Consider the following 57,759-nt stretch of genomic DNA (forward strand, 5'->3'; position numbering starts at 1 on the left):
AACAAAAAAATAAAAACATAAAACATAATGTTTTGTTTTATTTGGTTTAGTGTTTATTGTTTTGATAAAAAATTTTGTTATATAAACACATCTTTTAAAAAAATATTATATAAAAACAATAAAAAAAACAACAAAATAAAAATATAAAAAGAAAAGAAAAAAACATAAAAAAATTAAAATAAAAACTTAATAAGACAAAACGGTGGGTTTTTTCTAAAAATAAACCTCTCAATAGGCCTATAGCACACTATATGCGGCCTATTAAATTTTTTAAAAAACCCCATGGTGCATCTAAAATTTCCCTTATTTTTTTAGGCTCAAGGTACTTTATAAATGGGAACAAAAATGAGAAAAATGAGGAAGATTTGTAGCCACACAAAAAAATTAAAATATATATATATAAATAAAAATTATAACTGAAAAATTTAACAAAAAACCGAAATAAGTAAAAAAAAATATTTCCATCGTTTTTCTCGTTCTCATAAAAAAAATTGGTAAGTGAAAAAAATCGTTGTATCTTTTTGTTTATCATTGTGTTTTGTGTTTATTTTCGTAATTGATTGTTTTTTTTCCTTTTCATTGTGTCTTTTTTTCTTTATATTGTGTTATATTACTCAACATTGTGCTATATTTTGTTCGGCATTGTGTTATATTTTGCAATCTATTGTGTCTTTTTTTAATTATAATTGTGTTTTTTTGTTCATTTTCGTCATTGTGTTTTTGATCTAGGCATTGTGTCTTTTCGTCAATTTTTTTTTTATTTTTTATTTTTGAGCGGGAATGATGGCGGAAACATTTTAGTTTTGTAACCTTTTCTTTTTTTTATTTATATTTTGAGTTATGATTATTTATTGTTTTTTAAATTTATTTTTAAGAGGTTTTTGTTTGGTCACAAATCTTTATTATACTTCTCATTTTTGTCTTCATTTATATTTTAACTTTACCCATTTTTTTATCATTATTGATGTTTTATGTATTTAATAACTTTTTTTAGTGCTTAGTATATATAGTCATATAAAATTAAGTTTATATTAAGTATAGATATTTTATGTGGAAATTTCATAGAATAGTAACCAAGTTTCAAAAGTGTTCTAATTAGGTCACTCAACTTTAAAAAGTGTTTCAATTAAGTTAATCAATTTTCATATTTTATTAAATTAAAAGTTTTAACATGTTTTTTAGCCTTTTTCTTTTTTGTTTCACATAGGAAATCATTTTATATTTTATTTATGTTGACGTTGAGTTGCGATGTGGATTTTATTTTTTATTTTTAAATTTTAATATAATTAAAGTTTTTAAATTTTTTTAAATTTAAATACATGTATTGCAAATTCCGACCCCCACATCTTATCCTTCATTTCTTTCTTAACGCACAAAAAAATCGGTGAGCTCGATTTGAAGATTTATTGACTCAATTAGAAAAAAGTATGCATTAGTGACCTAATTATGGCACTTTTGAAATTTGGTTACTATTTTGTGAGATAATCCCGATGTTTTATCTATGAAATAAAATAAAGCTAGATGAATATATGATTATATGAGATAATAATATGTTTCGAAACACCTGAGGTCAGTAAATGATCTTAATGGTTGTTCAATATACATATAGTCAGGTGGATCAGGTGTGTGCTAACTGGCCATTCAAAAATAATGATTCAACTTGACACGAACCGAATAATTTATTAGACGTGCATACAATGTAATAACTGATCCCTGTGAAAGAAAAATATGGGTCCACTACTACCCGTAGGTTCGGAAAAAGAACAATTTGGGTTACCCATTAGATTTTTCTCTAGATCTATCACTTACCACATTTCACATTTCACCTCATCACGTTAATTTTAATTTTTTTAGTGTGAAATATGAAATCTGTTTATGTGGAGTCTACATGACATGTTTTTCTCTTTTCTTATTTTTGTTTTTCGCATGTTACTCTTTACCCGAACCGATCGTCCTATACTTGAAGTAAAAAAAAAAACCTAAATAATTAAGAACACATGGGGTTCTTGGAAATTTCAAAGACATTTCATGTTGCTTGGTAGGTAGTAAAGTTGCTTTTCAGAATGGCCCATTTAATACAACGTGTAGACTATTCTATTCTATACACGCTAGAAGATGAAGTTTCATAATGAATATTTGGCACGAACCACTCATTTAAAAAAAAGTTACAAATTTTATTCTTATAAATAACAACTTAAGCCTTTTTTTTATCAAATTTGTTTTTTTTTCTCTTTAAAATTAGTGAGGTAGTCGTTGGAGTTGGGCCCGCCTTCCTCATATGCTAACAAGTCCGCAGCCACAAACCCTTCTTCCTGGACTTTCCTCAACGGTGGGGTCTCTTTGCTTCCTCGTCCGCAAATGTCACATAAATCCAGACCTCGGGTTATGTTGCACGTTATGCTTTAAGTTTGTGGTTAAACTCATGTTTTTTAACTTGGATTACCTAAACTGACTTTGTGCACCTAAGATTACATCTAGTATATATTATGCCTAGTAGAAATTGAAGTTAAGAAAATGTAGAAGACATGGTCATATTTAATCTCGGATGCACACATTATTTCAAAGACGATTTCACGTCAACATTGTAGCTCTAAAGTTGCTTTTCTTTCTGGATGACCATTTAAAATAATTTAAGGAAAGCACCCGTCAATATATTATGTCTAATCTTGAGTTTTTACTAAGCCATATAAAGGTTGAATGATATCATGTATTGATAAAAAATAGTTTTGACTTATACCGAATAAAGTGTCCATAGACCTTCTCAACCGAAACTAGTATTCTAATAGCATCACGCGATTAAATGACTAAGTCTTCATGGCATGTTTATAAATATCTCTAATCACACAACCCCAATCAAAAGCTCAAAATTAACCACAAACACGAAAACACACAGAAAGCAATTATGCATTTAAAAATAATACTAGCAGTAGCAGCTATTGCAACTTTGGTAGCAACAAGTGCACAAGAGGGACTACCTTGTGAACGTTTCTGTGGCAATATGCCTATTGACTTTCCATTTGGTACTCGTAGCGAATGCTACGCCAGTCCCAAATTCCTCGTGACTTGTGACCGATCGACGCCGGGAAACCAAGGCTTATCTTTGGAGAACGACGAAACACAAGCAATACGGAGATTACAAATATCTCAACAAGAAAGGGTGAGGTAGAGATTATGGTGTCTGTAGCCCACGATTGCTACAATAGTTCTGGCCGAGCTAATAGTACTCGGCCATCTTTGAGGTCAGGGGATTATCAGATCTCTGCTAAAAACAGACTTGTAGCCATCGGGTGTGATACATATGTTCGGTTAATAGTAAGAAGTGGGAATGATTCTCATGGTACCGGATGCATTTCTACTTGTGATAGAAATAGTCCTTTCATAAACGGATCATGCTCGGGAGTTGGGTGTTGTGAAGTAGCAGTTCCAGAAGGAATGGAATCTTATGATACGAGTCGTACAATTCTTGGTAGCTTTAACAAGCATGAGAATATTTTGGATTTCAACCCTTGTAGCTATGCCTTTTTTGTTGAAGTAGGGAAGTTCAACTTTTCCTCAACTAATCTGGTTGATTTCGGAAGCGAAAGGAAGATGCCAATGCTACTTGACTGGGCAATTGGAAACTTGACATGTGACAAAGCAAAGGAGACAAATAACTTCTTATGCACGGGAAACAGTGAATGTGATCAAGCTTATCTAGGTCCTGGATATTGTTGCAGCTGCCGTGAAGGTTATGAAGGCAACCCTTATGTTGCGGGTGATTGCAAGAGTAAGTTCTGATTTCACATTCGAATGCTTCTTCTTTTTTTTTTTGAATTTGCTTTCACTTGTAACAAATGATTGACAATTTGTTATTTTAAGATATTAATGAATGCGAACGAGGAGATCATGGTTGCGAACATGAATGCATTGACAGAGAAGGAATTATACATGTACTTGTAGAAAAGGTTACTCTGGAGACGGTAGGAAAAGTGGATCAGGTTGCACTGCTGATCAATCAACCATGATAACGATAGTTGCGAGTAAGTAATCATACAATATCTTTTTGGTTTATATCTGAAGCTATTGTTATAAATTATATCTGAATGAAATGGTTCTATAAGTTAGTTTCTGTTGTTGCAGGTACCTTAGCTTCTGCTATATTTCTCCTTATAACTGTCGCCTGGTTATACTTGGTGTTTAAAAGGCGAAAGCTCGTGATGTTAAGAGAAAAATTCTTTAAACAAAATGGTGGAATAATGTTGCAGCAACGAATTTCTGGAGATGGCGGTACTAATGATCAAGCAAGAGTATTTACGATAGAGGAGCTAAAGAGGGCAACCAATAACTATGATGAAAGCAGGATTATCGGTAAGGGTGGCTATGGCACTGTTTACAAAGGAGTTCTTTCTGATAACTGAATAGTTGCCATCAAGAAGTCAAAACTAGCAGATCAAACACAAGTTCAGATAGAGCAATTTATCAACGAAGTGGTTATCCTGTCCCAGATAAATCATAGGAATGTAGTGAAGCTGATAGGGTGTTGTATGGAAACAGAAATCCCGTTATTGGTTTATGAATTCATTCCAAATGGCACACTGTCCGATCATATCCACAACAAAGTCAAATCGTCAGTTATTACATTGGATATCCGACTTAGAATAGCAACAGAGACGGCTGAAGCACTTGCGTACTTACATTCTGCAGCATCTGTTTCAATCATCCATCGCGATGTCAAGCCAATGAATATACTTTTGGATCATAACTACGTTGCAAAAGTAGCCGATTTTGGAGCATCTAAGTTAATTCCTGCTGATCAGATTGAGTTGGCCAGTATAGTGCAAGGAACACTAGGTTACCTAGATCCTGAATATTTGCAAACAAATCAGCTCACTGATAAGAGCGATGTTTATAGTTTTGGGGTAGTACTGGTAGAACTACTAACTAGAACTACTAATTGGAAGAAAGGCTCTTAGCTTTGATGGGCCAGAGGAAGAGAGAAACCTAGCTATGTATTTTTTGTATTCTTTAAAAGAGGGGAGACTGTTTCAGGCTCTTGATGAACGTTTGCAACAAGATGATGTTCCAAGCGAGATCATCCAAGTTTCAAGACTGGCAGAAAGATGTTTACGCATTAAAGGAGAAGAGAGACCAACTATGAAGGAAGTAGCAATCGAGCTAGAAGGAATATTGGCTTCAATGATACAAAAGCATCCATGGGTGCAACGTAGTACAAACGAAGATGAAAGTGAGCATTTTCTCAAAGAACTTACCAACGACTATGAATGTACAAATGGTGGCATTGTAAGCAATGCAACCTCAAGTACATTCGATAGCATGAGCAAGCATTCGATGTTACCCATTGCTAGTGGGAGGTGAAGGTCCGGATAAGCTTGCCATGCTAGAGATGTGTTTAATTCTTACTTTCTATCGTTAGAGTTTGTTAGGCAGTTATATAGTTTGTATATATTGAGCATAAGATTCGCTTGTATAGTTAAAAAACTTTGACCTAATTTTAAGTGTATTGAAATATATAAACTAAATATAAGGGTCTTTTAGTCATTTTAGAAAGTATAGGTTATGCCATATATGTATTTGTATAAATTCTAGGGGTTAGCGTGTAAATATGTTAAGTGTTGAATAGTTTCTAGACAGAATTACAAATTTTGTCCTTTAAAAAAAGCCAAATTACGGTTCGTGTCCTTTTTTTAGTTTCTTTGCAGGAAGTATCCTTTAAACATTTTTTTCCTGCACGTTATGTCTTTTACGCTAACTGGGTTAGAAAAACTCAGTTAAATACCCTCACGTGAGGCGCATGTGAAGATGAAGATTGGAAGCTTGGAATTAGGGTGATGATGATGAATGATGAATGGGTGTAATCAAGGGTGAATTTGAAAACCCAGAAAGGGTTTCGTCATTTTTCGAATTAGGGTTTGAGTTTGATGGAAAAAAAAGTTGCATGTTTGGTTTCTTTAATTTATGAGAGAGAAGAAAGAAAGATACAAAGGCGGTGTGAAAAGACAAAAATGCCCTCACATGCGCCTCACGTAAGGGTATTTAACTGAGTTTTTCTAACCCAGTTTGCGTAAAGGACATAACGTGTAGGAAAAAAATGTTTAGGGACACCGCTTGCAAAGAAACTAAAAAAATGACACGAACCGTAATTTAGCTTTTTTTAAAGGACAAAATTTGTAATTCTGTCTAGTTTCTAAAACAATGGGTTGTTTAGAATTAGGGCTATACATAAACCAAAAATCGTGTATGTATGAACAAGACTTTGTTATGTGTGAAGCCACTTTAAGGTTTGTCAAAGATTGTGGCAGAAAGTAGGCAGCAGAGAACAAACACATTTGTGACTCCTCTAAATTCAAGCCTCGTTCCATGGTTTACGGCATGTTCCATGGTTCATGTTTTTTCTCAATCTCTATATAAGATATCTTTGTATTTGTAAATCTTGCATCACCACAAGTAATAAAATCTCCTAGTTACCGTGTATGGACGTAGGTTGAAGTGTAGCGACCGAACCACGTTAAATCTTTGTGTTCACCATGTGTTCTTGAGTGGCAGAGAGGGAGAGTGTGTGGTCCGAGTGTTCAGTTGTTCGTGTGTATTCTGCAATTCGTGTTCAACAGGTGTTGTCGATCCTAACAACTGGTATCAGAGCCACGGCTCGTTTACACACGAAGAACACGATTCGAAAGAAAAACAGAATACCTGAGATCGCGATTAGATTGGTGTGTCGGCAGTTTGAAGTTGACTGGAATCGTCGGAGCCCTGTGAATCGCTGGTTCTGTGGTTGTCTTGTGTTTGAAAAGAAAAAAAAAGGAAAGATTTTCTTGTTTGGTTGCTTGTTCTCGTTCAAATCAAGAAGAAGATGACAGGAGTTTTTTTTCTTTGTTTGATTGGTAAAGGTGTTTGTTTCTTTTGAAGACAAGAGCTCATGGGTTTTGTCATAAGAAAGATTCTTTTTTTTGTTTTTTTTTCAAACAAGTCCACCAATTTAGTCATTTGACGCAAGAGACCCCTCAAGTTTGATAAATGGCAGAAAGCAGTAAACTTCAGATTGAGAAGTTTGATGGTAAAGCTTTTGGTTGGTGGAAAATGCAAATGGAGGATTTGCTCGTTCAAAAGGATTTGGACGTGGTCTTGGGTGATAGACCAGAGAAGGTGAAAGAAGACGAATGGGAAACTTTGGATAAAAAGGCCAAGGCAGTTATTAGATTATCGGTGACGAAGGATGTTGCGTTCAACATTCTAAAGGAGACCACAACGCGTGGGATTATGGATGTGCTTTCTAATATGTACGAGAAGCCTTCGGCAGAAAATAAAGTTTTTTTGATTCGTGAGTTAGTTAACACAAGGTTAAAAGAAGGAAGTTCAGTAACTGTACACATCAACAATATGAACTCGATTTTGTCCAGACTTGGGTCAGTTGGTATAAAATTCGAGGATGAGGTTCAGGATCTACTACTGTTATCGTCCTTGCCTGATAGCTGGTCGGGAACTGTTACAGCGATTACTAGTTCCACCAGCAAGTTCACTTTTGATGGGATTCGGGATCTCATTCTGGGTGAAGACATAGACGAAGAAATTTAGGTGAGTCTTCTAGTGGACTATTACATGTTGGCAGAGGAAGAAGAAATAACAAAGGTAGTGGGAGCGGGAACAGGAAAAGGAGTCAGTCGAGGACTCGAAATGATGTAACCTGTTGGAACTGTAAAGAGGCTGGGCATTTTAGGAATCAATGTCCAAATGAGAAGAAAGAAGTTAACGCTACAGTAGACCACTTAGATGGCGATGTTTTGATCTGTAGTGTGGAGAGCAGTGTGGATTCCTGGGTTATGGATTCGGGTGCTTCATTTCACGCTACCCACAGCAGTGAAGCACTGCGAAATCTGAAAGAAGGTGATTTTGGTAAGGTGAGACTAGCGAACGATGAGGTTCTTGAGGTGACGAGCATGGGTGACTTAGATTTGAAGACTCCAGTCAGTTCATTGACTTTCCAAGTCTGAAGAAACAATTGATTTCTGTTGGGCAGCTGGACGAACAGGGGCACAAAGTTAAGTTCAGGAACGGGCAGTGGAAGGTTCTAAAGGGAAATCTAGTCGTAACTCGAGGAAAGAAACGAAGTTCGCTGTATATGGTCAGTTTACCGTATGAGGGAGTAACCATCCCAGTTCAGAAGAATACCAAGATCCGGTTCACGGAATCTCGTGGGCAGAAGAAGGTTTGCTTTGCAGATGGCAAACCCAGAGTCACGGGTCAGATTCAGGTTGAACGTGCTAGGAAATGTTCAGGGAACCAGTCAGAGGCATTTGTGGCAGTGGGAGCACGGGACGTGCTTCGGTCAGAGTTACTAGACGACACTGGGTTAAGAGAACCAGTATTCCGGCTGTCAAAGTCTCTCCAGTTGATTATCTGCTTTATTCGGAGAGTGTTTATTCTCAGGATGTTGGGCAGTTCATGTTAGTGGGAGCCGATAGGGACAGAAAATGGGTCGGTGACAGTTTCAGTCATGACTGATGGGTTGAAGCTCAGTGGGAGCTTCAACGGGCTTTCAGGTTAATTGAATAGAAGGCCCGGGTAACTAGGAAGATACTGAAGATGAAAAGTTTCTTACAGAAATACAGATGCACAGTTGAAGCACATGTGAAGATTGTTCCGTGGCTTCAAGTGGGAGATTGTTATGTGTGAAGCCACTTTGAGGTTTGTCAAAGATTGTGGCAGAAAGTAGGCAGCAGAGAACAAACACATTTGTGACTCCTCTAAATTCAAGCCTCGTTCCATGGTTTACGGCATGTTTGATGATTCTTTTTTTTTCTCAATCTCCATATAAGATATCTTTGTATTTGTAAATCTTGCATCACCACAAGTAATAAAATCTCCTAGTTACCGTGTGTGGACGTAGGTTGCAGTGTAGCGACCGAACCACGTTAAATCTTTGTGTTCACCTTGTGTTCTTGAGTGGCAGAGAGGGAGAGTGTGTGGTCCGAGTGTTCAGTTGTTCGTGTGTATTCTACAATTCGTGTTCAACAGGTGTTGTCGATCCTAACAGACTTCTCTGAAGTCAAGTGTAATGTTTTATCAATTTTATTGTGTTATTATTCAAATTCGAATCTGATTTGCCAATAGTGGGTCAGAGCCTAAGTTACGAATTTGGAAGAAGTGATTGAATCAGAGGGTGTTTTAAACTGGGAAAAAGAATATCGAATTAATGGCAGCTAGTCTATCACAATCAAATATAATTTAAAAATCACAAGTTCTGTTGTGAACTTATGATAGAGACTGATTCAAAATGGTCAATCTTCCGATAGACCCATAAATTTGGTTATGCTCCAAGAATATAAAAGAAGAAGAGAACCCGATTTGGGACAAGTTTTCTGATTATTTTTCTTAAACTAACGACTACAATTTATAGGAAAACAAATGCATGAAACGAGGAAACTTAAACCATAATTAATAAAACTAAATAATAGATAAAGTTTATTAATTAGTTTGCTTCCAAGAAAGGTCTTACATATCATATGATGATCATATCAAATCCCCGGCCCTTCAAAATGTTATGTCCTCAAGAACGAAACGTGATTTCCATGGATGTTGCCATTCAAGTTGGACTACCACAGGCAGGGCGGTCTCAGCCGGTCGCCACAGCGATCTCCACTTGCGTCTTCCGTTTGCGTATGCTAACAGGTTCAGTAGTTTTTCTATAGAAACCGATTTCACGACTTGATTTAACCAGGATGGAACCACGCTTGGTGTTGTTTTGTTCATGTGCGTTTTTTTTCTATTTGTTTTGGGTTGAGCTTAAAAATGATCGTGGATGTTGATTGTGTGATTTTTGGATGTCTTTCAGTTAGGAGATGGGGTGAATGGAGTGGCCATGGCTGCTTTTGTTGGTGAGTTTAGAACAACAGCTTTTTCCTGGGGTTGAATGGTGGTGACTAGTTAGGATATGTGCCCATAAGATACTGATCAAGTTTTAGGTTTGGTGTGGTCGTAGAAGCGGATATGGGTGGTGGTGGTGGTAGTGCTAGGATTAGGGATGTAAATGCTAGTTTTGGACCATTATCATCGAAGAGGTGTCAGAAATTTTGGTGAGGGCAGCAGCAAGGTTAACGATGATTTGATTCATGGTGGTAGTGAAGGAGTCAAAGTTGACCTTAGGTAGGGCGGCTTATTGGGCGGTGACTGATTCTTGTTGATTCAATAGCTAATCAATTTTGTCAACCATGGTCATGATCAGGTCTTCACATGACGAAGGAAGCATAAGGAAGATTGTCGAAAGCACTAAACTGATAGAGACCGATTCGATATGGTCAACGATAGACCCGTAGAGTGTGTTATGCTCCAAGAGAAGAAAAGAAACCGATTTGTGACAAATTTTCTTATTATTGTTTCTTAAACTAACTGGTACAATTTATAGGAAAACAAATGCAAAGAAATAGGAAACTTAAATAATAAGAAAACCTAACTATAAAACAATAAGGAAACTAAATAATATATAAACTTAATTAATTACTTTGCTTCCAAGAAAGTCTTATGTATCATAATCATGATGTTAAGCATGGATAATATTATGATCGTATCAACTTCAACTCAGAAAATACATTTGGGTTGAACATATCATATTATATTTGGCAAGATCAGAGTGATGAAAGAAAATAAGGTTCATCCCAATGCAATCAATCCAGTAACTATGAATCGTTAATCACATCCAACTTGTGAGGTGTGTTTCTTTACTGCATCATCGCAAATCAAAGCTGATATCGGGATTGTTGGATTTTGTTCAGAATCACAACTTGGAAGGTTGTTCATTGTGATATGGGTTCCAAATCCGACAGTAGATTAAGAGTGGCTAGTGGTCAAGGTTAAGGCTTGAGATCTTTATGGTCTTAAGTTCGAAACCTGACACAAGAGGGTTTTTACATGTTGATGGGTTTCATTCTTGATGGTGTACATAGGTGAGTCAAGAATGAAGCATCAAAACCGATCAGTAATGGACGGTTGACATCCCGTCTCTAGAAGACTCACTCCAGTATTGGACAAGGTAGTTCTAAGCGTTGTTAAAAAAATATTAAACTTAAAAAAATGGAAGAGGTCAAAAAAGGAAAATTGTAAAAGACGGTTCAACTTATTAGTTTTGGATGCACACGTATGTTATTTCAAAGACAATGACGTCTAGCTCTAAGCTTGATTTTCTTCCTAAATGACCATTAAATATATGCTTGTAGACACGTTAGCATAAATGACAACAACCATCACTATCATATGTCTGAATTTGAGTTTTTTCTAACCCGTATTAGGTTGAATGGTATCATTTATTGAATCAAAATACTGGTTTTTTTATTATTTTATACATCCATCTGTCCGCTTTATTTCTTTTATCTCCAAAATAAATTGTACAAAGACAAAGTGTTCCAATGACCTTCAACCCTTGACTAGTGGATGAATTGAAAAATGACCAAGTCTTCATGGCATGCTCATATACATATATACACGCATACACATATACATGCATTGTTATATGTATAGGATCTTTAATACACACATCCTCAATTAAATACCCAAAATACAAACTAACAAATACTCAAAAATCAACTATGCATTTAAAAACATTACTAGCAGTAACAGCAATTGCAGCTTTGGGGACAGCAAGTGCTCAAGATGGAGCAGCTTGTGAAAGTTCTTGTGGCAATGTGAATATTACTTTCCCATTTGGTTCTGGTGAGGGATGCTACTACAGTTCCGATTTCCTCGTAACTTGTAACCGGTCATCCGGGGAACCAATACCATTCTTTGGACAAAGCAGAAACAATATTGTTATTTCAAATATGTCGACGGAGAAGAGTGAGGTGGAGATTATGATGTTTGTAGGCCGTGATTGCTACAATAGTTCTGGTCGAGTCGGAAGAAACCAACCATTCTTTTGGTTGAGGGATTTCCGCATCTCTGACAAGAACAAATTTGTTGCCATCGGGTGTGACACGTACGCATATTTCAGAGGAAGAAGAGGGAATGAGATAGATGGTACAGGATGCATTTCTACTTGTGGTAGAAATAGCCTGCTTACAAACGGATCTTGCTCGGGAGTTGGGTGCTGTGAAGTAGCGGTGCCAGAAGGACTTAAATCTTTTAATATGACTCTTCGTAGCTTTAACAACCATACGAATATATCGGACTTCAATCCTTGTAGCTATGGATTTTTTGTTGAAGAAGGCAAGTTTAGTTTTTCTACAACTAACCTGCTTGATTTTGATAGTGTAAACAAGATGCCAATGTTACTTGATTGGGCAATTGGAGACTTGACTTGTGAGGAAGCCAAGAACAAGGACAATTTCTTATGTAAGGGGAACAGCAAATGTGATCAAGACTATGGAGGTCCCGGATATCGTTGTCGTTGCCTTGAAGGTTATGAAGGCAACCCTTATGTTGCAGGTGGTTGCAAGAGTAAGTTTTGATTTCATATTTTTGGATGCCATTTTTTCTAATATATTTTCACCTTAATCAAATGACTGACACTTGGTTATTCTGTAGATATTAATGAATGTGAACGAGGAAGTCATGATTGCGAACTTGATGATCAGTGCGTTGATACCGAAGGAAACTATACGTGTACTTGTCGAAAAGGTTACTCTGGAGATGGTAGAAAAAATGGAAGAGGCTGCATTGCTGATCAATCTACCATTATAAAATTAGTTGTAGGTAAATACTCACAAAATATTTATTCAGTTTATATTAGTTGTAGGTAAATAATTACAAAATCAGCATCTATCGATCCATGCTTAAGTTAGCTTTTGCTGTTGCAGGTATCACAAGTTCTGCTATATTTCTCCTTATATTAGTCACCTGGTTGTATTTGGTGCTCAAGAGGCGAAAGCTTATTATGCTGAGAGAAAAATTCTTCAAACAAAATGGTGGATTAATGTTGCAGCAACGACTTTCTGGAGATGGGGGTTCTCATGATCAAGCTAGAGTCTTCACGGTAGAGGAGCTAAAGAGGGCAACCAATAATTATGATGAAAGCAGGATTATCGGTAAGGGTGGCTCTGGAACCGTTTACAAAGGAGTTCTTTCTGATAACAGAATAGTTGCCATAAAGAAGTCAAAAGTAGCCGATCAAACACAAGATCAAATAGAACAATTTATCAACGAAGTGGTTATCCTCTCCCAAATAAATCATAGGAATGTGGTGAAGCTGATTGGATGTTGCCTGGAAACAGAAATCCCGTTATTGGTTTACAAGTTCATTCCAAATGGCACTCTCTCTGATCATATTCACAACAAAGGCAAGGCGTCAACTATAACATGGGATATCCGACTCAGAATAGCAACAGAGACAGCTGAAGCACTTTCGTACTTACATTCCGCAGCATCTGTTCCAATTATCCATCGTGATGTCAAGCCAATGAATATACTTTTGGATGATAACTATGTAGCAAAAGTAGCTGATTTTGGAGCATCTAGGCTAATTCCTATCGATCAGATTGAGTTGGCCACTGTAGTTCAAGGAACACTAGGATACTTAGATCCAGAGTATTTGCAAACAAATCAACTCACAGATAAGAGTGACGTATATAGTTTTGGGGTGGTACTAGTGGAACTTTTAACTGGGAAAAAGGCTCTTAGCTTTGATAGGCCAGAAGAACAAAGGAACCTAGCTATCTTTTTTCTAGATTATCTAAAAGAGGGGAGACTCTTCCAAGTTCTTGATGAGCGCTTGCAGCTAAATGATGTTCCCAACGACATCATCCAAGTTTCAAGGCTTGCAGAGAGATGCTTACGCGTTAAAGGTGATGAAAGGCCAACCATGAAGGAAGTAGCAATCGAGCTCCAAGGAATAATAGCTTCGACCTCACAAAAACACCCATGGGTACGAAGTAGTTCAAACGAAGATGAGAGTGAGTATTTGCTTAAAGATCAAATCCACAACTATGAACGTACAAATGGTGGCAATGTAAGCCCCATTTCATTATCACTGAATGTTACCCATTGCTAGTGGCAGGCAAAGGTAGAGATTTGCGTCTACAAAATTTGGAATAGGCTCGATCTTGCATAGATGGGAACTTTCTAAAATTAGGTTACTTTTTAAATGAATGTGCACAATTAGAGATTTTTTACTGTGGAAAATATGTATTTGGGTTTGTAACCCCAGGTTTATAGGTTTCGTGTTTTCGATATAATCCCGGATAGCTTTCTAAATCGTGGATAGATAACTTTTAGATTAATTTATTATTTCGCTTATACTAGAAACCAATAATAAGATAAAGCAAACAATTTCTATTATAAATGAGAAATTTTTTTATGAAAAATTCTAAGTATGAATAAAATGATCAGAAATTAGATTAAATGAAATCTTTAAATAGGTGTCGAACACTCGAACCAACATATAACATACTGATTTGAGTGAACTGTTGCAAGGTTCCATAAACAGTTATGGCAGTTGGGGTAATCCCTGCAATAACGTTGGTATAAAGAAGCCTAGTATCAAACTCAGTAGCTACTTATAAATTATAATCCTGCTAAATTACAAGAGGTTACCCTTCCCAGTTGCTACAATAGCACAAAATTGCTATCGAGTTTCAAAGTTGCTACCAAACTTGTAGTCACTACCGACACATAATTCCAATAATGTTGAAGACCATTTCCATGCAACTTTTTGTCATCCATATTAATCTAACGTGTTTTCAATGGATGTCTTTCCATTCAAGGTGACCCAAGCTAGCTAAGGGTGTTGCCCCTTGGACCCAACAAGGGACCATCTCTTTCACCTTGCGATGGCACTGGTGTGGAACCACTAAGGAGTGGTGCCCCTTGAAACCTCTTCATGGTACCAAAGACAGAGAGGTTTCTTAGTACCGAATTTACAATAGTTTTGGACAAGTTTGTGCTCCACGCCTCTAAGGGGTGTTTGGGTTTCCTTATTTTAACCTCCTTATAACTTATTAACTTTTATAAGTTAAAATAGTGTTTGGATAATATGACTTATGAAACCTTTTTGAAAGAATATTTGTTTTGAATCCTATTATATAACGATTCAAATTCCTATCATATACGAATTCTATTACACCCCCGCAAGAAGCTAGAGGAGGCCGAATGATTAAACTGTCGCGAAAATCATCAAACAATATTCAGGGAAGACCTTTGGTGAAGATATCTGCAATTTGATACTGGGAAGGAATGTGCAAAATACGAGCCCGGCCACGTTGAACCTGTTCGCGCACAAAGTGAATATCAAACTCAATGTGTTCGGTACGTTGGTGTTGAACCGGATTACCAGATAAGTAGATGGCACTAATGTTATCACAATAAACAAGTGTAGCATGTGAAAGTGGTCTATGTAATTCAAACAAAAGATTTCGGAGCTAGCAAATTTCAACAACTACATTTGCAATACCACGGTATTCGGCTTTTGCACTAGAGTGCAAGACTGTGGATTGGCGTTTACACTACTATGAAATGAGATTGTCCCCAAGATAGGCACAGTATCCAGAGGTGGAGCGACGAGTATCATGACCCAACCTAATCAGCATCGGTATAGGTGCGGAGGGAGATAGTAGTGGAAGATCCAAGGGTAAGGCCATACGATCCGTAGAAGAGCATCCCAATGTTCAACGCTATGGGAGTGCATATGTATGCAAATTTGTTGGACCGCATAGGAAATGTTTGGAGGAGTAAGTGTGAGATACTAGCTATGATATAACGTAGGATTGTCAAAAGCTTCATTGGATAGAGTACTTAAAAGGAGTTTTTCATAAGCTAGGATGGGGTAAGTTAAGAAAAACTTCTTATATAAGGTATAAAGAGGTGCAAATAAGGAATCCCAAACACCCCTTAATTTGTACCAATGTATATTATGATTTCTCATTTGGTATACATGTAAATCTCGATTATCCAAAATCGTCTAAATGACAATAAAATCACCAAGAGGTTTCTAGATTCAAATTATTGAATTCAGGTATATAAATTTTTTTTAAAAAAGTTATAAATTGTCATATCTATCTCATGTTAGTGAATAAATAAATGTGAGCTTCGAAGAAAAAGAAAACTTTGAACACATTTTCAACCCACAAATCATATCAACACATTTTCTGTTTCCACGCCTAAAATGGGAGAAAATGATTGGGTGATGAATGTGAATCAAGAACTTAAGAACATGGGTGATTCATCATCAGAAATGGAGCAACGGAAAAAAAGATCAATCTACCGCGTACCCTCGTGTGTAACCGATCTCAACAAAGGAGCCTACAAGCCGCAGTCGGTCTCATTCGGACCATACCATTATGGAGAACCAAATTTAGAACCCATGGAAGAGAACAAACACCGCGCTCTCCTTCACTTTCTTAAAAGGTACAAGAAACCTTTTGAATGTTATGTGAAGGCTGTGTTGGAGGTTGTGGATGATCTTAAGCACGCATATAGTTCGTTGGATCAGAAATGGCATCAAGATACAATGGGATTTGTGAAGATGATGATTTTAGATGGGTGTTTCATGCTCGAAATCTTGCGTACCGCGACTGGTCAAGATGTTGATGGTGATAATCCTGCTGATGATGTTGATGATTATGCTTCGAATGATCTGATTTTCAGCAACCATGGAAAGCTATACATCATGCCTTACCTTAAACGCGACATGCTCATGCTCGAAAATCAGTTGCCGATGCTGCTTCTTAATACGCTCATTGCAGCTACAAAAGACGACCCGAACCAGGTAAATTTTGTTTCAAGCTATGAACTATTCTAAGCAAAATAAGGTTATATCAATATTATAAATAAATAAACAACATATTGAAGTTTTCTAAGAGTGTTGCTAAATGTACCCCGCCCTATTATTTTTACTAGTTGTACTCCCCACTAAACTTCTCAAATAATTTTTATTTACATATTAGTCCTTTCAATGATTTTCATTTTTCAATACAACAAAGCCGTCAAGATAGGCCTTGTTCGTCCCGGAGAGAGCCTTTCTCAGCGACTTGTTGCTGACATAGCTTTCGTCGTTGCATATTGACATAATAGCTTAAATTTGTCATGGAGAGATATCGTAATAGTTGAAATTCATCTACCTTCATTCATCATCCACAAAACTAAGCATAAACTTGTTTAATGTACTTTCTACAAATACGATAATTTCATCATCGCAACGCGACCTAGGTTCGTTCTAAGACAGAAATAGATAAAAGTTACATAAAACTTCTTTGTACATAGTAGTGTTTGGTTATATATATTTGGAAAAATAGATTTTATTAATCTCACATTTTTTAGCTTGACCGATAATATCCCAACTTAGAAAATTGATGTCACCGGTCCTACCTTTCATACTATTTGTTTTCATTGGACCTACGTTAAAATAAATAAATAAAAACTTAACGGAATTTCAAACTGGTAATAATCTCATCTCAGAAAATTAGGACTTTTGACTGGAATGAGGATAAGAGTTAATTAATGTAAAACTTACCTCGAAAAGGTGTTTCAAACAATGAAACGTTGCTTCAATTCGGGTATTTAAACTTCCAATTAACAAAAATTAAGTCGTTTGGAGCACCGTTTCGTGATAAGTTTTACATCAATCGACTCGTATCTTTCTTCCGATCAAAAGCCCTAAAACATCAGTTTGAAATTCGGAAAAAACTTAACAGGGTTAAAAAAATTTTAACGGGGTCTGATGAAAACAAATAGTTTGAACCTAAAAAGATTGGATTAATAAAATCCAAATTTCCTATATATTTATATGCATGACAGATTTACAAAATTAATTTGCAGCATGATGAGGAATTCGTAAACAAAATGATGCAAAGATTCTGCTCTCCATATTCTCGAATAACAAAAATGGGGAGATGCCTGCATCCCCTAGATGTATACCGAAAGAGCCTGCTATGGGAGAACCCACGTCACAAGAAGAAAACGGTCACCAAATCACACCATCACTATGTTATCGAAGAAGGCGATGAAATTGTTAGATCAGCAACAGAACTATACGAAGCAGGAATTCGTTTCAAAAAATCCAAAACAAGAAGCTTAAAAGGCATATCATTCCAAGGTGGTGTCCTCAAGCTTCCTCCAATCATGGTGGATGACGCAACAGAATCGTTGTACTTGAACCTGATCGCGTTTGAACGATTGCATGTTGGGGCTGGTAACGAGGTGACTTCGTACATATTTTTCATGGATAATATTATTGATCATGCAAAAGATGTTAGTCTTTTGCATTCACAAGGTATAATTCAAAATGCAATAGGTAGTGATAAGGCAGTGGCTAAACTGTTTAACTCATTGTCGAAGGATATCACTTTGGATCCGGATAGTGCACTAGATGCGGTTCATAAACAGGTTCATAACTACTGCAAGAAACCATGGAACGAGTGGCGCGCAAATCTTATACACACTTATTTTCGGAGCCCATGGGCGATCTTGTCTGTTCTTGCTGCAGTTTTTCTCTTTGCACTCACTATTATTCAAACAATCTACACTGTTTTCCCGCGTAGTTAGCCAAGTGTTGTGTTTTCTCAAAAAGAAAAATGATTTCAAGCCAGATTTCAATGGGAGTGGCCTCTCTATCTCATGGGACAGATAAAAGATTTGTCCACATCCATCGATAAGCAAAAAATAGACCAGATACGTTTGTTTGTTTGTTTGTTATTTTGTTGTGTTTTCTTTTTTTTCTACCAAAAAGTCGATCTTTCTTTCTTGATGCCATTGTGTGAAAAGTAAGCATTACAATAATATTGAATTTTGGGGATTATTGGATTTTTCTTCTTGTGATTGTAATTTGTAAGTTGTAACTAGCTTAGTACCTTTTTCTCACAAAGTCTCTAAAATGTTTCAAAATATTAACCACGACACCACATAGCGGATATGAACGATTACAGCAGAAAGTTAAAGTTCTAAAACTCAAGTATGATCCGGAAACAACGGACGCTAGTTGAAACTAAAACTTCGTTTAACAGTTGGATAAGTTTGAGCATACGAAAACGCTAAAACATATTTGATACTTCTCCTATGCCATTCTATTCTTTCTGTGTACATGAAAGTATGCTCCTAACATAATGCAAATGAGTATATAGTATGCTAGTCTCAAAATTCAATGCCAAAACCATTTTCGAAAAAGCTTAAAATCGACAACAGGGCACGCGGCTATGTACTTTGGTTCGACATAGTCTTGTGATCCACTGAAATTAATAAAAATCGACAATAGGGCACACGGCTATGGACTTTGGTTTAACATAGTCTTGTGATCCACTGAAATTAACAGTAGGGTACACGACAGTGTTTAACACAAGTCGACTCGTTTGGTTTAGAATTTATTTATTTGAGTTTGGTCATTTCTAATTTGTAAGACACACATTTGTTAAAAATGATCTTTAGCAAATTTAGTTATTCTTTTAATTCGGGTTCAATTAAGTTCCAATCATAATACAAGTAATTTTCCATCTACTAGTGATGATCATAACATCATTTTGTACCAAATCCCACTAAACCATCAACTTTGGCCTAAATTCTTCAAGAACACATAATAAAATGCATGATCTAGCTACATATTCACAATAAAACATATAAGGTCCTAAAAATGTAATATAAGATGTTTGTAAACTTAAAATTTTCAAAAAAATCATTTGGTATAGAACCCACTCAACTCTCTAAAATTAACATGTAAGGTAACAAGATGCTAACTCAAGTAGAAAATATTGCCTGTTTCGGAACTCAAAATGCACACATACATATTAATAAAATATGTCCCATTTGCAAGCAAAAGGGAAAGTTAACATGCAAATAAAATTAATGTATTAAACATGAGAATCAAGTAGAGTAATATATATACAAGTGTAACTACATCATAGATGTAATTACACTTGTATATACAATTACTCTACTTGATTCTCACGTTTAGCACGTTAATTTCATTTGTGTTTGATCTAAACCCTACAAGAAGCAAATATACCAAAAGCAATGCTTACTTCCATTTGGCAATAACACAAAAAACTACCATACGTGAAGTCGTAAAGATGTACAAATTATCCAAAAGTAATCGATGATTATTTCCATCAGTACTAAACTAATAACAAACATCGAACTACCAAATTGTCTTAACATAATCAAAGAACCAAGAACTACCAATCATCTTATCTTTTTCAGATGTCCATCCTCACCAACTTATTGTACAAAATGCGGTCATCCCTCCCGGTATTGCTTTCCAACAATGCACTTTGAACAATATCCTAACACAAACATTAAAAGTCAGTATTTATAACTTCATAAACTTTATATTGGGTTAATAATATTTCTAACCTTAACATCTCTATGAGACAAGAATTTCCCCAAATTATGGATGATCAACCGCATGTCTTCAACCTAAAATGAAATGAACTTTAGATACTAACATAAACTTAAACTTAAACTTAAACTTCAATTATTATTAAACAAGAACTCGACTTACCCTTATGTGACCAACTCGATTTCGGTCAAAAAACCTGAAAGCCTGTTTATGAATCAAACAAAAAACTTTATATTAAGAGTTAAAAGAAAACAACGATAAAATTGCAAAATATGATATGAAGAGAACATGCCTGCAAAAGCTCCTTGTCAATATTCTCTTTCTTTTTTATTTCCTCCTTTTTATCTTTTTCTTTTTCCTTTTCGGTTTCCTCCGCATCTACTAACTTAATACTCGGATTTACGGTTTCTTTAGCTTTCGACTTGTCTTCGGTTTTTGTATTTTCAGTGTCATCAATCATATCTTCATCTTCTTCGGGATCTTCTTCAGGATCTTCATCCATATCTTCATCACCTTCGGTTTTGATATCTTCTCCCTTCTCAGTAGCATTAGTTTCCACATCAGCATTAGTTTTCTCATCCTCTGTTTGTTCGTCTTGTGTTTCCGCTTTAGAATCATTAGTTTTTACACGCTTAGCTGGCGTGTTCGCCTTTTCCTTTTCGGAAGCTTCTTCTAACGGCCTCTTCTTTAGGTATCTTTTAGCCACATATTTAATCCTTAATTTCTAAATAAAAAAAATGACACCAAAAATAAGATAAAACAAGAACATGACAGAGACTGCATAAAGAAATGATGAGGTGTCGTTGATTTAAACCAACCTGGAGAAATGTTAATATCCGAGAACCCATTTGATACTGAAGCATTTCATAAAATGTTTCAGCAAATAACGATAGCTGTCATGGAAAAAAATTGAAGAAAATGTAAGTGGGCTTGTAGAAGAACCGAGCGAACAGGGTTTTCTTGTTTGTGCTCGTTCGTTAAGAAAAAGAACATGTTAATGTTCGTTAACAATATAAACAAACGGTTCACGAACGTGACTAAACATAAATGAACGAACATAAGAGTATTAAAACCAGTTAAAAGTAATGTGAAAAAACACAGTGATGGGCCTAAAAAATAATTAAAACCAGACTTAGTTGAAACTGGCCAAAAAATGTAAAATGAATAATATGTAAACGAACGAACTTAAACAAGCATAAATGAATATGATAAACAAAGTTCACGAACATAAATCAACGAACAAGACATGCATTCATGTTCGTTCATTTGACTGAATGAACAAAATGTTTTGTTCATGTTTGTTCAGTTGTTAAATAAATGTTCGTTCATTAACATAATTAAATAATTTATTTGGGTCTATAAAAAAAAAAGATTACCTCAAATGTTGATTCTTCAATATCGTTATCATCATAACCCAAAAGGGAATCAAGTGAAAGTGACAACGAACGCAGCTGTCATAGAGAATGACAATATAATGATTAAGTACACGCTAGTAACACAATATGATTAAAAACAACATTTTATAAAAAATAAATAAAAAAATAAAAGGTTACGCACCTTAGAATTTTTGTTCCCTTTGGTTTGAAGAATAAACCCAGGATGCCGAGGAATCTCCTCTAATTTCTTATCTTTGACCCTTGACTCGGTTTTATCATCTTTTTCTTTTTTCACCTTCTCCTCTTTGGATTTTTCAACGTCTTTTAACTTCTCGTTATTTCCATTATTAACTTTAGCTTTATTCTCATCTGTTACATTATCAGTTTCTTTTTTGTTATCCTCTTTGCTCGACTCAGTGACCACATTTGATGCCTTTGACTTTGAAGTTGATTCGTTGACTTCCGGTTTGACCTCACTTTCCTGGTTGACTAATGTTGCACTTTGTTCTTCACTTTTAGTGTTGGCATTCTTAGCTACTACTTTACGCTTCACAACTTTTTTTATTACTTTCTTTTTAACAATTTTCTTCCCGCTCACACCACCTGCACTCTTAACTGGTGCCACCTCATCTTCTTCCTTAACAGTGACATCTTTGGGATTATTATCAAGCGGTGCCACCTCAGATTGTGTCCCTTCATCTTCGTTCTTAACAGTGGCCTCGTCAGGGTTATTTTCGGAAATATCTTGCTCTTTAACCGGTGTCGACTCAGATTGTGTGCCTTTGCCTTTGACTGCTTTCTTAACGGTTTTCTTAACAGGGACCTTTTTCGTAACTTTCTTTCTTGTAAAAGTCTTCACATCAGGAGATGGATTATCAGTTGACTTTTCTTGACCAGCAGCCTCAGTGGTTGTCTCTTCCACTGTTTTAGGATCTAATGTTTCACTTGGTTCGGTTGTGTTTTCGGGTTTATTATTTTTTTCAGCAACTTTCTTTTTTACAACTTTTCTTATTATTTTCTTTTTTCCACTACCAGTCTTTGTGACAGCAGCAACATCTTCTACTTTCTTCTCGGTTTCCGTGTTACCTTTGACTCCCTCATTTCCCGGCTTCTTAGCTTTTGCCTTTGCCTTTTCATTGACTTTTGACACCGATCCAGAAGCTTTCTTTTTTACTGGTGCCGTATCCTTCTTCACATCTTCGGTTTTCTCAGGTTCCGTCTCTGAGCAAAATCGATATAAAAACTCAATTTTCAACAATTACATAAAAGTAGGCCTACAAACAAACCCCATTCTGCGCGAAGTTCGTTTATAATAAACAAACAAGAACAAAGAAAGTTGTTCGTTTACGTTTGTGGACGTTCTTATCAACCACACTCATTTTCTTCATTCAGGTACATTTTTCATGTTTGTTAATCTTTGCCCACTTATGTGTGTTTATGTCCAACACGAACACATTCATTTTTTTAACAAACAAACATGAACAAGAATATGCGTTCGCTTAAATGTTCGTGTTCGTTCAGTTCGTTTACAGGCCTACATAAAACCAAAAAATATCCATATTTTACCTTTTATGCCTTCCTTTTTTTCTCGAGAAACCTATGCAAAAAAAATAGAAAAATTTTAGTTGGTTCGGTTCTTTATTTTTATATTTTACTTTTAACTGCAAGTAAAATAGGAAACCGTGTACCTCTCGTTTAAGACGTTCTCGCTCTGCAACAGCTTTCTTGTGGGCCAGCCATTGATCCCTCCAAGCATCTAGTGAAGGTAAACAATTTGATAAATCAGGAAGATAGAGAACCGTAACCTCTTTATGGCTAAAAAGCCCATCTTTTCCAACTCGGTCATAATGAATCTGCAGATAAAAACAAATTAGAAATTAGAGAAATGTGCACAAATGGTCCCTGTGGTTTGATCATATTGTAAGTTCGGTCCCCAGACTTAAAAAATTGAAAACTTACCCTCACATGAATGGCACTAAGTTTGGACTAGGTTACATGGGATTAACTAACTGGGATTAACGGTGGGGACTAAGCATGCAACCCTCTCACAAATGTTTGGACTAGGTTAATCTTTAAAAACTAGAAACCAAACTTGCAATACGGTCAAACCATATGGACCATTTGTGCAATTTTTTCTATAAGTTATCAATGAACTTAATTAATTGGATTACCTCAAGAAAAGGATTCCAGCGTTGGCAGTTGTTTAAATCGAGTCCTGTGATGTCTTTGGCATGCCTACACAACATAAATTGATTATTTAATAATAAAATATAAAAGAGCTTGTAAGTGTAATATTTAATGTGTGTAAACGAACCTGATGGCCGTATGAACGAGAGTTGACTTATCAACTGAAGGGTCATTGCCATCAGAAGGTTCCCACAAGCCTCCAATTGCAATTAATGCATTCCCATTTTTAAGACAAGCAAACCGAAGCATATTGCAAAAATGGGGAATTCGGTCGTCATAATCTCGATCGGATGATAGCTCCTCAAAAGCATTTTGGCTAAGCCCACTCATCAATATCACCTGAATCAATTAAACAAAGATATCAAATATGAAACAACATTACAATGCATGCGAGATAACAAAAGATTCACCTTTGCATTCCACTTAATACTTCCACTCTCTGATTTTAGAGAATTATCGACCACGGTTACAGTTGATGCCTCTTTATTCTGAGGTTCATCGTCAACTTGAACAAAATCATGCTCAAAACTGTTTTTATCATAACAACAATTGGTTAACGTTTAACTGTAACATCCAAACTTGTGAAACACAGATGCAAAAAGAACAGAACAAAGGTCATACCTAACAGGGACAGTCAAAGGAACTTTAACGTCATCCTTTGACCAATTGACAATCACCTGCAACAATTTAGCATTTGAGTTGTTGTCAAATAGCCAAATAGGAAGAACAATTAGTAACTGATCCAGACGCGTGACATACCTTGGAACATTCCGGAGAAGTAAACAGCCTAGGATATCTCTTATCAATTGACAGATAATCCCTCTCTACATCTACTAAACTGGACGAATAAACCTGCAAATATTGCACTTAAAATCGTCAAATGTCTTCATAATTTCAAACCATTCACAAATAAGCCACATGTGTGTCACTTAAACGAAGATAATTCAAAATGCAGTAGCCCGTAAATTCACTCCAAACAACCTTAAATCACCATCAAGATTCCATGAGATTCAAAAATGAAAAGAAGGGGTTCTGGTGACAAATGAGCAACGAAAAGTCAACAAAGGGGTTTGAGTGTTTGACTAGTTAAGTTATAGCTATGTAACAGAAACGGAATAGGTTCTAACTCAACAGAACAGAAAGATTGAAGTGGACAAAAAAAGGATGGGAACTAATAATCATGGCCCGTATGTGCCTTTTGTTACCTTGCAAACATAATCTCTTCGTTTCTCTTTGACGGGTGAACGACGCCTTCACGATAACAGAATACAAAGTTAGCGTTTATTCACGAAGGCTGCATAACATAACTTTAAGAAACAAAATCCACCTATGTGGTGAATCCCGACGGTCCCTAGAAACTTTTGGTGGGGTTCGTTCACGCCTATCCCTTTCACGTAGACGTTCACGTTCCCGCTCTCGTTCTCGCTTTCGTTGCCTTTCCCGTTCTCGTTCCCTTTCACGTTCACGTTCTCGTTCGCGTTCACGTACAATCTCCCGACGACGTTCTTCATCTCTTCGGTCAAGTTCTCGGGCACGTGCCATGTAATCAGGTTCAGCGGTTGAACCATGAAGACCTTTCCGTGAACCGTAATCCCTACCAGGTGGCAGGCTAACACCATAACCGGGATTAACAGAGGTATGAGCATAGACAAGATCATCCACACGTTGGGCAGGGGCCGAGGCCGGGGTCGGGGCAGCCCCTAATATTGATGGAGCATGGTGTGCACGATGTGATAGACCGGTTATCATTGATAAAGTGCTGGGATCAGGATCGATTCTTGAACCGTAAGGCAGAAGTTCTTGACCCGCGTGACGAACATTAGCCGCCGCTGCAACCCTTGCTGCTAAATAATCAGCTTGTCTGCCAGAAATGTTTTATTGCTACTTAGTGGTTTGAAATATCAAATTATTAATAGCTTTCTTCAATGGTACTGTTTTAGAAAGCGGTTATTCATGCAGAGAGAGTAAAGAAGTATGACATCAGCACTACATACGTCTCATTCATTCATAAGTAGAGGCTTAGAGGTGGCAAAATAGATGGGGGGCAAGTTGAGTAATGGTCGATTTTGTATACGAATCAAAACACGCCTTTTTTTTTATAAAAAAAAAAGAAACCTTTTATTAATAAATAGTGTGTTAAATATGATTACAAGAATTATATTAGGTTGAGCAATTGGCCCAAACGGGTGTATAGGTTGATTCGGGTAGATTTGAGATGCTTTTTTTCTAATAAAAAATAAAAACTTCTATTAAAAACAAGTGTTGAATAATGATAAGCTTTTTGAATAAAATGATCTGGGTGGAGGTTTTGTGCATTACAAATACACTTTGAGCTACTTTTGGACCTACTTGACACGTTTCTTTTCTAACTAGCATTTTACTAATGTTACCAGTATTTTAAGATTATTACCTAACTAACCATTAATAAGTAGATGGTTTGAAATTGTTACCTAGAACTCCCTTCAACAGAAGTAGATTGAAGTGATTGAGCCTGTAGCAATTCTTTCCGGAGTGCTGACGCAGCATCCAGACGATCATATATGTCCCCCTATTTCAAAATTTAATAGACAGAAAACCATAAATATCACAGAGAGCAAAAAAAAATAACAAAAGTTTCCATATTACTGATAGGCCAAACATAATAATGTACATTTATTAATTTGGTAGATGATAAACTGTGACCGCCTATATAAGAATTATGATTAAAAAAAACCTGATGTTGATGATGACCATAAGCAACTGAATCAGCAAACCGGGCAGTAGGGTCGTTTTGTGAATCATGAGCAGAATATGCACGCGAAAGCTCACTCTTTTGACCGTATTTTTGACTAACCATAGAATACTCGCCAGTTGGTTCTTGCACGGTCGGAACATAAGCGGTTCGACCTTCCAAACCAGATGGTCCAGGTCCTTTAGCACTTGCACCAGGAGTCTGCACAAGTAAATATTAAGTTTACAAGCGATTAAGTTTGTTAAATCAAAGGCAATAGTTTTACTGTCCGGTAAGGGATATTAGGGTTTAATGTAATAAGTAAGCTGGTTCATAACAAAACGATACTGTAACTAGATATTATCAAACGTTTATTCCATGTTTTTAAGTATTAAACAACGTATAACTCGAGAATAATAAAAAAAAACCTAAGTAGTTAATGCGGAAAAATATTGGATATCGTCGAGGACTGATATTTGAGATATCGGTTATCGTGGTGAGATATCGGTGGTATATCAGTAACTTTAATATCATGCAGAATTTATATATATAACACTTTAACACTAACAATTCAGTATGTACTCATACTAGTAACAAATTATCCTTTTGCAACTTGCAAAGCACTATCAATTGTAGCAAGTAGGGACTGATTAAGACTCAAAACACTGATATCGGGAATATCGGTGAAAAATCGGTCAATATCGTCAATATTATCAGTAGCGGATATTCTGAGCGATATTTTGACTGATATTTCACATGAGCACCGATAACCGAGACTGACTGCATAGAAAAATACATAACTTAAGTTTTCACAAATTTCCTGAATAGCATTTCAAGGTTAACACACCTTTACTTCTCAAATACACGAGGTTCCATTCGGAGTTAACATTTGTAGAAAGTGTTTATCTTTAAATTTGTTCACCCCCTTTATCAAAAAAGTAAAAATCTATAATGAGACGCAAAAACATTGGGACAGAAAACATAAAGATAAACGTTTTCTACAATTGATACCTGCAAATAGATCCATTGTGTGTTTAAGAAATAAAGGATGGTAAAACATAAAAAACTATTTAGAGAGTTGCGAACACTTAGACTAGTTATGTATTTTTACTAGTACTCTTGACTTACATGTTGTCTACTACTTTAAAACATGAAACAAATGTTTGTTAATTCCAAGATATAATATCGCTTTGTTATGAGCCTATTTGCTTAATCAAATTATCCTGAATATCATATCATAAGCTGACTGACCTGTAGAGCACTGCTGAGTGCCATTGCACCATACACAGCACTATATTGACCACCATAATGAGCTCCAGCAGATGGATGACTTGCTAACATGGCTGCTTGCCGTGCTGACATCTGATTGGCCCCACCATCAGACCCCAACTTCAAATCAAAGTGAAATCAGTTACACATTTCACAAAATAAATGCTTTTAGGCATTGCTACACTTACAATTCTATGTTTTCTTGATGAATTCGTTCACATTTTGCGGTAACCGCATAAGTGCCATTCAATTCATCTTTATAAAAACTCACATAGTCACATTATCTTCATAGCAAATTAACAATGAGACATACTGAATCCTTGTAGACAGTACATAAATATTAACCCAATGTTCTATACAGTTCAAATGATGGATTGCATTCAAAACTTCACATTTCAAGCAAGATAACACAAGCGGTATTTTCCACAATTCCACTAAGTCATGCCTTTTTACAGTAGCATAACATGAATATAAGACAAATATTGAAATGCTGATCCATCTTTTAAAACTTAACTGGCAACTAATGAAGACCATAAATAACATAAATAACCTTGTTTATATCTCAGACCAATCAGCAAAGTAATACTTTCAACCATTTTAGCAAAACAATAGTATAAATCACCTAATAGCTGTTCTGTAATCACTTCTATCTTAAGCTCCTACCGGATCATGAAATCGACTTTCTTTACTTTTCATGTTACGTAGACGATGAGGATTGCAAAATTAGGTCAAATAGCAAGCTCAACAAGACTATATTCAGCTACAACTATAGTTATTGTTATGATCATTATCTTAACAATATTCTGATTATCGTAAAGAATATTATTGAGCTTTAAGAATACTGTTAAATTGATTAACTTTACTATCTTCAGTTTCATGCCCTAGAAACCAAATCTATTCAAAACAAAATAACTACACATAAAGTCAAACTTTATATAAATTTCTTACATTTTGACCATAAGCAGGTTGACCAGAGTAAGCCTGTTGCTGCTGCCCATGGGTATTATTCCCTCTTAATGGATACATCCTGCAAAAACCAAAAATTTAAAAAAAAAAATTGTTTCAATTTAATTCATATATATTCTTTCACACTAAACTAAAAGGCAAACGGGCAGCAAGCGGCACCGCTAGCCCGTTTTGGATTTAAAAATCGAGTCTTTTATAAACTATATTATTATTGCATAACCCGTTGAACCCGGTTAAGTAGCTCCACAACCCATCATTTAAACAAGTCCAATCGTAAATTCAAACAATTGAATCACCAATTCATCAAAAACAAACCAAATTTCACGATTTTCAATCTAAATCATGAAAAAATTAACTTTCAAATCAAACCCAAATCAAGAAACCCTAAATTCAACGTTACAAGGCAAAATCTGGGAAATTAAGAGATGGGTAGTGAGAATTACGTTACGAATTGTGTACGCCGATGATGAAGTAGGCTTTTAACGGTGACCCACGAGCGTAATTTGACGGTGGTTGTGAATTGAGAAATTGGTGTTTGTGGTGTTTAATGTGAAGAGTGTGGTAATTGATTTGGGGGTAGTTTGGAGCCCTACCCGAATAAACGGGTGGTCTATTATTATTGGCCCGGATAACTTTGGGCCTGGTTGTTGTGTTCGAATCGTGATATGGTGAACATAGAATCTGTTTAGTTACTAGTTTGGTTACTTTGGTCTAGAGATGCATAAACCGGGTATTTTCAGAAACCGGTTTTGGATATGGCCAACAAAATTCAAAACCAATTGCGGGTATAATCGGGTTTTTAACCAGGTTTTTTTCGGATTTCGGGTTGGGTAGGGTCGGGTTTTGACCGGGCATTGGTGGAACCGGTTTCAGCGAATCCGGGTCAGTTACGGGTACAGTTCCAGGGAGAAACCCAAAGTCCGGTCCATATCCACAGACAGAGTATGGTCGGGTCCGGTTCCGGATAGAATCCGTCAGATCGAATCCGAAACCGATTTTTTATGCACCTCTGCTTTGGTACTTTGGTTGTCAAAATGCAAGTGTTTTGGTTGATTTTTATATTTTATGGTTTTGAATTTTAATTAGTTTTTTGGTTGTTCAAAATGTAAGTGTTTTGGTTGATTTTTATTTTTTATGGTTTTGAATTTTAATTAGTTTTTCTCTTTCAAGATTATAATTTTTATTTTAGTTTTTCAAGAAAAAAAATAGTAAATTTTGTTTTAAAGCTATAACTTTTTCTGATATGTTAAAAATAATTTTTTTATTTAAAACTATAACTTTTTTTCTATTCAGTTTTTTCAAAATTAAATTTTTCATTCAAATATAAGTTTTACACATCTAAAACTACATATTCAACTTTGAGAATAACATGCATCAAGTGAGCGTAGATTTCTAGACATGGTATGTACTATGCAATGTCGTAAAAATAGGTTTACAAGGTCAAGTACTCGATACAAGGTATGTCATCGAGGGGAGTTTCTTTAACTCCGCCTAGTTACTAAGAATCGATCAAATATGGTCAATCTCAACCAGAATCACATTTAGTCGTGAATTTGAGCCGATTTTGACTTAAAAAATAAAACATAATTCACATTTTTATAATATTAAATAATAAATATCATTTTTTTAATTAATGATTAGCAATTCTTAAAATAATTTATTATTTAAAAATGTATTTTTCTTATTTATATTGATATTCACATATTTTGTTATAAATATGAGTAAACTAATGATATTCTACATATATATTATCCAAAAGTTAATTTTCTTTATATTTACCATGTCCGAGTACTATTCGAGTACTCCCCAAGTACTCCGAGCACACCTAACTTCCCAATCAACTGCCTAGGGTCCGTCTAACGACTTTTGCAACCTTGGTACTATGTATAATGTATATGTTTTATAATCATGTTGCACATTGATGTTTATAATAAGTCACAATGTCATAATATTAGGGATCATATGCTTCTTTTGAAATAAGTCATTAATATTGGCTACCATGTATGCAACTTTAAAATAAGTATAAGTAAAAAAGGCATTATGTGGCACAACTACAAGACATCAAATAATCTTCAACATTTTAAGCAGGGATTTTATTTTGTTTGAACAACAATTTTTTACACCTAAATAGCACATAACGTTGCACTTGCAAGAACTGAAACTCACACCACTTTTGTAGGGGACAAGCATGTGACCTTCGTCATTTTCGGTTTAACTTGTATTTGTTTTTTGTATCTAAAACCCGACCCGTTTTGGTATTTCGGATCTTTCGTTATTAATAAAATATTGGGTTTTATGTTCGTTTATGTTACTCAATTGTTGGATCAAGAAATTATCTCTTTCGGTACGTTAAAACACTTTTTTTTTGCTAAAAACGAGTTAAAACAAACTTAAGGGACTAATATTGTCAAATAACAAAAGCATGTAACTCTTGAAAGAAACATTATAGTCAACCCTTCACTCTTTCCCTATATAAATAAGACCAATGCATCACATTTGGGTTTGCTCATTCACCTAAAACGCTCCCCAATCTAGATCTAAGTATTCTTTCTTCAAACTCTTGATAGTTTGACTTTTCAAGGTCAAACTACTTCTAATCTTTGTTTATAACTAATTCTTGTTAATTAAAGCTTGTTATTATAGCTTTTTTAAAACATACTCCTCTTGTTTCTTTGGCTTTCCCTTCTGCGGTCATGTCTGTTTAGGTGTATTACTAGGCAAGGCTTCATGGAGGACTATTATAGTCCTTGTTAACACTTTAAATTTTGTTTAAGCTTATTATTAATGTGTTTAGTTCTATTTATTTAGTTTCCAAATCATTTTAATGAGTTCTATGGTAATGAGTATGTGGCAACCATCCTCGGTTTCATTCCGATTCAAGAGCCGAACCAAAACCGAACTTTTGTTTAAATACTTTATTGTTAACATATTGTATGAAAGACTTGAGTATTATCAATTCTAAGTTTATTTTAATAAGTTCTATTGTATTGGGGATGTGGTAACCATCGTCGGTCTTATTCCGAGTCAAGGACCGAACCAAGACCGAACTCTCGTTTAAATGCTTTATATTTAAAATGATTTATTAATATGTTACATGTAAGATTTGTGTATTATAATTTCTAAGTTCCTTTTGATAAGTTCTATGGTATTGGTGATGTGCGAAAATATATATATAAATAAAACACAAGTCGCAACTAAGCTTTAAAAACCAAACAATCTATCCTAGTTCACACAAACGGCAAGTGTACCGATCGCGTATAGCACAGATAAGGAAAGTCCGGATATCGAACTCGAAGACACGTGAAAACGTTTATAATTACTAAACTCTAACCAAGACTCACCAAAATATTATTTAAAGGATTTTTTAAATATTTAAAATTGATTAAACTACTTAACTTAATTAAATAAAAACTTTTAACAAAACTTTGAAAACTTTGACTGCAGTGATAAAAACGTCTACCTAGGAATGAATCATGTTGATAGAAATAACAAGACAACGGATTGAAAATATTCAATACACCGGTTATAAAAGATGACACAACTAAAACTTGTTTAAGAAAGTCAAATTATGTAACACCCCGCAACCGCAGCGGAAACGTAAACGGGATGCGACAGACACCTCTGATATCAACCACATTGTTTATAAAGAAAACTGAATGCATTAATATACTTCAAATTACATTATCTTGTATTTCATTACCGTCTAGGTGATACACACATCATACAATACGATACATAATTCTATTTATTATAATGTATCCTAATATTCCGTACGCAAATCTTACACACATCAAGCACTTATCACGTAAGCAATCACTTCATCTTAGTTGTACCTGAAAAGCATGTGAGAAAACGGGTCAACTACGAATAATTGGTGAGTTTCACTATTTGAGTAAACCATGATTAAACCATATCAAAATATAATATTATCTGGGGACACTGTTAACCCAGTACTATACTCATTCCGGGGGCAATGTTAACCCAGAATTACGATGTAATTATGCTGAGCCCACAAGTGAAACCTCTGACTATCACACACAACCCCCGTGGTATATCCCCCGCCCACGGGCCCGTGGCATATCCCCCGCCCACGGAACTGCCCCAAACCGCTATGTCTAACATTACATAGCAAAATAAATAACAACAAAATAGACATGTGCAACTGGCTGGGAAACATCAGCAAATCCATGCCGGACCAGTTGGGTTTGTCAAACCAATAGTACTATCCACACTCTACCGGCTTTCAGTTAATCACTCGTGTTCCGGGGCCTTAGAATGTTAGCAACTCAGACAATTACCATCTTAGTACATTTCCATACGATTCCCGTACAATAAAATATATATAAATCCACGCAAATCCATGCGTTCAGTATGTACTTAAACATTTCAGTAAAAACATGCTTCCGCCCCGAGAAAATATTCGAAAACAGTTCAGAAAAAGGGGCTCGTGAAACTCACCTTAGCACATGCAAGCAGGTAACAACAATCATTATCAATTAACACGTCCAATCTGTAATATGATCCCTACGATCGTTACTATACACTCATTATTAATATAACTTTAACCAAGTTAACCGGTACATCTGGGGACACTGTTAACCCAGTACTGTACCCGTTCTGGGGGCAAAGTTAACCCAGAAACACTTCTCCTGACTCAGATTGTGATGTCGTTTAGAGTTCAACAGTCAAATTTTCTACTAGCTTGTTTTCCCCGTTTTGCGTGCCTAGCACGGTTACCCGTTTTTATGTTTCAAAAATGAGTTTGGTCACACACGACCCGAAAATAGTGGTTGACTGATAATTTAGTTTAAGTTGTGAAATTTGAGCTCGGTTTAGACGCCCCGTATGGCCGCGGGACCCGTTTCCGTCTTTAGCGTACCGGAAACTGTTAAATAGGTTAAAATACCCAAATCACCAGAATTATTTTCGGATGATTCATTTATACTTGTTCAACTCTATTATATGAAAATAGTTTATTTTTAGGGTTTTTATACACCAGTCAGTTCGTTTAGACGAACTTTACCGGTTTATGCGTTTTAGACTTTAAAAGTTTGTTTTTATCTTCTTTTTAGCACAAATAATTATCCGTTTAATCTCGGATCTTGAAATTTTGCACAAATCACTTTTTGACAGTGGGGAATTTTATAAAAATATTTCCAGAATTAATTTCTATATTTAAAATTTATTTATCTATTTTTAAACACCATTTAAACACTAAATATGTCGTAAATACCAAACGATCTTAGAAAAATCCCAAATTTCTCCTGGATGTCCCCTGCCATCCACATAGTCCCCTGTAATTTTTCTAGAACCAAAATCTTCTTTTACATGCCATTTTCACTAAAACCGAGCTAGAAAACCCTAGAACTCGTTTAACCGAAAAGCCTACTTAGACTTCTCCAACAGACCTCAAATGTTTTTTGGGACTTATACATGATATAAAAAGCTTATCTGCAATTTTCCAGAATTTTTCATGATATTTAACTATTTTTCACCATTTTTGGCCAAAACCGAGCATTAAATTCACCAAATATTCATCCTTTATCCAAAAATTACCAAACATTCACAGAACTCATATTTTCATGTGTTTAACACCTCTGTAAAATTTCATGACCTAACTCTAAACCATCAACAATCTGTCCACAATTCCAAAACCGAACATAAACCGAAAATACCTTTCGTTTTCCGCCACTACAAGCTACAAACTCGTCTTTCCGCCTTATCTACCACAAAATACAGAACCTACAACCAACATACCACAATACCAAGCAAGTTACACTCACGATCAAGCCTCTTACACTATAGTTTCGGTTATTGCTTTAAAAACAAAGATTTAACCGTAAAAATCCGTTTTTGGTCCGTTTAACTCCTTTCTTGGACCAAGATCCCTTGTATAACCCGTATACATCACTTGATCATGCAAGAATCGGTTTTCATCTTTGAAACCTCATTTTCTTGCAAATAAACTCAAGAAACGAAGATGGAAACGTATATAACCCGATCATTACCTTGTTTTCTTGCTAAAAACTCTCGGTTTTTAGTTGATCTTGTGGAGAGGATTTGAATAACTTGGATATGTTTGTTGTAAAAAAGAAATGAAATGGGGTTTGTGGGGGTGGTGGTCCGATCGGTTAAGGGGAGAGGTGGGGTGGGACCCACTTCTCCATTCTTGGCCACTCATTTGGATTCTCAAAATTCGGATAATGTTTTGGATAATCTGGTTCAGTTCGTTTTCGGTTAAATGTCTAATTCGGCTTAAAACGAGGTTAAAATGGTCGTTTTTCGGCTTAAAAATGAAATTTATATAAAACCGATTTAAAAACTTTAAAAACTTAAACCATGACATTTATTGACTTAAAACATCATATTATTAATTATTGTGCATCTTTTTCGGCTTGATCGATCGTCTCTTGCTCGGTTTGGTATTAAAGGTTTCGTTTAATGTACCGACGTACCATTAAATCGAAATTCTTTTTCTGTGCCGTACTTTACTTATCCCGAAGCATTAATGCTTCGTAACATCACTAAATATTATAGATATCGTCTATAATTGAACCCTCGATTCGTTCGGGTTTCAATAATTATCGACCGATTAATCTCATATTCAATGCGGTGAATTATATATTCACGTACAATCAATACAGTGAACCATTTATTCTCGTATAATTACTATGGTAACTCATGTACCCGACATTAAATATGACGTAACTATTGTCTACCGGTTAGGGTATACCGGGTTTCGTCGGAATCGTTACAAATTACCTCTCAGTCTCTCTAACAATCTCTAACTTATTTTAGTTGATTTTAAAGAATAAACCGGAAAACAATTATTAACGTGTTCAAATGACGACTCACCTCTCGGTCTCACCGACACACTAACCTAATGGAAACGAATACTACGCAACCAAGGATAGAGGAACAATTTAACTTAACCCAAATTAAACCAACTAATTGCACATAAACACTCAAACTTGACAAGACAAAAACCCGCTCTCGCGCGGTCCTAATTCTAACAAGTAAAAGCTACGAGACAATATTACTTCTTATCACCTCTCGGTCTCAAAGAAGGTGTATTTTAACTGATTTTAGATGATTATATTGCCCACTTATCCCTACGGTTGTACTTCCCGCAAATAAACCCAAAACACCAAGTAAAGAGTTTAACAAGCAATCAATTAATCAAAACCGATTCAATTAACTAATGCAAAAGGATTATAAGTAATAACAAATAAAACACAGCCATCACACACAATCTAATTTATGGTTTAGTTAAACTTTACATCAATAATTTAAGTCTTGAACATCAACAATCCATTAAAAAAGTCAAAACCACTCAACAATCATCTATCCTAGGTAGAACAAGCAAGATTAGCTACTCATTGATTTTGGACAGCCATGTATACTCAAGAAAAACATCATAAACATCATCATAAACATAATCAAACTCATTCAAGATCCAAACAATATCAATCACAAGACAACCAATCAATCAATGCAAAACAATTCAAAGTAAAAGACCAAATCAACAAAGTTAGGGTTCTTGAACAATAATTAAAGTTTATGGATGTTTTACTATGAAGTATGGCTGATATTTATGATTGTTTGAAGCCCCTAGCTGCTGCCCCAAGGTCACTCTTCCCTCTCCAGCCGTCCAAAACACCTCAGCCGCCAACAGCTTTCTCTTTTTCTTCTTTCTTTCTTGCGGCTGCAATTTCCGATCGGACTTAGGGTTAGGAGTTAGGTTTTTTGTGTATTTAGGGATTATGTGATTAATGGCTGATTACCCTTGTTATTAATTAAATATAATATTATAAAAAGCTTTTAAGAAGTGGGCTTGGGTCGGGCCTTGTCTTGTAAGTTTGAAAGTTGCACAATTAGGCCCCTAAACTCTTCAATTTAACTCTTTTTTCCACCAAACTTCACAACCTACAAGTAAACAATTATATTTGTAAAATCAAGCATAAACAAACCATAAAACTTAATAATTACACTAAAAAACAATTAAAACATGATAAAAATGATACGGAAAGTAAGTGTGTTTCACTACACATCAATTGGGTATGTGGTAACCATCATTGGTCTTATTCCGAGTCAAGGACCGAACTAAACCGAGTTCACTCGCTTAAGACACACTAGTTGTGTTTTGGGCCACCGAATCTCGTATTTTTCTTTAAAACTATATTATAAACCAATTTTAATTATTTTCTCAAAACAATTGGTATGTTGGATCCAACTTGATCTTATAACTAGTTTGGACTAACAAAGCCAAACACCCGCTTAACGGACGTTAAGATTCTTCTTAATAGAACTACACACTTGGTTAAGCTTCTTTTGATTTCATTGAGTTATCTCATAACGTTTATCACTTTGGAATCTTGACTTCGGGCTTGACCAGTTATCAAGACTCGAACCGACAAATCCGAACGCTCGTAAAATCTCATTTTAGTATCTATTTAACAAAGGGTCTTGCAATAGCATAATTATACCCAACTATTTACTTAACAAAGGTTAAGTAAAACTAATTAATAGAATACCGAGACCCGATTTCGAATAAACTTACCTTTCTAAAACCATTACTTTAATCCTTATCTATTTACACTTTAACTCTTAAACTTTAATTATTTATTTTACTTATCATATCATTTTACTTTAAAGCTTTTAAGTCCGTCTACTAACTCAATACCCTCTTTAATTTAGGTCTTGCTCGTTGAACTTACCTTTCCGTTTTATCACAAACTAATCCTCCAAGTTACTTATTTCATGTGAGTACATTTTGTAACACACCAAACCACGACTTAGGTGTATGACACATATGTTGGTACCACAATTGTAATTAAATCAGAGTTACGTTTTAATAGCAGAAGTCTTTAAAATTTGTGGATTTAAAATGTAATATTTACATATACAAAAGACGGGATTTAAAAGTTTCCCGTTGATGTTTAGGGATTACTTGTTTTACTTTACAAAACCACCATTTACATTATATTTAGTTCAAACAAAAAGATCCGAGCCATCGGATATCTTGCACTTCTTCATTCCAAGCGCTAACTTTGATCACCTGCAAAATGTAAGAAAATACGTCAGCAACGAATGCTGGTGAATACTTAATCACCCCTCGAGACTACGTAGGTATCGGCCCAACGTGGCTCAGGAATAATCAAGTTAAAACAACACAATTCATAAACTCAAGTCTTTACACTCGGTTCCCCAGCAAACACCGCATCATTCGACTAGTTGAGTGCCTATACGTATACACAAGGTCATACTCCCCGTAGGCGAGCGTAATTGTGACCAGGTGTGATGTGCCCATCACATATGTAAGGATCCAGACAAACGTACACGATAGCCTGAGGCCAGTGTTTATACTCTTGTTTGTAATTGTTTTAGAGACACTTAGTCTCATGTAAACCTTTCATATAACACGTTTGACTCATTTGAAAACAAGTTTGTAAAAGTTGGGGCGTATTCACCTTTTGATTTGGATCGGCTTCAAACACCGTCCGAGGGTCTTTCCCGTTGCTATCCCCCACCTATAGTACAAGTATAACCAATTGTTAGTCGGATATACAATCCGGCTTAAGACCTTTAGTCTTATTTTATAAACTTTACCTCGATGAACCTTTAGTTCAAAATCTCTTTTACTTTAAAACCTTTAGTTAAAAAGTAATATTATAAACCTTTAGTTTATTTATAAAACCCTACGTTTCTTCTTCTATAAGAAACATATTCTTTTCTTTTCTTTATTACTTAAGAATAGTTATTTATTCCTTAAATAATATTTATAACAAAGAATATATATATACTTACACACACACACACACACATATATATATATTTAACAATATTTATAATTTCTTCTTTTATTCTTTCTTTGTTATACTTTCTTTTCTTTTATCGAGTTATTGAGTATAATCTCGACTTAAGGTCTAAGCCTCTTATAATATTTTATTATTATTTCATTGGCGTTACGCCTACCTTTGTTGGCTTATGGAAACCCTAATTACTCGAGCATCACTTCAACGCCGCTTCACCTTCTTTTCCTTCTCGATCAACCCTTCTTCTTATTAATCTTTCCTTGGCACGCCAAACGATAAACACCAATCCTTCACCACTTATCGGCACACCTTACGAGACTAACCATCATGATGTAGAGGAAGTAACAAACACCTTCTTGGTTGATACGTCGGTGGAATGTGGCACGAACTTCGAGGAAACGAACACGGAAATCAAGGAACCGGACACGCTTTTCGAGGTGGATTGATAATATGGATATGGGATTCTAGAGAGATGTTAGAGAGAGATTGGAAAGCTGAATTTGGGATGAGATTTATGAGATCCTGGACTTGCTATTTATAGGCAAAGTCCATAGGCCCATCACAATACGCGATGGCCTCCTGGTCACCCGTCGCGTATCGCGACGTAGGTCAGGCAGTGACATCCTAGACTTGCCACGTGGCGAGCGTTGCGTCACGTGTCGACACGTGGCAGGCCTCGTGTCTCGTTGTCAGACAACGCGATGGGTCTCTCTTCTTATCCATCGATGGGTCAAGAAAACAGAATTTTCATTTTAAACCCTAAGGTTTGGATTTTGGCAAATTTGGTCACTTGGCTTTGGAATTTGCCATTTTTGAACTCGAAATTTTCATAATGTTACACATTTCATCCCTGGACTGAGTCTCAGTCCCAGTGTGGCTGATCATCCTCTCGGACCAGCTATTGATCATCGCCTTGGTAAGCTATTACCTCACCAACTAGCTAAACAACTTCTTCCCAGCTTCTTTCACTGTAAAAAAAGACTTCGATATTCACGACTTGTCTCAAACAAGAGAAAGAAACAAGTATCTTATTTTTTTATATTTTCGTTTTCATACTTTGGAGGTAGCATGCATACTTATTCAAAACAAGAATGATTTATAGTACTCGATCCTCAAACCACAAACTTTAGGGTGTATGATTCTAGAATACTTGCTCTATTGTGTGTTATATGTTTCATATGCTTTACGTACACGAGTGTTTATTTTTATGTTGTTGTTGAACCTCAATAAGTATGATCATATGCACCCCTAACTACTTTAGCCTTGTGCTAGTAGAATAGGGTCTCATTATCCGAGTATGTCGGTTGTTACCGATTAGAAAAGATCCTCATTTATTTATGATTTATATACCGCAATTGTTGCTTCTATTTATAGTTTCATATACGAGTTGTGGATTTTGCCTCATATTATATATACTCAAAACTATGAAATTGCTCACCAACATTCGTGTTGACAAATATTATTTTATGCATTGTTACAGATTTGATTATTGGTTGATTGGAGTTCGAAGATGCTATCTTATTTGAGACCGTTTAAATTATTAGAAGAATGAACAATTAAATTATTATATTTGGTGTTATTTTGTATGAACGATGTTGTGTTACTTTTGTTGATTAAATGGAATGAATGAGTTGTTTAAATATTGTCACTTTAATAGAGTCTTGTATTCTTGAGTAATCCGTTGCACCCTGACATGTTTTGCCGCCTTTGATCGGGTGTGACAAAGCAACATATGAATAGATGATTATGTCATGGTTTTTAAGTGATTGTTTTGATAATGAAAAAATGGAACATAGTCAAAAATGTTGAACAATCGTTATCTTTTTGAGAGGTTATACATTTGATAGGCGAGGTAATTTACATGAGGCATGTTTAATACATGTATACTTGGCACTTTGTAATAGTTTGAAAAAGTTGTGTAAAAATATGAACCCTACACGTGTTTTTGTAATACATTATGTTACTATTAGAACATTGATTACTGTTTACGGAGGGTGTTTAGGATTGCATGTTTTAGCCTACTTATAACTTAATAACTTTTTGAAAAAGTTAAAAAGGTATTTAACATTACAGATTGTGTAAGGGGATAACTTGATAAGTCACAATATTATGACTTATAACTTATTCCCAAATATTTGTCTTATGAAAAAGAGGTGTTTGATGTAGGTGACGATATGTAGATGAGAGAGATTAAATTAAGGTTTGATGAGAAGAGAGTTTCACAAATAAATGAGACGTAGTAAACCGTTTATGGGCTATTCAGGATTGGTGAGACCCATGACCCGTGAAAATTGTTTTGTGATGATTAAGAGATTATTTCACAAATACATGAGATGTTATCTCCTGTTTAAGAGCTATATAGGTTTGGTGAAACCCATGACCCGCGAAATTATTGTGTGATAGTAAGATGGTATCACAAAGAAATGAGATATTATAACTCATATAAGGACTATCTGTGTTTGGTGAGAACCATACCCGCAAATTTGGGTCAAAAGCATGAGAATCTTCAAATCACAAATCAAACAATCTGGTGGTTCGAGAAGGGTGGGGAGAAACCAGAAAGTGACACATATGATTTTTTAGTATTCATTTACAGGCTGCTCTGAGAATTCACGTGCTCCGACTGAGCCGGAAAAATACGTTTTTAATCCTTAAGGTACTAAATAATGTAAACACATTTTTTTATATGTTGATTAAAGTTATGACAATAAACATAACAATTAGCAAAATAATATTATTAGAATCATTTTATGACATGCTGAATAGGCTAATAGCTAACCAATGATTTATGAAGCTCTCATAACATTCTTAATAACAAATTGGTGAATTAACTCTTCGCAAACTGCTATATAATATCTCTTTCTTGATACTTATCATCGTTAACCCGCTAAGTCTTTCTTGGAGCATTGTGGATCGTAAATAAAATTTCAATAATTATAATTTTGAAAAACTCTTTTCTGCAGATACCGTGATTGATGGTGTTCGATGATGTTATCCAGCCTATTCGTTTTTTAATTATTTATATAATTTTTATTAACTAATTTAAAGTGATGGGCCCTTCTCGATTTTTAATGGGTTTATAAGTTTTTGAGTAATCTAAATAGTGGGATTATAAGCATTCAGGTATTTAATATATATAATGTCGAGAATGTTTTTTAAAAAAATTGTGCCCCCGATAAAACGTGCCACAGTCGGGCGCTTACATGATACACCCTTAGAGCCGGCCATGGGAATTAATATAGATAGATACCAAAAGATGAAGAAAAGGAAATTAAAAGTTATACGATTTAGCCATATTGTTGTGATTGGTGGAAGGCTAGAAAAGCCAAAACAACCTCCTAGTACGTGTATGCAATTGTGAGAAAGAAAACAAAAACAAAAGAATCAAATCCCTCAAAATCCCATAAATGTTGCCGGTGTACATTGATATGTCGCTCTCAACCTCCAACGAGCTCAACTATAAAACCAATTCTTGCCCCATCTTCATTCCAAACCACCCTCTCAATGTTCTTTTGGTTCATGCTGAAACCATCTCCGATCATCACATTTAGCTGCACCAAACCCAAAACCGACCTCGCTATCGGTCATCTCTATCACAGGTACACCATTTAAACTGTTTATTTATGAATCTTTGATGTCATATTCATGCTTTTTATTTATCCTTGTTTCACACTAAGGTAGAAAACTTAGTCCTGAATAGATAACACATGCGCGGACCCACTTTGTGAAATTCATGCAAGCAATGTATGTATAACATTATATATTAAATATTTTTGTTATTTAAACTTATTTTAGATAAACTGTAATTTTTAATACTAACAAGTATTATTACCCATGCATTGTGGCGTGTGGGTATTTTATTTGTTTTACGAAACGTTATTGTATTCACATCTATTTACCAAAGCTTTCAAGAACACCAGACAACCATGGCGGGAGTATTTTATTTGTCTTACGAAACGTTATTGTACGATTGTACGAACATCTATTTACCAAAGCTTTCAGGAACACCAAATTGAAACTCATTCTCGAGAACACAGTGACTAAACGCATCCACTTGTATAGTTGTATTACAATTTGCAAAAAAAAAAAAAAAAACAACACCACCAGTCTTAGAATCCTCGTAGGCTTTATAGTCGTTATGTCAATTGTAGCATTCCACCTTATTTCACTTGTATTTTTCCTAACCTGAAATGTTAAAAAATCATCACATCTTTCCCAGCCTTAATATACGGTACAGACTGCCGCGTACCTTGTACGTACCATGAATGGTGAACACAGGTAAGGACTACGGACCTTGTACGTGTTCACGACTATATGTATAGACGGCAGACTATGAACATACTCTAGGTTGGTTGAGGTAAGTTTTGAACGTGAATGTACTAAGTATGTATGGTTTGAATGATAATAGAGTTTGTATAAATATATGAATGTGGAACAAGTTAAGAATGGTATGTGTATCTTCGGATACGAATGAGTATGAATGTGTAAGTATGACTTGTTGCTTGTTAACACTAGACCTCACTCAGCGTAGCTGATTTTTAGTATGCACGCAGGTGGTTGATAGAGACAGTAAATGAGCTTGGAGTGCACGCATGGCTATCCACACGGTGTTGGCATCCAAAGAGTCATTTTAGAAATAAAGTATTATGTAAATGTAATAATATTCCGAGAAAGTTTTAATAAACTTTCATAATGAAGTTGCGTTCAAGTGTAAATACAATTGTTAGTAAGGTGCTCAGGTATGGGGCCTTACAATGTTAAAGAAAGTCGTTCCAGGGGCTGTTAAATCAACTTTATCTCCTGACTAGGTAATTACTGACAAAGACCCTCTTGTTCCAACATTAGTGGTAGCTACTCGTTTACTTTGGGATGGTCCTGAGTACATGAACAATAGTTGGTACATGGGCAGGGTCAGCCTCTTGAAGACGCAACTTGGAAGGATTCTTCATGGGTCAATCGACAATTTCCTTATCCAAGTCTTGAGAACAAGACTTCTTTGGAAGGGGATAGTAGTGATGAGGTTATTAATCTATTCACCACGAATGACAAACTTAAGTTGTTATAAGTTTATTCCAGAAGGGGTAAAGGAGGAAATACTAAAAGTGGCTAAGGGGATGATTTTGGATATTGCAAGGGTGGTATAAATACTGAGTATAAAATTTGTTATTGGCAGGATTGTATTTGTTAGTTTGTTACAGGCTCCTCCATGTTGCATGGAGAGATGGAACATTCCTTGAAATTTCTAGGAGAGAGGGAACCTTCCTTGGAATTTCTTTTGAAATCTTTCCACCATTTTTATTTGTTCAGGTTATTACGCTTCTATTTAAAAAACCCTTTCCCAGTTTCTCTTGTTTGTGTTTCGATTACTTATCAAATGCGCAACTATAATTTTGTTAAATATGTATAATGAGTATGATTGGTCTGAATATATCATGGATAGTATCGAGAGTTGTAATATGTACATACGTGTACATAGATTGTATCTCACAAAATAGTTCAATAATTCACATACTATACTTCACATATATCAAACCTAATATATACATATATGAACAAACAATTATTATAGGTATACAATCATTGCGATTAACGTACAAAAGTCAGATATCTAACCTAATACATTAACATGTTATGAACAACCGCATTCGAAATTGAAATTACCTTTTTGTTCGAAACTGGTGACATAGAAAGGCCGGTTAGGATCATTGATATTACCAGATGCCACGGAAGGAGGTACAACATGATTCATATTATTGTGATTATCATCAATGTTGTTTGCGCGTGTTCAATTAATCAATTCAAAATTGTTTACTTCCTCAGTTGAATATGTTGTAGATCCAATACTTACATTAGTCATGTTTAAATTCGTAATAAACTGGTTCATTGGAGTCGCAATTATAGTTCATTGAAGTCGCAATTTGCAATACAAACTTTAAATTCCTAACCTAACTTCAACTTTGCGTTGAGTCAAAGTTCCATTTTGTGTTGATTAGAAACCCTATATGATCGAAATTGAAGAACAAATGAAGAAATATATACCTTAATGGCTTTGGTTTAAAGTTTTGATGGTCCTCCGCTTGTTCAGAATCGGATTTGAAGCTGCGATGGCTTATATACGTTTTCCAACTGTTCCAAATGTGCAAAATGTGCAAAATTCCATTTATACCCTTTAAATAAAAAGAAGAATTGATGGCTAGGAATGGTTCTCAAATCATGTATGTATGTATGTATGTATGTATGTATGTATGTATGTATGTATGTATGTCCACTCGTCTACATCATTCAACATATTAACACCACGTAAATATATATGTATGTATATATCTGCCTTCTCCGACCAAGATATTTTTTAATATTTTTTTTATCAAAGCTTATTGTTTAACACCTAGAAAATGACTACAACCATGAATCAAAATTCAACAACAAAATTATAACCACTTCAAAATTGGTTGAAGCTCTTCTCAATAGGTATCAATCGTTGTTTCCAGTTTATTTGTAAGACATTTAAGTGAGTGGTTGTGCAATGTTATTCACTTATCAAAAGATTAGAGCACGACTAATGACACTTAATAACCACATGTTTTCATGATACTATGTATAAGATAATGGGTCATGCATCTAAATTTGTCATGTATAATACATGTAAATGTCATGGCCCATACGTTTGGGAATGTAAGTATATAGTGCCCATACGTCGAGTTATTGAAGCCTTACGCGTAGATGTTGGCGTATGGTGTGTTATATGTAATAACTAAAGCCATACACTTGTTATGTAAGTGTATGGATGACCATTTGCTTGGTGTCATACGCCTAAGGGTGTTAGGCGTAGGGCATGCCTATTTATAGGCATAACCCCAAGCGAAGGAGATGAAATTCTACCATTTCCTTATCACTTTGTAGAATTATGATGCAGAATTCTCTAGGATAATAGGCCGTAACAAGGTGCACATCGTGGTAAATCGAGCTTAACCGAGTGTGTATGTATGCATGTATGAGCTGTTGTAATCATTTGGTTATCAATGAGAGCACTATCGGCTCGAATCATCTTGTTTATGTCTCATAGATCATGATGTATCCATTTGCGACTAGAGTCCTGGCTTTATCGTGTTTTTACACAAAGCTTACACTTAAACAGGCTAACAACTCATTCCAAACATCATTCTTTGTGTTTATACATTTTTACATTTGATAATTTCAACTGCGTTCATGCATTCTTGCCTTTTGCTAGGATACATGTTTGGACTAAAAAAAAGGAATGCTAAATGTTCATGTTGCATGCTTAAAGGTCAGTTAAAGCCGAATGTATAAATACGTTACACATCGTGGAAATAATGTTTATTGCAGTTCACCTGAACATTGTATCATTGCTATGTGTTGCAGTTCTCATAACATTAAATGTTATATCACTCTTATTTATGTATAGTAGTTCTCTTACCTTTCAACATCATATCACTATATCGTTAACATTTTATTATCTACATGAATCTTCACTTGTATAACCGTTGCATTGGATAATGGAATATACAGTAAATTTAGAAACACATAACTTTTTTTAGCAATCAATTTTAACAAAATAACATAACATTGGTAGTACTGCAAGTTTTAGCGAAAGTTTCATGGAAAGTGGTGGAAATGGACCCCGAGTAAGCACTTTACTAGGTGTGCATCTTTCTTTTAACAAGTCATAAAATCCTACCAAAGTGCTTGAAGAAACGTGGTTCGACTCACTGGTAGACGATCTACTTTCCTCGGGTGTGATTATGCTATTTCACCGATGGTTTCTCTTGGATCTGATGGATCTGTGTTCTTCCACCTACAAAATGAACAGCACCGTAAACTTACCCCTCAGAAAGGGACAGAAGGGTCCTCTTTGGGGTAACCCTCCGGTGTGAGAATAAGTATTTGTGGGAGAAGATAATAATATGTGAGAGTAAGGAATTTGGAGTGTATTGCTTAATAGCTGAATACTCTGTAATTGTATGTTATCAGATGATATTGGATGATATTGGATGTTATGATCTGTTCTCCTTGTGGAGTTGATGCTGTATTTATAGTGCTAGGGTTTCCAATGATTGGGCTCAGACCCAATTAGGGCTTTGTTGGCCTCTTCCAGTAGCTTTGCTCCACGTGTCCTTTGGGACACCTGATGCTTTTTCATTGGTTATAACCACGTGGTGGCACATAGGTTTTGCTGAGTTGTCCACCTTTCATTGGTGGCTGTCAACATCAGCATATTCTTATTCCTTAAAAAGATACCTTCTGGAAGGTTGTCTGACGTGCACAATCAAGGTTGCCCTAATCCTGATTTGGATAAGGACGAGGTTGATTATGTGCATGTGTGATATGCGCCAATCCTGAGGATGCGCGAGGTCTTCTCTTTATTCTCACGCGCAGATGTTTCATGCGCAGATATGATATGCACGAGCATGTGATATGCGCCGCGCGCTGATGCGCCACGCGCATATGTGATACGTGAGCATATGTGATGCCTGGGCATCTGTGGTGCCTGGGCATATGATGCCTGAGCATGTGTGGTGCCTGGGCATATGATGCCTGAGCATGTGATGCATGAGCATATGTGATATGCGTGAGCATATGTGATATGCGCCATGCGCGTAGGTTTTGGCTTTGTGCCTTCATAATGTCTTGATTTCAAGCCTCTTGTCTATATCTTGTGGGTTGACCCGCCTTGCTCGGTGTTGAGGCGGGTACATACCTCTTCAAGCCCCCCCAGTCTAATGTGTGTCTTGTCTCGCGCGAGCGAGGCAAGATAGATATTAGACTTTAACAGTTTGCTCTTTTAGTAGGGGTTTGTCTTTTTCCTCTTATTACTCATCGTTGCGCGAAATTCTATCCTTTTTGTTGCAAACGAATCGTCCCTGTACGTGGTTGGTTGTTGCTGACGTGGGTCAGTGATGGAGACGTGTCAGACCTTTCGTGTGCTCGAGGTGCTACAGTTGCCTTTCGTGTCCCCTCACATGCTGTCAGGGACACGTGTCGCGCTCGCGTTGGTCCGTTCCTGCGAGTGGTGGCGCGTGAACTCTGGCAGCAGCTGTAAAGTTTATTTTCGTGTCCCCTCACACAGTGTCAGGGACACTTGTCGCGCTCTCGTTGGCTTACACCTGCGAGTGGGGGCGCGTGAAGTCCGATCAGCACCAATTTTTCTCTCTCCTGGGCCTATAAAAGCCAGCCCTTAGAGTTTTTTTATCCTTCATTTTCTTGTTTATTCTTCTGAGCTCTTTTCTTTCTTTCTTTCTATTCCGATTACGTGTCTTCTGCTTCCAGGTCTCTGTTCTTCAGATCATCCTTTGTCCGTTTTACAGTTGTATGTCTGATAGCTCAGACAACACAACCTCCCCTATCCATCGCCGTGTGAAATCGTTAGTGATGTCTACATTGAAGAAGACCGACAAGGGGAAGAAGGCTGCTGAGGTCTCATCGGAGGAGGTAGGGAGGACCAAGGCCGTGAAGAGGTGGAATGAAATCCCCTGCAAATTGAGGCAGGCCGATCTTGACAGCCTCATCGCCTCTCAGGGTTTTCTCCCTGTGTTTGGCTGCATGTTGCCTGGGGCCGGGCAAACGGCGGCGGACCCGCCTACCGGCTATATATCATTGTATTGCCATTTTTTCACCCACTGCAACCTTCGTCTCCCGATGACAAGGTTTGTGGGTGCGCTGCTTAAGTTCTATGGGATTCATATATCCCAAGTCCATCCGTTTGGACTTGTGCGCATGACTCATTTTGAGTTCATGTGCAAATCTCAGCGCGAGGAGCCCACCCCTCGGCGCTTTCAATTTTTTTATAAGCCCAAGATCCAAGATTCTTGGTTCTCATTTGTTCCTCGCAGTCAGAAGGTCAAGTGCTCCACTGTTTCATTCAAGAGCCTTCATGACTGGTCTGAGAGGTTTTTTTACATCAGGGCTGGTGTGATCCCCATCCGCATGACCATGCGCGCGATCTCTTCTGCGCCTGCGGATGTGGGTGTCGTCAAGAACCCAACTGGCGCGTGGGTGAAAAAGTTGACTGCTGAACCATCCCCCGCCAAGAAAATTTGTGAGGAGGCGCTGGTGGGGGTGGGTATGAGCAGGAGGTGGGCTGACAGCGCGACTGAGCCCGTGATCCAAGTTGACGGCTTGTGTAAGTTGATCTCATTGCATTACTTCTGCGCGAATACTTATCTTTTTGCTGATATCATTTGATTTGTTTTGTGCAGTCAGCAAGGAGTATGTCCACGCCGCCTATAATGAGCATATGGAGGGTGGCTCCGTCGCTGGGCGCTGGGGAGGTTGGCTTCCCCGATCGCTTTGATGACATGTTCATCCCTGTTGATCTGGGATTTGTCTTTGACAGCGATGCGCCTGGTAAGCCTTTGTACTTATGCATTTTCCTTTATAATACCAAATTTTGCTAACACTTCTGTTGCGTGTATTGTAGATGCGCTCGAAAACTACGAGCTGGAGCTCGCGGAAGAGGAGGAGGAAGAGGAGGCGCCCCAACTAAAGCGTAAAGCTAAGGGGAAAACTGGCGCAGGGGCCAGTAAGAAAAAGAAGAAAAATGATGCCCCTGTTGTTCAGGATCCTCCTACTCAGGCGAAGGGACCTGAGAAAACCCAGGTGTTTACCACCAAGTTTTCCTTGTCCTCCCTGCCTCAAAAAGTGGGCAGACCTCCTGTCCACCTGAGGTATGGTGGCGCTACCTCCTCCCTTCGCGCGGTGGAAAAGGGAAGCGGTGTTGCGCCTTCGACAGGTATACTTTGCTTATCCTTTACTGTTCTTTGAGCGCGATTCTGATAGAATTACTGATGAATCTTTGCTCACTCAAATGTTTGTAGAGCCGGCGACAGCGCAACAAGATGCCGAGGCTGCGCCGGAGGTCGCTTCGAAGTCCCCTGTTTTACCCTCGAAAAAGGGTAGAATGGACTTCATGGCGATGTTTGCCTCGCGAACGGAGTTGCGCCAAGGTACGTATTGTGCTTGTATTTTCTGACTTTTTTCTTTTAGATCAAGTCATGAACCATTTCTTTATGTTGATTTTTTCATAGGAGTCGTAGCTGGCGCACAAGCTGCTGGCGGAACTCCTGGCGCTGGTGCCAACGCCGCTGATTCTGCTCCTGCTCCTGCTAGTGCTGAATCTCCCCTCATTGGGATTACTAAGGAGCAGGAGGCCGTTTTGCGCGCCGACCTGGCGGCGTTGAGCCCTCCCTCACCTCCTCCTGCGCACAGTCCTCCTCGCGAGACCGATTTTGGCTCTAGGTCGCAGGAGAAAATGCCTGTTTCCGAGGAGGATGAGGAGTTTGAAGTTGAAGACTCCGACCGCGGTCGCGCCAGTCCTGAAGCGCCACGAGGCTTCGCGGCGGAGCCTTCTCGTGGGGCTGGCGCTGACTTTTCTGCTTCATCCCCGCAGGTATAGGTTCTTTTTTTTTTTTTTTTTTTTTTTTGCTCCGCTGCGCGGACTTCCATCTTAATGTTTTGATGACTTAGATAATTACTTTGTTTCTGCAGGAAGCCGATCACATTTACCGCCCGAGATGGAATATTACTGAAGACAGCACATTTCAGTCCATGGGTGTGTGTGCGGAATTCTGGGCTCATGCTGTGCCTCCATCTGAAAGGAGGTTCCAGGAGGACCGCGCTCGCGACGACTTGCTCAACGATCATATGTTTGCTGGGTCAGCCTTCTTTGCTGCCTCCCAAGAGCTTCGCTATGATTACGTAAAAGTACGTGATGCTCTTGCGGAAGCCAAGCAAGAGGCTAAGGTGTCTGCTTGGCATCTTTCTGATGCTCGAGAGAGAGCTGAGAAGCTCCAAGCAGAGCTCAGTGAGAACAGAGCAAGTGCCAACAGCGCCTTCGTGAAGCGCGGGCATGAGCTTCAGGCTGCGCGGGAGAAGCTACAAGCGGCGGAGGCGGAGGCGGCCAAGTACGCGCGCAGAGCGCGCGACTTGGAGCTGGAGGCGGAGGCGCGTGACCAAGCTCTTGTCCAGTCTATAACTGACAAATCATCGCTGGAGAGTGAGGTTGCGCGCCTGAAGAGGGAGCTAGCGGCCGCGCAGGCCGAAAAAGATGAAGCCTTGGCGACGGCAGCGTCTAGCCAGGAAGCACTCGACCTTGCGCGAGCGGAAAAAGAAGAAACCTTGGCGGCAGCAGCGTCCGACAAAGAGGAGCTGAAAAAGACTAAGGAAACTGTTGAGTTATTAAACTCTCAGGTTCCTGCCCTCGAGACGTCTGTTGCTGGCCTCGCGCAGGATCGCCAATGGCTAATCTCACAGGGCATGACTCGTTGCGCTTACGCGATGAAATACTCAGACGAGTTTCAGGCCCTTGTGATGGATTGCAACGCTGCCGCGCGCTTGGTTGGTCGAGCCGAAGGGTTTACGGATGGCTATGAATATGGCATGTTGAAGAAGAACCCATCCGAGTACCCTTATCAGAGCGACGCTGCCTGCGCGGACATGGCCGCGATGGGGGAGAAGTATTTGAATACTCCCATTCCCATCCTTGCACAGGTATTTTAACCTTAATGAGATAACCTTGACTTATTTTCCAAGTCCTTTTATACTCATATTTTTCCTTATGATTTGCAGATTTCCGCGCTTGCTGACCAGCCCGATCTCGCCGCGCTAAAGAAATTACTTGACGAGTGCGAAGGGGCTGGTGGCGGTGATGATGGCGCGGGGAATGCTGGCGTTGCTAGCGGCTCTGGCGTGGCCAAAGGATCCGCTCCTGACACTGTCGTGATAGAAGAATCCATTCAAGACGAAGAACTTGACTATGGTCAGTTTGGAGATGAGGAGCGGGCTGCGCCAGATGCTGAGGGCGATGATGATGACTATGAAGAGGCTGACGTCGACGTGGAGACTTGAGAAGCCCTTCATGTTTTTTATTTTTATTTGTAGTTTGTATCTTTTCATCTTGTATACTTGTAAATTTCAATGCCTTGGAATGAAATTTTGTTTTTCCCTTCTTCGCATCTTGCGCATTCCCCATTCATCTCTTTATATTGCATGTTTGCTTGTTGAATATAAGATATGCTTGCACGTTGAAATAAGAACAAGGTTGTAAGGAAATTATTATACTTAATCCTTGTCATATTGTAAGTGATTTTTCCATATCTTAATTATGTTGACACGTGCCTAGGCGTTTTCATTATTCCTCTTTTGCGCGACGTTATCGCGCATGGAATTATGAGTTTTTAGCCTTTACGTGTCAATATGTGTTACTCAGATATCCATTACATTTTCATGCGCGACCTCGACCTGAGACCTTAACAGCTATGTTTTGGCATTTGTTTTGCCTTAGTTGTGTTTAGGTATTTTTATGGTTTGGCTGCGCAGTATGTAGGATGGATGTTGTGAGTGATTTGAGCTAAGGCTCACATTATTGGGCTAAGGCCCTGACGTTTTAGAGTTAAGACTCGTTAACGCGTTTGAGCTTGAAGCTCGCGCATGTATGTTTTATTTCGCTTTATTTCGTTTTGATGTCAATACAATGTTGTCATATTGCTCAAAATTAATAAAGGGAAGTGTGAAACATGTATGCAAAAGGTAATAGAATTGGGCTAAGGCCCTGACGTTTTAGAGTTAAGACTCGTTAACGCTTTTGAGCTTGAAGCTCGCGCATGTATGTTTTACTTCGTTTTATTTCATTTTGATGTCAATACAATGTTGTCATATTGCTCAAAATTAATAAAGGGAAGTGTGAAACATGTATGCAAAAGGTAATAGAATCCACATTAAGAGAAGATAGCGCGTATCATTATTCATAATGGCTTAAAAAGCCTTGATTACAAACTTGACATTTTTTACATGAAACATTTTCTAAGCTGTGCCGCGTTCCATGCGCGCGGGATCTTCTTTCCATTCAAATATTTTAAAGCGTATGCGCCTTTTCCCAATTCTTCCGAGACTTGATAAGGTCCCTCCCAATTGGGTGACATTTTTCCCGGGGGTATCGCGCGGCTAGCTTCATTGTTTCGAAGGACAAAATCATTTTTCTTGAAGTGGCATTCTTTCACACGCTGGTTGTAATATTTTTCCAGTTTTTTCTTGTATTTGGCTTCACTGATGATAGCCGCCTCTCTGCGCCCTTCAAGTAAGTTGAGATCCAACCTTCTTTCGCGCTCGTTATCAATCTTGCTCATCATGAGCACTCTATGGGATGGGCATCCAATTTCTGCTGGAATCATTGCCTCCGTTCCATAGGTTAGGCTGAACGGGGATTCGCCATTGCTGGTTTTGCTTAATGTCCTGTGTGCCCACAGGACATTAGGTAGCTCTTCAACCCAAGAATGGGATTCTCCCTCCAACCTTTTCTTCAGCCCATTTAACAAGCTTTGATTCGCGCGCTCCACTTGGCCATTCCCCTGAGGGTGGTATACCGAAGTGAAGATTTGGTTGATGCGCAATTCCTTGAGCCAGCTGGATAACTTCTTGTCAGTGAATTGTTTGCCATTATCGCTCACAATTTCCATGGGCAAGCCAAAACGGCATATGATGTGGCTCCAGATAAACTGCTTCATCGCTTCGGCTGTGATTTTTGCTAGTGGCTTGGCTTCAACCCATTTTGTGAAATAGTCTACTGCCACTACCAAAAATTTTACTCGCCCTTGCGCTTGCGGTAGGGGACCCACAATATCGATTGCCCATTTGTGGAAAGGCCATGCGGAGGTCACCGGAATCAAGTTGTTCTTTGGCCGCATGGTGTTTGGCGCATAGCTCTGACATGCTTTGCATTTTTGGATCTCCTTTAAAGGTCCAAGTACATGCCTGGCCAATAGTAACCTGCGCTCATTGCCTTGGCAACCACCATACGCGGGCCAGCATGTATTCCACAGATTCCTTCGTGTATCTCTCTGATCACATAGCTTGCTTCCTCAGCATCAAGGCATTTCATGAGCGGTCCAAGATAAGAGCGTCGATATAGTGTACCATCAAGCAGTTCATAATTCTGCGACTTGTGTCTTATCTTCCTCGCCTGTGCGCGATCGTCTGGTACTTTTCCCTCCTTCAAGAATTCCATTATTGGAGTTATCCATGATGAAGGGGTTGTATGAGTTACAAGGACAGATTTCGCTCCCACCGACTGGTTGCTCATTACTTCTACTCTGACATCTTTGCCAAAGTGATCGAAGCTGGTTGATGCCATCTTGCTCAGCGCGTCAGCAGATTTGTTTTCATTGCGCGGAATATGAATGATTCTGAAGCAGTCGAATTGCTCGATGAGCTTTTTCGCCTGCTCTAGATACAGAGGCATGGTGTTCTCCTTGGCATCATAAAGGCCATTGACCTGGGCTGCTACCAAGTATGAATCAACATGGGCCTCTAGCTTTTTAACTCCGAATTTCTGCGCGATGCGCAGGCCAGCCAGCAAGGCTTCATACTCAGCTTCATTGTTGGTGCTCTTGAAGTCCAACCTGATGGCGTAAGTATATTCATGATTCTCTGGATCCACCAGCTTGAGGCCTGCTCCAGACCCTTCGTTGTTTGAAGCTCCGTCAGTGAACAAACTCCAAACATTTTCTTCATCATTGGCTCGCGGAGGGTCTACCTCGCGCTGAGCCTCTTCAATTTTTCCTTCGGGGACCTCGGCAATGAAATCAGCCAAGACTTGTCCCTTTATTGCTGGACGGGGCTTATAGGCGATCCTATGCTCGCCTAATTCCAGCGCCCACTTTGTTAGCCTTCCCGAGAGCGCGGGGCGCCGCAAAACTTGCTGGATGTTGTAACCAGTCAGAACTTCAATGGGATGACCATTGAAATATCTATGAAGCTTGCGCGACGCGTGTGTTAGTGATAAAACTAACTTTTCCATGATGGAGTAACGCGTCTCAGGATCTGTCAGCACCCGACTCACATAGTATATTGGCGTTTGGATTCCCTTGCGATCCACCAATAATACTGCGCCGATGGCGCGCTCTCCTGCTGATAGGTATAAGGTCAAAGTTTCACCAGGAAGTGGAGCTGTGAGCGCGGGCAGATTTATCAAACATTCTTTTATCTCCCTGAAAGCTTGCTCGGCCTCAGGAGTCCATTTGAATTGGCTTTTCTTTAAGCAATTCCTCAATGTGTTGACAAATGGGGTAGATTTGCTTGCATGGTTCGCTAGGAACCTGTTGATTGAGACCAATCTACCATTCAGCTTCTGTACTTCTTTCATGGTGGATGGCGAGGGCATGTCAAGGATGGCCTCCACCTTCTCAGGGTTCACCTTGAAACCATCCTTGGTGACCATTACACCTAGAAATTTTCCCTCTAGTACGCCGAAAGTGCATTTGCTCGGATTGAGCTTCATGTTAACTTCCTTTAGGCGCCCAAGGGTTTCTTCGATGTCTTTGAGCATTTGCTTTTCCTCCCTACTTTTGATCACCAAATCATCGACATAGACTTCTAGGTTTCTTCCAATTTGCTCGCTGAAAACGACATCCATAAGTCTTTGGTAGGTGGCGCCCGCATTCTTCAAGCCAAAGGGCATTTTTGTGTAGCAAAAAACCCCCTTGTCGGTTCTAAATGCGGTCTTGTCCTCGTCTTGTGGTGCCATTTGTATCTGGTGATAGCCTTTGTAGGCATCCAGGAAACATTTGAGCTTGAATGGCGCCACGGAGTCCACCTTTGCGTCGATGTTTGGGAGGGGGTAACAATCTTTTGGGCATGCTTTGTTGAGGTCTTTGAAGTCAATGCACATCCTCCACGACCCGTTACTTTTCTTTACCATCACAGGATTGGCTACCCATGTCTGGTATCGTATCGGGCGGATGATGTTTGCGCGCAATAGATCCTCAACTTGCTCATTCATGGCCCTCGCCTTCTCATCCCCCATGACTCTCTTCTTTTGAGCAATTGGCTCTACAGACTTGAGCGTGTTGAGAGAATGTTGCGCCAGGTCTCGCGGAACCCCAGTCATATCAGAGTGTTGCCACGCGAAGACCGACATATATGCTGTGAGCAACCTTTTCATTCTCAACCTCGTGTCGTCTGATATCGTTGCGCCAATTGTGATTTTCTGCTCCGGGAATTTTGTGTTGAGAATCCATTCCTCTGGCGCGTTGTCTGCCATTGGAAGCTTCATTCTCCCCTCCTGCGGAGTACTTGTCACTGCACACAAATGATCCCGGTATACAAAAGTTACACCTGTTGGTGTTGGGAACCCCAACGCGCCGTGCGCTGGCGACGGTATGGCGTTGAATTGGGCAATCGTTTCCCTACCCAAGATCATATTGTGGCAAGAAGTGGTGGGCAAGACCAGGAAGTTAACAACTTCGGCTCGCTTGTGTTTCTCATCCCCCATGGTTAGTTCAAATTGTATTTGACCTAGGGGATGAATGATTTCATTTGAAACACCCGAGATCGGGGCATTCACAATTTCAAGCCTTGCCTGGTCTGCCGGATCCAGTTTCCTGAAACATTGCTCATACATGATGTCTGATTCGCTGCCAGTGTCCACCAGGACTTTTGACACTTCATAATGAGCAATGTGTGTAGTGATGACAAGAGGACTGCTGATGGAAGGGCCTCCCCTGATTCTTGGGAAGATGACTTGTTGCTCGCGCCAATCTCCTTGGATTTGCGCGCTTCTCTTTCTTGATATTTGCCCTTGCCTTCCTCCCTCGGCTACACAGATTCTTTTGTACTTTTTGCTGGCTGAGGCTCCTGATTGTTCATTTTCTGGTCTTGAGTTTTTTACCAGGTGAGCCAGTTTGCCTGATTTCACATCTTTTTCAATTGCATCCTTCAAGTGGTGGCATGCATCAGTGTTGTGCCCTGTGGATTTGTGAAATTCACAGTACTTGCCACTGTCTGATGGTCCCTTGTAGTGTAGTGGCTTGGGGCTTTTGAATTGGACATTCTCAGTGCTTAACACCTGTGAAGGCGTTTTAGTGAGGGGAGTCCATATTCTTGGCAGAGGTCTGCTAGGATCTCTGCCGCCTTCCCTCTTGTCACCCTCCACGCGACTACGAACGTCTTTTTGGGGCTGGGGTGAGCTTGGTTGCGCCTGCTTTTCTGCGGAAGAAAAACTGGTTGATTGCAACCTGGACCATACAGAGTTCTGTTTGCCCCTTTTTTCGTTGCTGCGCCGGTGACTCAGCTTGATGCGCTCTTTCTCTTGCCCTATCTTGGGCAATTTGTTTTTCATTTCTCGCGAAGACTCGCGATGCTTCCATTAGTTTGGCCCAAGTGGTGGGCATGCCATCTCTGCTTACGAGAGCTCGGCGGAGTTGATCACTGCGCGCAGCCTTGTATAAAGGCCACGCGCAGGAGTTGCTCAGTTATACCTCCGATTGCCAGAGACTCCTGATTGAAACGTGTTATGTAGTCTTCAATCGTTTCATCATTCCTGCGCACGCAGTGCATGATGTCATCAGGGTCGCGCGTGTGTCTGCGCTGCTGTACGAAGTGGGCTTGGAACTTTTCCAATAGTTCCTCGAACCCATCGATTTGCCCAGTCGGCAAGCTCTCGAACCAGACACGCGCCGCGCCCGTGAGGCAGCGAGCAAACATGTGACACCATGTTGGCATCGTCCAGCTCTCTAGGTTTCCCGTGTTGTAAAAACCTTGCAAGAAATCGTCTGGATCTGTTGTGCCGTCATATTTGCCCAAACCACTTGGCATCTTGGTTTTGTGCTGGATGGGAGCCTTCGCGATGCGCTCAGTGAACTTTGAATGTTTCACCAAGATGGCTGGTCTGTACGGTGTGGTTACGTCCACTTGCCCTCTAACTGGTGGGCTGTACGGTATTTGCAGATCCAGATCGGCTCTGGCTCCAGGCGCCATGTTCACGTGCGCGCGGAGCTGTGAGCCTCCTGCATGAGTATCTCGCGTCTTCCTCATGCTGTGCACTTCTTCATCACTGAACTCAGTGTGTGTAGTGTGAACAGAATGTCCTTCTTCCGGCGCGCGCGCCCTTTTTGTTCCATGAACAGTTTGCTTATCAAACGCTTGCTTTTGTGCTTTGTGTTTGACCAGCTCATTGTACTTGTCCATTAGTCGCCGTTGCTCGTTTATGAGCCATTCTTTGGGGTCATTAGTTTCATCTTCTGGACCCATTGGTCCTTTTTGTTTCGCGCCGGCAAGATTTTGTAACGTAAGATCGTCTGGAGGAGTTTCAGTCTGGCCATGAGGAGTTGTGATGAAAGGACGGTTACTGGTGGCGCGCGTAGAATCACGCGGCGCCCTCAGAAACTGTTGTCCCTCATTAACATC

General features: G+C 38.0%; 2 protein-coding genes and 2 pseudogenes across 2 annotated transcripts; 3 read left to right on the forward strand and 1 right to left on the reverse strand.

Moving 5' to 3' along the window:
- Window positions 1-2,448: 2,448 nt before the first annotated feature.
- Window positions 2,449-5,355, forward strand: LOC143531130 (wall-associated receptor kinase 1-like; annotated as a pseudogene).
- Window positions 5,356-11,564: 6,209 nt separating this feature from the next.
- Window positions 11,565-13,972, forward strand: LOC143531107 (wall-associated receptor kinase 2 pseudogene; annotated as a pseudogene).
- Window positions 13,973-16,081: 2,109 nt separating this feature from the next.
- LOC143531131 (UPF0481 protein At3g47200-like) lies at window positions 16,082-18,500 on the forward strand. The gene is made up of 2 exons (XM_077026502.1): window positions 16,082-16,684; window positions 17,734-18,500. Exons 1-2 carry the CDS (start codon window positions 16,082-16,084, stop codon window positions 18,457-18,459), a joined length of 1,329 nt encoding a protein of 442 aa, XP_076882617.1. The 3' UTR covers window positions 18,460-18,500.
- A 1,578-nt stretch (window positions 18,501-20,078) lies between these two features.
- Window positions 20,079-29,405, reverse strand: LOC143531151 (protein SHORT ROOT IN SALT MEDIUM 1-like). Its single transcript, XM_077026513.1, has 21 exons — window positions 29,194-29,405; window positions 28,733-28,811; window positions 27,767-27,904; window positions 26,519-26,737; window positions 26,256-26,353; window positions 25,133-25,666; window positions 25,011-25,056; window positions 24,565-24,657; window positions 24,427-24,482; window positions 24,216-24,333; window positions 23,933-24,144; window positions 23,790-23,853; window positions 23,307-23,471; window positions 23,185-23,215; window positions 21,800-22,839; window positions 21,619-21,693; window positions 21,061-21,135; window positions 20,535-20,966; window positions 20,405-20,446; window positions 20,257-20,319; window positions 20,079-20,186 (listed from the first exon to the last, which is right to left on the reverse strand). Exons 2-21 carry the CDS (start codon window positions 28,808-28,810, stop codon window positions 20,100-20,102), a joined length of 3,666 nt encoding a protein of 1,221 aa, XP_076882628.1. The 5' UTR covers window position 28,811; window positions 29,194-29,405; the 3' UTR covers window positions 20,079-20,099.
- Between the last annotated feature and the right edge of the window lie 28,354 nt (window positions 29,406-57,759).

This window comes from Bidens hawaiensis, unplaced genomic scaffold (assembly GCF_021521415.1).
Source record: "Bidens hawaiensis isolate Kalapana, Puna unplaced genomic scaffold, B.hawaiensis_p1.1 tig00009085_1, whole genome shotgun sequence".
Taxonomy (NCBI): Eukaryota; Viridiplantae; Streptophyta; class Magnoliopsida; order Asterales; family Asteraceae; genus Bidens; species Bidens hawaiensis.

What these genes read in the sequence shown, in the direction of transcription:
- LOC143531131 (XM_077026502.1), top strand. Translation starts at nt 16,082, where the DNA reads ATGGGAGAAAATGATTGGGTGATGAATGTGAATCAAGAACTTAAGAAC. An exon ending in CAAAAGACGACCCGAACCAG is followed by an intron (nt 16,685 to 17,733) that starts GTAAATTTTGTT and finishes ATTAATTTGCAG; the next exon opens with CATGATGAGGAATTCGTAAA.
- LOC143531151 (XM_077026513.1), bottom strand. Translation starts at nt 28,810, where the DNA reads ATGTATCCATTAAGAGGGAATAATACCCATGGGCAGCAGCAACAGGCT. An exon ending in ATGGTCATCATCAACATCAG is followed by an intron (nt 26,354 to 26,518) that starts GTTTTTTTTAAT and finishes ATTTTGAAATAG; the next exon opens with GGGGACATATATGATCGTCT. An exon ending in GTATTAAGTGGAATGCAAAG is followed by an intron (nt 24,145 to 24,215) that starts GTGAATCTTTTG and finishes TAATTGATTCAG; the next exon opens with GTGATATTGATGAGTGGGCT.